Here is a 72,089-nt window from a genome sequence, read left to right as displayed (position 1 = left end):
CTAGTGAATCTAGCCGACCACAGATGGAGCAAGAGGCAAAAACAAAACCACGTCCCCTATTCCCACAAAAATTAAAAAGAAGATAGAGGTGGAATGTTTTGAAAAATTCATAGACATGGTTACACAAGTACAAATTAACTTACCTTTGATTTATATATTGCAGGTCATTCCTAAATATGTCAAGTTTGTCAAAGATAGTATGGCCAACAAGAGAAAGTTAGATGAATTTGAAAAAGCGGCACTCACTGAAGAGTGTAGTTCAAGAATCTTGAACAAAGTTAAGCTTCCAACTAAACAAAAAGATCCAGGTATTTTCACGGTACACGTAACTATTGGTAAGTGCAGTAATGCAAGAGGTATCTGTGATCTAGGTGCTAGTATAAACTTAAAGCCTAGATCTATGTTTAAGAAATTAGGTCTAGGAGAACTTAAATCAACTACCATTTTGTTAAAATTAGCTGATCGTTCTGTAGCTAGACCTAATGGTATTATTGAGGATCTGTTAGTTCAATTGGGATCCCTCATCTTTCTCATTGAATTTATTGTATTAGATTTTGAGCCTAAACCCAGATGTTTCTTTTATCTTTGGGTGTCCATTCTTAGCAACATAAGGTGCACTTATTGATGTGGCCACAAGTAGATTGACTATGATACCATATTACAAAGTGGAGGTATTCAATGTATATCAAACACTGAAATTACCTGCAGTCTATGAAAAGTTGTCTTCTATAACTATCATCGATTAAAAAGTCTCAGCTCAATGTATTTTAGCAAAATATCCTTTGGAAAGAGTCATATTGAGTCAAGATATTGAAGAGGACATGGAAGCTAAAGAGTTAGCTAGTGGGCTTGACATGTCAGATGTCAGCATGTGGAGAAAAAATGTGGAACCTTTGAATAGAGAATTGGGTCCTTCACCCAAGCCATCTCTTGAAGAAGCTCCTAACTTGGAGTTTAAATGAATTCTAGCACATTTTAGGTATGATTTTCTTTGAGTAAATAATACCTTACCTGTAATTCTTTCGTCAGCTTTGTTTGAGATGCAGGTCACAGGAGCACTTGAGGTATTAAAAAGGCACAAGAAGGAAATTGGATGGCACATGGCTGATTTCCATATTATTAGCCTCACTTTATGCATGCATAGGATTTTCATAGAAGAAAGACGTAGTCTAGTGCACAAACACAACATCGGTTGAACCTTATTATAAAAGAGGTAGTGAAGAAAGATATAATTAAGTGCCTAGATACAGGTATAATATACCCAATCTTTAATAGTAAGTGGATAAGCCCAGTTCAATGTGTACCAAAGAAACGAGGAATGACTTTAGTGACTAATGAGTGGATGGACATAGCGGAATTTGTATCTAAGTGTCCAAATTACCAACAAGTTAAAGTTGAGCATCAAAGACTAGGAGGTTTAGCCCAAGACATTGAAATTCCTACTTGGAAGTGGGAGGATGTTAATATGGACTTTGTAACGGATTTTTCTTGTACTAAAAAGAAACATGATTCTATTTGGGATGTTGTAAATCGGATGACTAAGCCGGCGCATTTTCTATCAGTTAAGACTTTTTATGGTTCCAAATACTATGCTAAGTTGTATGTTCATGAATTGGTAAGGCTTCATGGTGTCCCCTTGTACATTCTATCGGATTGAGGTATATAATTCACTTCACACTTTTGGAGATCATTTCAAAAGGGTCTCGATACAAAGTTTAAGTTAAGTACCGCTTTCCATCCTCAAAACAATGGTCAAGTCGAAAGAATGATCCAAACTTTAGAGGATATGTTGAGGGTGTGTGTTATAGACTTTAAAGGAAGTTTAGGATGAACATTTGCCATTAATTAAGTTTTCCTACAATAATAGTTTTCACTTTAGCATCCAAATGGCTCATTTCAAAGCATTGTATGGGAGAAGATGTAGATCCCTAGTGGGATGGTTTGAAGTAGGTGATATGCACTTGATTGGTCCATATTTGGTGGTAGATTCTATGGAGAAGGTAATACTCATAAGGGAGATGTTGAAGATAGATCAAAGTCATCAAAATTCCTATTCCAATGTTAGGAAAAGAGACCTTGAATTTGAGTTTGGATGATTGGGTCTATTTGAAGGTTTCACCCATGAAGGGTGTAATGTGTTTTGGTAAGAAAGGAAAATTGATTCCTAGGTATGTTAGACCTTATTAGATATTGAGATGTGTTGGAATGGTGGTTTATGAGTTATATTTATCACTTGAGTTAGCTATGCTTCACCTAATGTTTCATGTATCTATGTTGAGAAAGCTTGTGGGTGATCCAAATTTCATTGTGCCATTGGAAGATGTAAGTGTTAAAGCAAATTTAACTTATAAAGAAGTTTCGGTACAAATATTAGACCAGAAAGTTAGGGAGTTAAGGAATGAAAAAGTTGTTTCTATCAAAGTGTTATGCGGGAATCAACAAGTACACACTTCTATTAAGGAGGCGGAGGCGGATATGATGAAATGATACCCGCACCTCTTTCTCTCTACTCAAGACTAAAGTAGTAAGTTGTTCTTATTCTAAGTCAATTGAACTATTACGTATTCAGCTCCTCCTATGTTATTCATCTACATGCATGTTCATGAAAATTGAATTTAAAGTCATGATTTTATATGAAGTTGAAGTTTTCATGTTCCATGCATTTTAAGATGTCATTAATATCATGTTGGGTTTCTATTCATCTTTAGATTTCCTTCCTATGATAAGTTAATCTCATTCTAGGATGAATGTTCCCATGGGGGAGATACTGTAAGACCTCAGAAGTTGGAAAGTTGGAGCCAAGGAGAAAATTCTCAAAATTTCTAAATGACTCATGCTTATGAGTCCTTTTACGACTCGTAGGGACTTCTACGACTCATAGGAGTGAGTCCTAAGATTTCATTCAGAACTAACCTCAGGTGACACCCTACAACTCAACATGACAAGTTATAGGCGTGTCTACGGATTATTGTATTGGCTTGATTTAATTCCATTTTTAGATGTTATCAGATCATTATATGCATGTTTTCATAAACAAATTATGATTTTAAGTTAAAACATGAATGCCCATGCATAAATCTACTTTTAAGTTATGATTATGAAAGTTAAAGATGATTTTATGAGTTGATCGTGAGTTTGATGATTTTCAATGAAAGTTTCTATGATTTAAAGTTGACATTATGATTTTATGAAGAAAATTATGATGATGATCAAAGTTAATATCAATTAAGTTATTATGTTGAGATAAATCCAATTCCCACAAAATCATGTTAAAGATGGTGATAAGTACAATTCTCACCAAAGTTATGGATTCTTAAGAATTACTACAGTTAAGGAGCTATTCCTAATATGAATTATAAAGATGGATAGATAGGGAATTACTATCTTTCCCTGTTATGTTAGGATCATGTTTTTATGAGTTTCTATTGGGATATTAACTAAACATCGAGAGGTCTTCTAGGTGGGGTTCGGTCTGGTAATGCAGTTAGTTAACCAAGGAAATCCTAGTAGCAACTTAAACTCCCAAACTACGTTGCCCACATAGGTTTCCTTCATGTACTCTTTAGTGGATCAACATATAGCATAGTTGAGTTAAGTTGAGATGAATACAATGATGAAGTATACCTTGGCAAGGTAGCCTCCCCCTTCTCGATGGCATATTGTTTATGTTCGTTTACTTGTTCATGCATACCTCACATACTTAGTACATTCAAATGTACCAACACATATTTTTCCTATATTTTCTCATAATATAGGGATGGACGACACTGATGACCATCATATTCGTAGCTAGAGTTTCTTTAGATTCTCAAGGAGTTAGTGAGTCCTCATTCTATCAAGGAAATGACTTTTACTCTTGTCGTTTACTTTACTTTCTTCATTTGTCAGGGTGATCTAAGTGCTTTTCCTAAGCCCCCATCAAAGACTATACTAGAGACATGTTTAGACGGCTTTATGATGTAGTCTGTATTGGACATCTATTGAGTTGATTTCCTATACTCCCACTTCCTTAAGATCATTACTTATGCTTATCTATAATTATCATGTTTTTACCTTATGAATGCAATGAATGTTAAGATGTATTGGTTGGGTCCCCTCGTATCCCAATTGTTGTGTTGCAGCTTGAACCTAGTTTGGGTCATGACAAGTTTTGTATCAGAGCACAAGTTTTATAAGAGTCCTAGGGAGTCTAACATGCCGCATTAAGTAGAGTCTTATTCACTGGTGTGAAGAGCACCACATCCATGAATATGAGGCTATGAAACAACTTAGAAAAGTCTCACTTCTTTCATGATCTATGTTGTGCGGTAGAGTGGTTAAGTTTTTCCCTCTAACGCTTATTTTTTGCAATTTTTAGAATATGCCCCCATAAAGATAACCCGCTAGAAGGAATTTGGTTGAGGAGGAGCCATAAGCTCCGAATAAGCCTTTGAATGATCAAGTTTCCAACTCCGAGTTCCAAGCGGCTTTTCAAGTGTTTTCTCAAGCCTTTACGCCTAAGGTTAAACATGAAGTGGTTGCTCCTGTGAACCCAAATATTGGTACAATGGCCACAAGAGTTTGTGATTTACTGAGGATGAATCCTCCAGAGATTTGGGGTTCTAAAGATGATAAGGATCCATAAGAGTTTGTTGATAGCATCTATAAGATTGTTGAGATCATTGGGATTAACCCGGTTCAGAGGGTAGAGTTAGCCACTTTCTCATATTTGGAATGACTAATAGAAAAGTGAAAGTCCTAGGGAGGTGTATCTAGTGACTTGGGATGAGTTCAAAAGAGTGTTTCTTGATTGCTTCTTCCTATTGGAGTTGAGGGATCCTAAAGTGCAAAAGTTCATGAACCTTAAGAAAGATAGTATGATTGTGAGGGAGTATACCCTCAAGTTTACTCAATTATCAAAATATATTCCATTCATGGTTGCCGACTCAAGAGCTTGTATGAGCAAGTTTGTATCGGGTGTGTCAGATATGGTCTTAAAGGAGTGAAAATGGCTATCTTGATTTGGGAGACGAATATATCTAGAGTCATGACCTATGTAGAGCAAATAGAGGGTGAGAAGCTAAGGGAGAAAACTAAGGAGTCAAAAAGGGCAAGGACCGATGGTGGTGATTCCTCTTATGCTAGGTCTAAAAATGGAGGGCATCCTCATTTTTGTCAAAGGTACTCCGACCAAGGGTCTTTTTATTCCACCACTCCAAGGTTTGGCAAGGATAGGGTCCCTAAACCTAAGTTCAAAGAGGTACTCCTATTAGTCAAGTTACTCCCGCATGCAAGAAGTGTGGTAGAACCACAAGTATGATTTTTTAGCTAGTTTGAATGTGTGCTACTGATGTGGTAAGACGAGTCATCATGCTAAAGAATGAAAGGTAAAAGATGGTCATCCTCAAGGTCGTGTTTCTAATGGAGACCAAGTTTCTCAAGGTGCTCAAGTGCAACCAAAAAGTGGTCAACGTAATAATAGGTTGTATACTCTCCATGGCAGGCAAGAGGTGGAGGAGACTCCTGATGTTGTTACCAGTATGTTACGGGTCTTTCACTATGATGTTTATTTTTAGCTTGATCCGGGTGTATATTTACCATTCATAACCCAGCATCAGAGGCCATGTTTTAGAGGTCCCTCAAAGTCAAGTCTATGACTTAACATGATGACTCGTAGGAATTATTATGAGTTGTAGGAACAACTCATAACCAAAGACTTGAGGATTCAAGACCTGTATGACGAGTCCATATTACAAGTCATAGACAAGTTTATGGGTCGTAGGAAAGACCCATTTGTAAACTTCAGAGACTTCAAAATCAGATTTTTCATAGACCTGCAAGACGAGTCGTCATGATGACTCATCCTCTCTTCTACAACTTATAGAGTCAATCCCTAGGTTCGAATGTTTAGATTTAATAAAGGGTAATTGTGTCTTTTTCCAAGTTTGGTTTAATGAACCTAGACGCAATTATGGCCAGGATCAACGTTATATCTATCCGATTCTTTGAAATTCCCTTACTCACAAGGCATTCTTCTAAAATTTAATGAAGGCAAGGAACTAAGTTCTCTCAAGGGTTTCTCTTCAAGCTCAAGCTAGTGTTTCCAGATTTTTACAAGGTTTCTTCTTCAAGTCTAAGTTAAAACACTCAAGGTATGTGGGGATTGATACAAGGGATCCTTTCACCCATGGAGTCCCATTGTTTTCTCTTGTTTTCATTCAATTTCAATTGATTATGAACCCTAGTTTTGATGAATTCCATTGGGATGATTTAATTCCATTTTTAGATGTTATCAGGATCATTATATGCATGTTTTTATAAGAATTGCATGATTTTAAGTTAAAACATGAATGCCCATGCATAAAGCTACTTTTAAGTTATGATTATAAAAGTTAAAGATGATTTTATGAGTTGATCATGAATTTGATGATTTTCAATGAAAGCTTCTATGATTTAAAGTTGAGATTATGATTTTATGATAAAAGTTATGATGATGATCAAAGTTAAGATCAACTATGTTATTATGGTGTGATAAGTCAAATTCTCACACAATCATGTTAAAGATGGTGATAAGTACAACTCTCACAAAAATTATGGATTCTTATGAATCACTAAAGTTAATGAGCTATTCCTAATATGTCTTGTAAAGATGGATTGATAGGTAGTTACTATCTTTCCTTCTTATGTAATGATCATTTTTTTATGAGTTTTCATTGGGATATTGACTAAGCATCGAGAGGGCTTCTAGGTGGGGTTTGGTCTGATAATGCATTTAGTTATCCAAGGGAATCCTAGTAGCAACCTAAATTCCCAAACTACATTTCCCCCATAGGTTGCCTTCATTTCCTGGCTAGTGGATCCAGATATAGCACAGTTGAGTTTAATTGATATGAGCACCATAACGGAGTGTACCTTGGCAAGGTAGCCTCCCCCTTCTTGATGAGGGTTCCATTTAATATCTTGCAAGGTCTTAGATATTGGTTAAAGTTCTTATCCCACATAATTTAAGTGTCAAGGTATGCGTTCATGAGGAAGTTTTATGATATGCATTGACAATGAGTTTCATATGTTTTCAAATCTTTTAAGCCTTACTCATGTTCATTATGATTGGTCATGCATCTTATGGAATATTTTATGTTCCTTTACTTTTTCTTGCATACCTCACATACTTAGTTCATTCAAACATACTAATGCATATTTTGCCTACATTATTTCATAATGTAGGGATGAAAGACACTTACGACCATCCTATTTGTGGCTTTTATTGATCTAGATTCTCAAAGAGTTGGTGAGTCCTTATTCTATCGAGCACATGACTTTTAATCTTGTTGTTTACTTGACTTTATTCATTTTTTGGGGTGAGCTAGGCTCTTGTCCTTAGCTCCCATCAAACACTAGACTAGAGGCATGTCTAGATCCTTGTATGATGTAGTCCGTATTGGATAGCCATTGAGTTGATTTTCGTTAGTCCCATTCCCTTAAGTTGATTACTTCTTCTTATATCTTATTATGATGTTCATTACCTTATGAATGTAATGAATTCTAATATGTCTTGGTTGGGATCCCAACATCTCGATCTCTTTGTTGTGTCTTGGTCCTAGTTTAGGTCATGACAATCTCATAATATCAGGACGAACGATACTCATGCTCCTCACATTCATGTCTAAAGTGGTTTAGTTTACAAGAGTTGGTGATTCCTCATTCATCGAGGACATAACCTTTTTTCATATTATTACCTTGAATTTTTCTTATGATTCGGGTAAGCTAGGAGCTTGTCCTAAGCCCCCATTAAGTCTAGAATAGAGGCATGTTTAGACGTTCAAGTTGATGTAAGTCCATTATGGATATTTGTTTGGAGTTTACTTTCCTTTGACTTCTTGTTGATTGGATTCTTCCTCTTATTTTATCATGTTCCTTTACCTTATGTCTGCAATGTATACCAAGATGGCTTGTTGGGATCTTTCAGGTTCCTGATCGCCATGTAACGTCTAAGCCCTAGGTTCGAGTCATGACAGGAACTGAAACTTGACCATAAGGGTTCTGCAACATATAGAAGCATAACATGCATGAGGCCAATCCATACCAAGAATAACATCAAAATCGGTCATATCAAGCACTGCAAGATCAACTAAGGTTATTTCATGAAGAATTGAGACCGGACAATTTCTATAGACTGTTCCAGCATCAATTGAATTGCCAATAGGAGTATAGACCAAAAAAGGCTCTAACAAGATCTTGAGACTAATAATGAATTTCATAACAAGATAAGGAGTAAAGAATGATAGAGAAGCACCTGGATATAACAATGCATAAACATCAAATTCAAATACTTTCAACATATTGGTAACCACATCTAGAGATATTGTTACTTTAAAGAGCATAGAATCTGTTTTAGCATTGATTGCCACCGAACCCTAGAGTAGTACCCTGCTTAATCAAATGACCTGTAGCATGAGTCTGAGCCTAGGATATCACACCATTTTATAATCTTTCGCGTGATAACCCAGCATACCACACCTATAACATGCACCCTATCCTTCCAAGCACTCTCTTGCATGGTTTCTTCCATATTTGTTGAATGGGGGAATGACTTGGACACTCAGAGATCCTCCTTGAACCTTTACTATAGGCACTCTATCATTTTCTAACAATGCATTCAGAATGTTTGAAAAGTTTTTTCTCGAGAACTTTTGACGAATCTGAGAGAAAACAACATTTCCAGACTTACCATAAGAAAACTAACCACCATAAGTTTGAGCATTCTTAGACTCCCTTGTAGACCTCTCCTTTAAATTTTCCTCCTTGATTTGTTTGACATGTTTCATGATACTAGAGATGTCCATCTACTTGACTAGCATAGTGGTTCTACACTCTTTGACCACCATGTCTGACACACACGAAATAAACTTGCTCATACGAGCTCTTGCATTGGAAACCATGAAAGGAGGATATTTCGAGAACTTATTGAACTTGAGGGAATACTCCCTCATACTATGTTTCCTTGATGCAAGTTGATGAACCATTGATTCCCTTAACTCCTATGGAAAGAAGTGATCAAGGAAAGCACCCTTGAACTCTCTACTTCTTTGACTCTACCATTTTTCACACAAAACTTATGCAACCCCCTTGAGTTAATACGCCACCAAGTTCGCCTTCTCCACCGGACTAACGGCCATGATCTCAATAATTTTCCCACTACCCTCAATGAACTCTTATGGATCTTCATCCACCTTAGAACTATGAAACTTGAGAGGGTTTTTTCGAGTGAAGTCACGAACTCGGCTAGCCACCGTACCCATATTTGGGTTCATATGAGCTACCACTTCTCTATTTTCTTGAGCGACTATAACTTGGACAAGTAGTAGAAAAGTGGTCTGAAACTCCACATGATAGACTTGCTCATTCAAAGAGTCATTTGGAGCTTATGGAGCTTGTTTCTCCTTATTGGCATTCCTTCTCACAGGGATTATTCATGGAGGCATAATTATGTAATCGTAAAGAGAAAGTGTTAGAGGAAAAACCTTAGATTTCAACTTTATCATACAATATAAGAATGATGAATGAAGTGAGGTTTCCTAAATGCCTCATAGTCTCCTATTAATAAATGTGGCACACTTCACACCGATAAAAAAGGCACTACTTGATGTGGTATGTCACGCCCCAAAACTAGGGATGGGTGAGATTGGCTTCGAAGTTGACTGAATCGAGAAGCCGACTATATAACATCTGAAATTATAATAGTTAGGCCAACCAGGAAACTTGTCACAACAACCTAGAACGATAAGGTCGCAACTAAATAAAATCTAAAAGATAAAAAAAAGATCATCTTGGCCATTATACAACTCAACTGAGCAATGACAGCTAACAAAACCATAAAACCAACCCAAACTAAACTATACATACAAGTCCACAAAATCCTCTAAAGAGTAACTAACATAGTTCATAGGACAAGGACTTGGCCTACCTATACAAAAGATCAACACATAAAACTATTAAACTAGAACCTAGATCCCGAAACAAAAGAGCATACCAACTCTCAGCTGAAGTCAGACTCCTACTGTACTTGATGACTAGTGGCTCTACCAGCACCTGCAACATAAATGCAGCGTCCCCCAGCAAAGGAACGTTAGTATGAATAACATGTACCAGTATGTAAGGCTGAAAAATGTAAACATAAGTATATCAAAAATATTGAGAGTTAGGGATAGAAAAAACCTACGACTTCGAGAGCTGAAATTTCATAACAAGATAACATTTCTAGAGAGAGACAAGTAAGTAAGCATATATATAAATCATACTACCATAATGGAGAACAATATGCAATTCCCGTCATAATGGCGACCCTGACCAGCCGAGTGGCCATGTCGATGGTGTAGTAACTTAGCAAATACCTGCCCACAGGCATGCCTGCTGTGATGGTGTAATAACTGGGTAAATATCTGCCCACCAGACATGTCCGCCATGATGGTGTAGTGAACTATAGTTGCAACTATTAATGTCCTTACCGACATTACCCCATTGATTGTGTAATATAAAGTCATAATCATTGTCACCTATTGAGGTCAACTATGCTCATATCGACTTTATCTAATAAACATAGTACATACGAAAGATGATTGTATCAGTGCAGCCTCAATAGGCATCTCTGAGAGTCATCAACTACAACTATACGCATATAATGTATAAAGCTTTAAAATAGCATATAAGTACACCTACTCAATATTTAAAACAACCTTAATAAGGTTTAGATTTCACAAGTAGTCTAGTCGGCTTCTAAACAATGTACTAAAGGTATTTTTTCCATCTTAGTGTGTATCTTGAATAAGAGCACATATATTTCTACTTCTATATAACTCACTAACATTTAGTATCTATATGTATACATATATATTCTAATCATAAGGTGCTTCCTTTACACGTGCCGACAATTATATAATTGGAATTCCGTTATTAACTTATTGTGTCAATAATCAGAAATAGTTCTTAATTCTTTGGCCTTAGTCATATGGACACATGGAACTCATAAACACAACTAGTCAATCTTCAACTACGACAATAATTGTATATATATATATCATCATTTACATCGCATTCATATATCATAAACACTTAAACAAATATAGACCATTACTACGTATTTCACATATTTTAACAGGACCATACCATATATTGATATGAGATTTAAAAAGAGGAGAACTAATCCTATCAACGACGTAGATTCATGCTTGCAAATGAAGGAAAAAAAAGTCGTTACATACCTTGATTTGAGTCCTCTCATGTACTATATTGGCTGAATCATCCCTTGTTACTTCAATCTAAAAGAGAAGCCAATGAAAGTTCAACTTTAAACAATTACACAACACGTCCAAGTCGTATTGTCAATTCAACAAACATATGGTGGGCATTAACTCAAAAGATGTTTAAATCAACCAGTGTCTATAGTATTCAATCTTTCACATTACTAAAAACAAAACCCTACATTTAAATGACTCCAATATAGTAACCAACAGCTGCCAGACTACTCCACATACTCCTTCTTCACCAAAATATCAATTAAAATGGGCAAAACTTGGACTCACGACTTCCTATCACTTTCTCGTGAATCCTACACATAAAATATAACTAAAGGGGGCAGCCCAGTGCACTAAGGCTCCCGCTATGCACAGGGTCCGGGGAAGGGCCTGACCACAAGGGTCTATTGTACGTAGCCTTACCTTGCATTTCTGCCAGAGGCTGTTTCTAGAACATCGATAATAAAACATATATGAGAGTAGGGAACATGTTCATACCTTAATTGAAGAAAATACAGTTTCTTAAACTCATATTAACCAAGAAGAAAGGTTATTTCTTCAATCCGAAGAGGGACTTAAGTGAACTCTAGGCAAGGTTGAAGAACACACTTAGTACTTGGTTGATTTCTTAACTAGGGATTTAGGAGAGGAAAGGTATTGAAGAACCAGCAAGGAGCATGTTCTAAAATGACTTAGGATCATTCTCTAATGAATTTTATACATTCATAATAGTTTTAAAATATTTGGACCGACTTAACAGGTGTCGAACACACAATTTTGACCTCTGCTCAGTCCGTAGTAAACCCACATAACTTTTTACACCGAAGGCGTATTGATGAGAGGTTTTTTTTGTTGAAAACTAGACTCAATTATCATTAATTTTATATTTAATAGACCTTCTAATCCTTATATATAGGGAGATATGCTTGTCCCAAGTCTGACTATATATGAGATCATATTAAATAATCCATTGTGACATGACCTTCAAATTGTACTATTTTTCCAAGATTTCCTTGGGCCACTAACTTTGGTATAACACTTATTATGAAATACCATAAGTAATACTCAATATGATCAACCATTTAAAATCTTATTAATGCTCCCAACAACTTGTCAACCAACTACGTAGGGCAAAAATACAATTTTTGGAGCGTACTTCTGTAGGTTAGTGAGTAAGCCGCCTAAAATATATGGGATGTTACATCCTCCCCTCCTTAAAATATTCATTCTCAAATGAGGGTTAACTTTTATTTAACACATTTCTGAAATTCATAATATTAACTTAAGATAATGATTAGTAAAGTATATACTTTAATATCATATTGGTGTTGGAAACAGGTGAGGATACTTCTGCCTCATTTCTTCCTCTACTTCCCAAGTTATCTCCTCAATACTATTACTCCACCAATATACGTTAACTGAGGCTACTTCTCTAGTTCTAAGCTTCCTGACCTAATGATCAAGAAAAGCAACTAGGACTTTTGTATAGATCATTTCCTCTGAAATTTGAACCTCATCAAGCGGCATAATACGTGTCGGATTTCCTATGCACTTACGTAACATCAATACATGAAATATGGGATGAACTACAACTAAATGTATGGGTAACTCCAACCCATAAGCTACCTTGCCTATCTTGCGAATAACTCTATACGGTCTAACATATCTATGACTTAACTTGCCTTCCTTTCCAAAATGCATAATGAATTTTATAAGTGATACTTTTAGAAAGTACCAATCATCCACTGCAAACTCTAGCGCTCGATGACATACATCAGCATAAGATTTTTTCTAGCATTGTGTTGTATGAAGCCTATCTCCAATAAGCTTTACTTTATCAATCTATTGCCATGGAATGTATAGGTAGGGATTTTTTTATGCTTGGAAATCCTGCAGCTATAAATCTGGCCCCAATAAATTTTCCTCATTGAGTTCAAACCAACCTACTGGTAATCTTTACTTCCACCCATATAAAGCTTTATAAGGAGCAATTTTAATACTTTTGTGGTAGCTATTATTATATGCAAACTAAATCAAAGGTATATGATCATCCAACCTTCCTTTGCAGTCTAGTACACATGCACGTAACATATCTTCAAGTGTTTGAATAGTGCGTTCAGCCTGTCCATTGGTCTGAGGATGGAATGCAGTACTTAGATTCACTTGGGTACCTAGACCTTTTTGGAAGGATTTCTAGAAGTTTGCTAAAAACTCTACACCTCTATCTGAAATAATAGATAATGGAATACCATATAGGAGAGTTATCTCACATATATAAAGTTTGGCATAATCTGTTGCCGCATGAGTCGTCCTAATCGGCAAAAAATAAGTTGATTTTGTCAATCTGTCTATAATCACCCATATAGAATCATACTTTCTGTTAGACCGAGGTAAACCTATAATGAAATCCATGTTAATTACATCCCATTTCCATAAAGGAAATCTATATTTTGAGTTACACCTCCAGGCCTTTGGTGCTCAACTTTCACCTGCCGATAATTAAGACATTGAGCTATGCCATTCCACTAGTATAACTTCCTTAGGTCACGATACATCTTTGTGGAACCTGGATGTACTGAACATAGAGAATAATGAGCATCACTCATAATTTGACCTTGTAGCTTGCTCACAGTAGGCACACATGATGATTATGATATATAAGGACTCCATCAGGTCCACGATCAAATAGATTCTTTTTTGCTGTACTATGTTGTCCCTTAGAAACACAAGCTCTGCATCGTCATACTTTTTCTTCTTAACTTCTTCTATCAGGGATGACTCTTTTGTATTCTGAACAACTATACCTCCATGTTTAGCATCAAGAAATCGAATCTGTAAATTAGCCAATTGGTGCAAGGTTTTTACCATTTCAATTTTGTTAGCCTCTAAGTAAGTCAAAATTCCCATAGACTTACGGCTTAAAGCATATGCTATAACATTTGCTTTACCTGGATGGTATAAAATGCTCACATCTTATTCTTTTAGCAATTCTAACCACCTTCGCTGGCTTAAGTTAAACTCTTTCGACTGAAACAAGTACTGGATACTCTTATGATCCGTGAAGATATCAACATACACCCCCATACAAGTAGACACACATATCTTTAACGCAAACACTACCGTAGCTAATTCTAGATCATGGGTAGGGTAATTCTAATTGTTCTTCCTTAACTGTCTAGAAGCATAAGAAATAACCTTGTTGTGTCGTATCATAATATAACCCAACCCAACTATGGATGCATCACATTAAATATCATAACCCTATGTACCCGTAGGAAGGGTCAAGACAAGTGTTGAAGTTAACTTATCCTTTAACTATTGGAAATTTTACTCACATGCCTCTGACCACTAAAACATAACTTCTTTATGAGTCAACTTCATCAACGATGTGGAGATGATAGAGAAACCTTCCATAAACTTGCGATAATATCCCGCTAAATAATGGAAGCTATGAACCTCTGTAGGATGTAGTGGTCTGGACTAACTCTTTAATGATTCTATTTTTCACCAATCAACCATTATACCTTCATCTCTAATTACATGACCAAGAAAAGCTGCAGATGTTACCCAAAATTCACATTAAGAAAATTTACTATACAACCTATGCTCCTGGAGAGTTTGTAGAACAACTCTTAGATGATCTGCATGCTTAACCTCTATTCACGAATAAATAAAGATGTCATCAATGAAGACGATCAAAAACACATCAAGAAAGGGCTTGAATACCCTGTTCATTGGATCCATATAGGCTACTGGTGCATTAGTAAGCCCAAATGACATCACTAGAAACTTATAACGAACATATTGAGTCCTAAAGGGCATCTTAGAGACATCAACATCCCTAACTAGTAATTGGTGGTATCCTGACCTTAAATCAATTTTAGAAAGGAACTGGTAAAAACAATCATCAATCCTGGGGAGTGGATACTTATTCTTAATTATTTCTTTGTTAAGCTATTTGTAGTAAATACATATTTGTAAAGATCCATCGTTTTTCTACACAAACAATATTGGTGCACCCCATGGTGATATGATGGGCTGTATGAAACCTTTTTCTAGAAAATCTTTCAACTACTCCTTAAAATATCGTAGCACTGCTGGAGCTATTTTATAGGGACGTATTGATATGGGTTTGTACCTAGAAGTAGATTAATGGCAAAATATATTTCCCTTTTAGGAGAGACTCCAAGTAGATCATCTGGGAAAATATGTGGAAACCCATTTACCACCGAAATTGATTGAAGAGGAACATGTTCACTTTCCATGTCTCTAACCCAAACCAAATGAGAAATAAAACCTTTGGATATCAAATTATGGTCCCTAAGGTATGAAATAAACTTACATTTAGGCATAGAAGCATTACCCTACAATTCCAGGACTAACTCATTTGGAAAGTGAAATCTAACAATTTTTGCTCAACAATCAACATTAGTGTAACTAGCTGCTAGCCAATCCATATCAATAATAACATCAAAATCAACCCTTTCAAGCTCTACTAGGTCAGCCAAGGTAGATCTACCATATACCAACACTTCACAATTTTGATAAATCTCTCTAGCTAACACAAACTCGCCAATTAGAGTAGAAACAACAAATAGTTTAAATAATAATTTAGAAAAAATTTCAAACTGACTCGCAATCAATGGAGTAACATAAGAGAGGGTAGAACCATGATCAATCAAAGCATATACTATATAAGAATGAATAATTAGTGTACCTGTGACAACCTTAGGTGATGTCTCCTAGTCCTGCCAACTACCTAATACATAGAACTAATTTTGCACATCCCCTGAATATGATGCCTCTGCCCCTACCGCGACCTAAAGTGGATTGAGGACCAAGTCTTGAAGGGTGAAATAAAGGAGATGAAGCCGGTGATGATCTTGTTTGCTGAACTATATGACCTATCTCTCTGCTTGGACAATATCACTTAAATTGCCCTAGATGACCACACTCATAACATATATTCTACCTTTGTCAACATAGTCCAAAATGTGCTTTGTTGCACAGAGCACAATGTGGAAATAATTGTCTTCCCTGTTTTTAATGCTCTTGCCACTATAGGAACTGAACTCCGTTCCTTATGTTGACCCTGTATATGGGATGAAGCACTCTTTATAGGTCTAGATAACTACTTGAATGACTGATCCTTGAGATTACTTTGAGGTTATTTGTATAATCCCATAGTCCTAGATTTCTTCCTCTATTATTGCTCTTTGTGAGTATCTCATAGCTGATGAAACAAATCTTCCACCCTTTGAGAAAAATCCGGAATTTGTACAATATTTATATCTTTCTGAGTATACACTCCCAAGCATTAACGAGCCACATGAGACCCTATAATTGACAAATTGATACACTCTGTCCTCCATTGCCTGCACCAAATGGGGAGCATATATGGCCAAGGAATTAAACATGAGGCTATACTCACGCATACTCATACTTCCATGCTTCAAATGTAAGAATTTCTCAACTTGGGCCTGTCAAAGGTCTCATGGTAAATACTAATCTATAAAGGCTAGGAGAACTCCTTCCATTCAGTTGCAGGTGCATTCATTCCCCTAGATTTAACACATGCCTTATACCATAATATAGCAACATCACGTAAGCTAAATGATGCTAAATCTACTCCTTACGTAACTGTGGTATGCATCACTTTTAATACTCTATAAGTCTGATCAATAAAATTATGGGGTCCTTGTTTGGATCAGATCTAGTGAAAATTAGAGGACTTAGGCTCAGAAACTCATGAACTCTGGAACTCTTATATGTATGATCTCTAGGAGCTTTGACTGCTTCCAACCGCCATTCTTGTCTAGCAGTTATATGAGCTATCAACTGAATAGCTCCTTCAATGCCCTATCCCTCTAGGATGTTAGTGGTGTGTTAGAGGGTCAGCAGCTCTGCCACCTTTATATATCACTAGAGTTGGTGGAGTTGGATATCTTTCTAAGGTAGTGATAGTTTGAGTAGGAGGAGTTGTAATACCTTGAGCGGGAGACTCTCTTTGAGCCTCTAATGCATCTCTATATTCATTTAGAGGGTGACTAGTACCCTCTCCTGAAGTCATACCGATCAATCGCATTTCTATTTGACTTGTTGTTAGCATGTTCTAAAATAATAGAACGAATTAGAAGTCATATAAACTGATGACTTCGCATTATAGCACAAACTGTCAATGAAAGATGTGAAACAACTCCTAAATGTCTTATAACTTCATGATTATAAGTATGGTGAACAACATACCCATAAGCAAGACTCTACTAGACACGACTTTGTGGACTCCCTAGGACGCGACTTCGCCTTGATACCAAGTTTGTCACTCCCCAAAATTGGGAGTGGGTGATACTGGACTCAATGTTGACTTAATCAAGAAGCCGACTATATAACATCTGAAATTATAACACTTAGGCCAACCAGGCCGACTGTTATAACAATCTGGACCGATAAGATCACAACTAAATAAAATCTGAAAGATAAAAAAAACATCAGCTTAGCCATAATACAACTCAACTGAGCAACAAAAGTTGACTAGACCATAAAACCAACTCGAACTAAACTATACATACAAGTCCATTGAAGCCTCTAAAAAGTAACTAACATAGTACACAAGACATGGCCCCGGCCTGCCTATACAAAAGTTCAAAAGATAACACTATCAAAATAGTACCTCGCTCCCAAAAGAAAAGAGCATACCATCTCTCAATTGAAATCGGACTCCTACTCTACTTGATGAATGGGCTCTACCAGCACCTGTAGCACGAATGCAGTATCCCCCGGCAAAGGAACGTTAATAGGAATAACATGTAACAGTATGTAAGGCTGAAAGTTGTAAATATACATATATCAAAAATACTAAGAGTTAGGAATAGAAACAACATGCTACTCCGTTAGTTGAAATTTGATAAAACATAAACCTTCTAGAGGAAGAAAAGTAAGTAAGCACATATATAAATCATACTACCCTAATGGTGAACTATATGCTTATCCTGTTACAATCTGATGTTGCCCAGCCGAGTGGCCATCTCTCTATTCATTTAGAGGGTGTCTAGTACCCTTTCTTAAAGTCATGCCAATCAATCACATCGCTATTTGACTTATCATCGAAATGTTCTGAAATAATAGTATGAATTAGATGTCATATAACCTGATGAGTTCACAATATAGCATGAACTGTCAGTGAAAGATGTGAAACAACTATTAAATGTCATGTAACTTCATGATTATAAGTATGATGCACAACATACCCATAAGCAAGACTTTATTAAACACAGCTTTGTGGAATCCCTAGGACGCGACTTCTGCCTGATACCAAGTTTATTACCCTTCAAAACTAGGGGTGGGCGAGACTAGACTCGATGTTAACTTAATCGAGAAGACGACTATATAACATCTGAAATTATAACACTTTGGCCAACCAGGCCAACTGTCACAACAATCTAGACCAATAAGGTCACAACTAAATAAAATCTGAAAGATTAAAAAAAGATCAACTAGGCCACAATACAACTCAACTTAGCAACAAATGCTGACATGACCATAAAACAAACAAAACTAAACTATACATACAAATCTATAGAAGCCTCTAAAGAATAACTAACATAGTATACAAGACAGAGCATGGGCCTACCTGTACAAAAGTTCAAAAGATAATACAATCAAACTAGAACCTCGCTCCCGAAAGAAAAGAGCATATCATCTATCAGCTAAAGTTGGACTCCTACCCCACTTAATGATTGGGGCTCTACCAACACTTACAGCACGAATGCAGTGTCCCCCAGCAAAGGGACATTAATATGAATAACATGTAATAATATGTAAGGCTGAAAGTTGTAAATATATGTATATCAAAAATACTAAGAGTTAGAAATAAAAATAACCTGCAACTCCGATAACTGAAATTTGATAAAAACATAAACTTTCTAGAGGAAAAAAAGTAAGTAAGCACATATATATAAATCATACTACCTTAATGGTGAACTATATGCTTGTTCGGTCATAATAGTGGCGTTGCCCAGCCGAGTGGCCATCTCTCTATTCAGTTAGAGGGTGACCAGTACCCTCTCTTGAAGTCATGCCAAATAATCGCATCGCTATTTGACTTCTCATCGATATATTCTAAAATGATAGCATGAATTAGATGTCATATAACCTGATGACTTCGCAATATAGCATAAACTGTCAGTGAAAGATGTGAAACAACTCTTAAATATCTTGTAGCTTCATGATTATAAGTATGGTGCACAACATACCAATAAGAAAGACTCTACTAGACACAACTTTATGGAATCCCTAGGATGCGACTTCATTCTAATACCAAGTTTGTGATGCCCCAAAATTGGGGGAGGGCGAGACTGGACTTGATGTTAACTTAATTGAGAAGACAACTATATAACATCTAAAATTGTATAACTTAGGCTAACCAGGACACCTGTCACAACAATATGGACCGATAAGGTCATAACTAAATAAAATCTGAAAGATCAAAAAAAGATCAACTTAGCCATAATACAACTCAATTGAGCAATGAAAGATGACAAGACCATACAACCAACCTAAACGAAACTATACATACAAGTCCATAGAAGCCTCTCAATAGTAACTAACATAGTGCACAGGACAGGGCCCTTGCCTACCTATACAAAAGATCAAAACATAACACTATCAAACTAGAACCTCGCTCCCGAAAGAAAAGAGCATACCATCTCTCAGCTGAAGCCAGACTCCTACTGTACTTGATGACTAAGGCCTCTACCAGCACCTGCATCACGAATGTCTCATCCCCTGGCAAAAGGACATTTATAGGAATAACATGTACCAATATGTAAGGCTGAAAGTTGTAAACATATGTATATCAAAAATACTGAGATAGAAATAACCTCTGACTCTAGGAGATGAAATTTGATAAAAACATAACCTTTCTAGAGGGATTCAAGTAAGTACGCACATATATAAATCATATTGCCCTAATGGTGAACTATATGCTAGTCCCATCACAATGGTGATGCTTCCCATCCGAGTGGCCATCTCAGTGGTATAGTAACATAGTAAACACCTGCCCACTAGGTATGCCCGCTGTGGTGGTGTAATAACTAGGTAAAGATCTGCCTACCAGACATGTTCACCATGGTGGTGTAGTGAACTATAGTTTCAACTAGTACTGCATCTACCTACCAGCATTACCCCATCGATAGTGTAACATAAATTCATAACCATTGTCACCTACTGAGTCAACCGTGCTCATATCGAGTATATAATAAACATTATACCTATGAAATCTGATTGTAGTAATGTAACCTCAATATGCATCTCTAAGAGTATTAAACTGCAACTATGTACATATAACATATAAACTTTTAAAATAGCCTATATGTATGCCTACTCAATATTTAAAACAACTTTAATAAGGTTTAGATTTCACAAGGAGTCTAGTCGGCTTATGAAAGATGTACTAAAGGTATTTCTACCGCCTTAGCATGTATCTTGAATAAGAGCACATATATTTCTAGTATGATATAACTCACTAACATTTAAGATTTGTATGCATACATATATATTCTACTCATAAAGTACTTCCTTTACACGTGCCAACAATTATACAATTGGACTCCTGTTATTAACTTATCATGTCTATAATCACAAATTGTTCTTAATTCTTTGGCCTTAGTCGGAACTCATAAACACAACTAGTTCTTAATGAAGACACCTATAGTACCAGCTCACAGTGCCCATGATAAGGGGTCTCCTAACTCAACTTTCAACTACAACAACAATTGTGTATATATATATATATATGTATATATATATATATCTTCATTTATATCACATTCATCTATCATAAACACTTAACCAAATAAATCCACCACCATGTATTTCCAACCTTTTAAAAATACCATACCATACCTTGATATGAGTTTTAAAAATAGGAGTACTAGTCCTATCAACCACGTAGATTCGTGCTTGAAAATGAAGGAAAGAGACACTATTACATACCTTAATTTGAGTCCTCTAATGAACTACACCGGCTGAATTATCCTTTTTTCCTTCAATAAAAAATAACAGACAATGAAAATTCAACTTTAAATAATTATACAACACATCCAAGTCGTATTGTCAATTCAACAAACACATGGTGGGTGTAAACTCAAAAGACGTTCAAATCAATCGGTGTCCATGGTATTCAATCTTTTATATCACTAACAGCAACACCCTACATTTAAATAACTCCAATATAGTAACCAAGAGCTACCATACCGCGCCACATACTTCTTCCTCACCAAAACATCAATGAAAATGGGAGAAATTTGGACTCACGGCTTTCTATCTCTATCCCATGAGTCCTACATGTATAATATAGCTAGAACATCAAGAATATAACATATATAAGATTATGGAACATGGTCAGACCTTAATTAAAGAAAATATTTTTTCTTAACTCGTATTAACCAAGAAGAAAGGTTATTTCTTCAGTCTGAAGAGGACTTGAGTGAAATCTAGGCAAGGTTGAAGAACACATTTAATACTTGGTTGATTTCTTAACAAGCGCTTTAGGAGAGGAGAGGGGTTGAAGAACCAGCAAAAAGAAGCTTCTAAAATTACTTAGTATCATTCTCTAATGAACTCCTTACGTTCATAAAAGTTTTAATACATGTATAATGACTTTATATGTGCCGGTCATGTGTGCAGCTTGGATAATTTTGGCCTCAGCACAGTCCATAGTAAAATGCATATATCTTTTTTCTCTGAAGTCATATTGATGAGAATGTTTTCATTGTAAACTTGACTCAATTATATTTAATGTGATATTTGGTAGGCCTTCTAACTCCTTATATATAGGGAGATATGCATGTCCCAAGTCAGACTATATATGAGATAATATGAAATAATCCATCATGACATGACCTTCAACTTGTACTGTATAACACTTATTATGAAATAATATAAGTAATACTTAATATGATCAATATTTAAAATCATATTAATGTTGCCGACAATTCGCCTACCAACTACGTAAGGCAAAAATATAAATTTTGGCGCGTACATCTTTAGCTTAGTGAGTAGTTCGCCTTAAAATATATCGGGTGTTACACGATATGTTATAAACCCTAGGACAACTTAAACCTGGCATTGATACCAAGTTGTCACAAACCAAGCTAGACCCTAGGTGTGAAATGGCGATTAGAATCCTGAAGGACTCCAACCAAGCCTCTTAGCGTATCATACATGAGCATACATAAGCTAAATAAAGAAATAAGGCTAAAACATAGATGCGAAAGTAAAGTCTCAACATAAATAATCCAATAAAAGAGAATAACTCTCAACTCAAATAAAAATACACCATAGACTCCATGAACATCTAACATGCCTCTATTAGTCTATATAGGGGCATACGACAAGCTCCTAGCTCACCTAAAATAAAATATAAAGTCATCAGGAATAATGAAAAGGTAAATGTCTCACCTTTGAATTATGAGAACTCACTAACAATAGTAGAATAGAGCTTAAATCTAGCTACGAGTGAAGAGTTCTATAGAGAAGATTTTTGTTTTGGATGATTTGGAGTAAATGATGGATTTAAGAGGGTTTGTGATAGTTAATAGGATAGGATTTATTCCCAAAATCTGTCCAAATATATTAATGAACAAATAGGGAAAAGAATAAAACACACCTAAAACTTAGCATTCGCGGTCACTGCATCACGGACCGTGTAGCCCTTCATGATTTATGAAGAGGCTCGTGAACCATGAATATTGTAAGTGGACTTCTACTACGTCTCTATGGCCTGTGTATGTCTCTACGACTCATATACCCTATTATGAAGGGACATTTTCGTCTAGGTCCATAATCTGATATGTTTTCTAAAAGTCTTGTTTTAAACTCTAATTTCTTACTTTACAACTTTTAGGGTCTTGCACATTTTTTCAACATAACCTTTGTTAATAATTTTGACTTCACCGTTGAGTCTGGAAATATTAAATTTTGTGGGGTAGCATAATTTATTTATGTCTATAGGGTTTCAAATGAATCCCAAGAACCCTTTCTGAGATATTAGACTTGTCCAAAACAAGCTAATGCAACTCACTGGTGTAGGCATGAGATACCCTTCACATTCGCGAGCCTTGCGGTCTACGTTTATGAAGTCTGACCTTCTAGTCCTACGAATTCACTATGTAACCTCCACATTTACGAGTATCTGGCCAGCTGAGCCCCTGCATTCATGAGGCAACCCTCTATGTTTTCGAGGATGTCTTCACTTATGGGCTGCAATCTCATAGAGAAATTTTACTGATCTTTTAAAATACCATTTGTTATTCAACCCATTCTCAAATTTTGAAAGTATGATTCTATCTTGTTTGAGCTCCAAATTTTATGATTCAAAGTCCTGGGAATTTGAAATTATATGGCTACATGTTGGAGCATTCAGGTACCTTTATTTGAGGTAATTGTCAGTGTTTAGGGTTGCTTTTCCTTAGTTTGTGTTCTTTCATTAGTAATTTTATGCGTGTCGAGTCTGTGGTTAGTTTCGAGAATTAAGACCTTTTGACAGAATCAATTCTTAAATTTCCATAGCAAGTTTAAGGAGGTAATTAAGACCTTTTGACAGAATCAATTCTTAAATTTCCATAGCAAGTCCCATATTCTCGTTTTAGACTCAAAAATTGATACATCTTTGTTTAAAGTAATTTTAGTGTCAAAAGATAGTGATGATATTGTGAAACTATTTTTGATAGTGTGACAACATCTGGAGGTCGTTCAAAATGGGAAAACTCCATAATCATGATTATGAAGCGCGTGCGGTCTGCTTTGAGGTATGATATGACTACCCCTTCTATATATTAAGTTCGAGAACATGAACACTTGTTGATTATTTAGAATTTTGGCTGGTTAGGATCTTGATCATATTTATCTCCTTAAAAATAATGTTTTAGGCTACTTTCGATGACTTTTGAGATCATGTTTGGCCTCAGTCTAGGTGTACATGAGTGATTACCTTAAGCTTTCTTATTTTAGAGACAATAGACCTTAGAGCCTCTCCAACGTTTCTTCGTACGGCTTAGCTCCTTATAGACTGATATAGAAGACTTGGGTCTGATAGATTGAGCCATATATAGGTGGTAACTTAGCTCTGATGTCCTTTTTATTCATAACTTCTCATTTATAAGGATTTATGATTCACGGTTGTAAACCTAGTTTCATTCTGTGGGAGATTAGATTTGACTCATTTTTGGAGTGTTATATTTACTTACGTGGTGTGGATGTGTTATACCCCGTACCTTTACACTTTGGAACGTCTTCTTAAGCTTCTTTAAAGATGTCACGTGACCCAAATTATCTATAACATGATTAAATAACTCTAAGGAAGGGAGGACATAACGCCTCTTAAGAGTGAAGGTTGGAAATAGGTCTATAAGGATTTGAAACGAATTGGAGGCCAAAATAACAAGTCGTAGGATTCGACTTACTTAAGTAAGCTACCAACTTGGACGACTTACATAACTAATCCACTGGAGTACATGTTCATCTTACGTAGCAAGGATTACATGGGCTCCTAAAGTAAGACGAGATTATGAACCCACGGGAGAGGCAGAAGGAGGCGTAGAACCTACTCGGAAGCAAGCAGGTGATGCACCTACTTTGACTAAGTAGGTGATGCACCTACTTAGACCAAGCAGGTGACACACCTACTTGAGGTGGGTCCCACACCGCCACATGGCAGCCTTGGAGGCTAGGTATGGATTCATGGCCCAATAAGGGATTAACACATCTCACCATTAGGGTCTGACACGTGGCACTTCCTAAGTAACCATATATATGTATGATAATGACTCTTAAGTCATTATTTATCCAAAATCAGCCCAAAACATGGAGAGAAAAACGTGGAGAAGAAGAAGGGAAGGAGGCAAACATGGTTTAGAAGAATTAAAGGTGAGTTCTTCATTTTTCCTCTGTCAATTAATTATCTACGGTATTCCTCAATTACGTGGAGGTGTATATATGTATATTAAGATGCCTACGAAACAATATTTTCAGTTCTTAACTTGGAAAACTAAGAGAAACTTAAAGAGAAAACTCTAGGGAATAGACCCATTTTTGGAGGGGACAGTTGTTAGTAATATTGGTATAACTTCTTGTGTATAGCTTATTTTCGGGTGATTCAATATGTTATGGAAAGTTATTTCATAGGTATATAAATTTTATTTAGACTTTCAAATCCATTATTTGTTTTAGCTTCGCGAAAAAGGGTGATGAAGTGTAGAGGAGGTACTTCCCAGATTTGGTTTTGGAAATCCTGCACGGACAGCTGTGAGTATTTTGGTCATATATTTTCGTACAAAATCTTTATAGGGGTAATTCAAAAATTTTTGCGACCTTGATACACATTTATATAACTTTCATTGATGCCACAAATCTTGTTTCCTTCAGTTACCCCTTCGAAACTAAGCGACAATACAAGACAGTAGGCTGTCCAGAATTCACGTTTTGATAGGTTTGGCGAGTTTTCGCCAATTTTGGGAAAGGTAAAGTTTTTCCATTCAATTTGAAGTTTATGGTGTTTTTATATGGTGTATTACACCCCTTGTATGCTACTGGAAGTTTAAGAATGCCGTAGATATGCTCGACGTTCGAAATAAACTAAATTGGAATCGCTATAGTTAAATTGTCGTCGAAGGATAGTGTTATTCATTTGAGGTGATGCTGCAGGGGTGTGATGTGTTGTTTCATGGCCTAAATATGTTCTAATGTGGGTTAGGGTGCTTCTGGTTGAATCCACACGACCCCTCATTGCGTATATTGAAAGGCATTACAAAATAAAGGCTAGACGCCCTATTGTGCTACCGTATTTTTGAATAAGTCGTTCGGAGTTTATGTTGTCTATTGTTGGTGTGAATTACTGCAGGTTGTTGTTTTTGGTTGGATGTAGGTCTTAGGGAACTAATTGGAAATTTGGATAGGGCACATTATAGGGGAGGTGCTGCCCAATTTTCGTCGACGCCTTAGCGAATAACAGAACTAGTCGGGGAAACGACTAAGGAAATAGATTCCATTAATACTAAGATGTAACCTAGGGTGATGGAAACTAAAAGGGGTTGATATTCATACTACTTTCATGTTTAATAGGTTCAAAGGATGGCGAGGCAAGCAGGATAAGGAATAATTCAGACAAGGTATGTGAAGCTTTCTTTTTGCATGTTTTCGGCATAAGTATGTAAAGCTTATCTTCTTTTCTTTTGGCATGTCTTAGTCTTAAGTGAATTGTGTATGTAATGTGAGAATAATTCCATTCATATAACCCCGAGTATGTTTCATCAATCTTATTCACTTCTAGATATTAGAACTCCTGCGATAGTTGAGTTATGGACTTGTAAGTCTTCTATATGCTGAAAAGTAGTGTATGTAAAGCTATTCCTCCTTCTTTTGGCATGTATTACATATAAGTTATGAATGGTTTATACATATGAAACATGGGAATAACTCCATTCGTGAAGTTATGAGTATAATTTATAATTCTTATCCACTTCGTGATGGTAGAACTCCTGTAATAGTTGAGTTATTGCCGTTTAAGGTTTCTATATGATAAAAGGTAATATATGTAGAGCCTATCGCTTCTTTCTTATGGGACGTCTTAATGTAAATGAAATAAGATATGATTTGAGTGTAGAGGTAGTTCCAGTTGTAACTTCCGAGTATAACTCATGACTCGAGTTCACTCCTAAATGCTAAGGGCCTTAAAGTAGTTAAACTACGACCCTCGAGCCTTCTATAAACTGAATAGTGATTGGATGTGTAATCTCCTAAACCTGGGGGTTCTTGGGCATACTTTATGATAATGGTTGAGGGATATTTGATATGTTATAGAGTTTTGTGTGCACGTATATGCATTATGATATATATATGGATCGGGCCGAATATACCTCGGCACATTTTTCTATGTAAGGATCGGGTCGTACGTTCTACGAAAGATTATACATTATACGGATTGGGCTGTCGTACCTCGGCATTATTATGCATTATACGGATCGGGCTGTCGTACCTCGGCATTTTTATACATTATACGGATCAGGTCGTCGTACCTCGGTATTCTTATGCATTATACGGATTGGTCTGTCGTACCTCAGCATTATTATGCATTATACGGATCGGGCCATCATACCTCGGCATTGTTATATGATATACGGATCGGGCAGTCGTTCCTCGGCATTATTATATGATATATGGATTGAGCCATCATTCCTCAGCATGTACTTTCTATATACAGGGATTGGGCTGTATATCCCACAGCTTTAATGGCATATATATACCTAGCATAATATATGATGTGTTTGTAACACCGAGTCCCCGAGGGGGCCAAATACGGTATGTGATAGTGGTATACATGACTTTATTTTGTGAGGTGCAGGCACAGTACCCTATTAAATGTTATACTTGGTTTCCTGCATCCCTGGTTCAGTTGTTATCTCAGTTATGTTGTGCTTATATACTCAGTACATATATCGTACTGACACCCCTTACTTCGGAGGGTTGTGTTTCATGCCCGTAGGTACAGATGTTTATTTCAGAGATCCGCCAGCTTAGGATTTCCACTCAGCTATATTGGGAGTGCTTTACTGTTTCAGACCTTAACTTTTGAGTACTGCTCCTACGATGTTTATATTTGTTTATGGAGGGGTACGGCGGGGGCCCTGTCCCGCCATATATTGTCGTTCCTATTCTTAGAGGTCTATAGACATATGTGTATGGGTTGTTTAGGAGTTTATTTCGGTTATGCCTATGCGATATGTTGTAAAAGCTATTATGTTGTGGTAGCCTTATCGACTGGCTTTCCCTTTCATGACATAATGCAAATGAAAGAGGCCACACGTGTATAAATATTTTATCACCCACTGGGTTCATGTGTTTGGTTCCTATATCTAGAAGGTTATATGAACATGAAAAATTTTAACCCATTGAGGTTTTTGTGAGAAGTATCATGTTATACATAGTCCAATTTGACTGTAGTCGACAGTTACGTAAATAGGGGTCCAAGTCAGACCCCAATCGCAGCCCACGGGGTTGGGTCGTGACAAAAGTGGTATCAGAGCAGTTCGTCCTTAGAGTGTCTACAGACCGTGTCTAGTAGAGTCTTGTTTATCGGTGTGTTGTGCATCATATCTATAGACAAAAGGCTACAGGAAATTTAGGATGTTACCTTTCTTTTATATCTACCATCGTGCGATATAGCCAAGTCATAGGAAATGAAATTCCTCATACTAACTTATGATTTCAGCAGAAGGACACCATCGATTGAAGAAGGTTACTGACGATATTGGAAGTTTCACAGCACGCAGTTAAGCAAGGCACGAATGATAGGTTCCAAGTAAGGTATTGAATTACAATTGACATGTAAAGTTGAAAATTGAAAGGAAAAGTAGATGGAAAGTCTAAACAGGTGCAGTTCGAGTTGGACATACGAGGTAAGTCCATCAGTTTATACTATTGTTGATATTGGGCGCCCTGTGAGGCTGTGATATGACGTGATATGATACGTATATATGTATCTTTATGCGTATTGCCCCTGTGAGGCATTGTTGGCATTTTCTGCATGCAAGTGTTGAGATAGTAAGAAATACAGAGGAAACTCTGCCCAAATCTTCCTTGAAATAAAAGGAAAATGATTTAGGAAAGACTGGTAGTTCTGGATAGAATGATATATTAAGGATAAGATTAACTAAGAAGGGTAAGTAACCCACAGTAAGAATCATGAAAAAGGTTAAGAAGTGTTATACTATGGGGTAGAATGCGAACAGGATATGATGTGAATATAATGAGGATAGTTATGAAAATAAGTAAAGCCTTGTGAGAAAGTGGCTAAAAATAGGATGTGATCTGTGTAATAAGAATATAAGGGTAACTTGGGTGGTGCAGCTTGGCCTACTGGATCAGCTGCTGGGTCATCGTCTTCTTCAGTAGCTATGCACCCTACGGGGCAGGATGCAATCATACCAGCACTAATGAATCGGATCCCATCAGAACTCTAAAGTTAAGCGTGCTTGGGCGAGAGTGGTACTAGGATAGGTTATCTCCTGGGAAGCCCTATGCGGCTGTGACATGAGATTATATGGATGTATATATATGTTGGCCTTGCATGGCATTATGGTATAAAGAAGTATTGTGGATATGTGATTCCACCGTGAAAGATGACAAGACCCGTTGGGATAGGGGATGTAGCTTTGCAAAAGAATTGATGCAACCTATGAATGGAGGTATGCCAAGAGTAAAACCAAGTGATTACTTGATAAAAGAATTTAGTAGTAGCCATGTAACTACCATACTCGAATACATTAAGGGAAGGTATACAATATTTTGAAGCAAAACCTTTAAGGTACAATCAGTACTAAGGACAAAAGCTATAGTGGAGCCTTAACATTAGATGAAGGAAGCAAGAAACAATACAGGTTTATGTGCAGGCTAGTATGGCGATGCTAAGGCATCTTGAGCTACTTTAAGCTCCTATACATGTTTGTGTAAAGGGTGCAATATGATGGGTGGTAAGAGAACTGGAAAAAAAGAAATGAAAAAGATATATCACCTTTTCCCTATGCCTACAGGTAATCCTAACCTTTGGAATTCTGATATTGATTGCTCGATGAAAGTATATGCTATGGCAACGGGATATAGGACCTCTCCATATAATCGGTATAAGGTCCAGAGGAAGGTTTTGGTTTACATTCGAGGACGAATATTCTAAAGGGGGGAAGGATGTTATACACCGTACCTTTAAGCTTTGGAACGTCTTCTTAAGCTTCTTAAAAGATGTCGCGTGACCCAAATTATCTATAACATAATTAAATAACTCTAAGGAAGGGAGGACGTGACGCCCCTTAAGAGTGAAAGTTGGAAATAGGTCTATAAGGATTTGAAAAGAATTGGAGGCCAAAATAACAAGTCGTAGGACTCGACTTACTTACGTAAGCTACCAACTTGGACGACTTACATAACTAAGCCACCGGAGTACATGTTGAGCTTACGTAGCAAGGATTACATGGGCTCCTAAAGTAAGACGCGATTACGAATCCACGGGAGAGGCGGAAGAAGGCGTAGCACCTACTCGGAAGCAAGCAGGTGATGCACCTACTTTGACTAAGTAGGTGATGCACCTACTTGTACTAAGTAGGTGATGCACCTACTTGTACTAAGTAGGTGACACACCTACTTGAGGTGGGTCCCACACCGCCACATGGTAGCCTTGGAGGCTAGGTATGGATTCTTGGCCCAATAAGGGCTTGACACGTGTCATCGTTAGGGGCTGACATATGGCACTTCCTAAGGAACCATATATATGTATGCTAATGACTCTTAAGTCATTATTTATCCAAAATCAGCCCAAAACATGGAGAGAAAAATGGGGAGAAGAAGAAGGGCAGGAGGAAGCCATGGTTTAGAAGAATTAAAGGTGAGTTCTTCACTTTTCCTCCGTCAATTAATTATCTACGGTGTTCCTCAATTACTTAGAGGTGTATATATGTATATTACGATGCCTACGAAACCATATTTTCAGTTCTTCACTTGGAAACTAAGAGAAACTTAAAGAGAAAACGCTAGGGAATAGACCCATTTTTGGAGGGGACAGTTGTTAGTAATATTGGTCTAACTTCTTGTGTATAGCTTAGTTTTGGGTGATTCAATATGCTTTAGAAAGGTATTTCATAGGTATATAACTTTTATTTAGACTTTAAAATCCATTTTTTCTTTTAGCTTCACAAAAAAGGGTGATGAAGTGTAGAGGAGGTACTTCCCAGATTTGGTTTTGGAAATCCTGCACGGACAGCTGTGAGTATTGTGGTCATATATTTTCGTACAAAATTTCTGTAGGGGTAATTCAAAATTTTTTGCGACCTTGATACACATGTATATAACTTTCATTGAGGCCACAAATCTTGTTTCCTTCAGTTACCCCTTCGAAACTAAGCGACAATACAAGACCGTACGCTGTCCAGAATTCACGTTTTGATAGGTTTGGCGAGTTTTGGCCAATTTTGGGAAAGGTAAGGTTTTTCCTTTCAATTTGAAGTTTATGGTGTTTTTATATGGTGTATTTCACCCCTTGTATTCTGATGGAAGTTTAAGAATGTCGTAGAAATGCTCGAGGTTCGAAATAAACTAAATTGGAATCGCTATAGTTAAATTGTCGTTGAAGGATAGTGTTGTTCGTGTGAGGTGCTGCTGCAGGGGTGTGATGTGTTGTTGCAGGGCCTAAATATGTTCTAATGTGGGTTAGGGAGCTGCTGGTTGAATCCACACGACCCCTCGTTGCGTATAATGAAAGGCATTACAAAATAAAGGCTAGACGCCCTATTGTGCTACCGTATTTTTGAATAAGTCATTTGGAGTTTATGTTGTATATTGTTGTTGTTGGTTGGATGTAGGTATTAGGGACCTAATTGTAAATTTGGATAGGGCACATTATAGGGGAGGTGCTGCCCAATTTTCGTCGATGCCTTAGCGAATAACAGAACTAGTCGGGGAAACGACTAAGGAAATAGATTCCATTAATACTAAGATGTAACCTATGGTGCTGGAAAGTAAAAGGGGTTGATATTCATACTACTTTCATGTTTAATAGGTTCAAAGGATGGCGAGGCAAGCAGGATAAGGAATAATTCAGACAAGGTATGTGAAGCTTTCTTTTTGCATGTTTTCGGCATAAGTATGTAAAGCTTATCTTCTTTTCTTTTGGCATGTCTTAGTCTTAAGTGAATTGTGTATGTAATGTGAGAATAATTCCATTCATAGAACCCCGAGTATGTTTCATCAATCTTATTCACTTCTAGATATTAGAACTCCTGCGATAGTTGAGTTATGGACTTGTAAGTCTTCTATATGCTGAAAAGTAGTGTATGTAAAGCTATTCCTCCTTCTTTTGGCATGTATTACATATAAGTTATGAATTGTTTATACATATGAAACATGGGAATAACTCTATTCGTGAAGTTGCGAGTACAATTTATAATTCTTATCCACTTCGTGATGGTAGAACTCCTATAATAATTAAGTTATTACCGTTTAAGGCTTCTGTATGATAAAACGTAATATATGTAGATCCTATCGCTTCTTTCTTATGGGACGTCTTAATGTAAATGAAATAAGATATTATTTGAGTGTAGAGGTAGTTCCAGTTGTAAGTTCCGAATATAAGTCGTGATTCGAGTTCACTCCTAAATGCTAAGGGCCTTGAAGTAGTTAAACTACAAACCTCGAGCCTTTTATAGACTGAATAGTGATTGGATGTGTAAGCTCCTAAACCTGGGGGTTCTTGGGCATACTTTACGATAATGGTTAAGGGATATTTGATATGTTATATAGTTTTGCGTGCACGTATATGCATTATGATATATATATGGATCGGGCCGGACGTACCTCGGCAGATTTTGCTATGTAAGGATCGGGTCGTACGTGCCACGACAGATTATAAATTATACGGATCGGGCCATCGTACCTCGGCATTATTATGCATTATACGGATCGGGCCATCGTACCTCAGTATTATTATGCATTATACGGATCGGGCCATCGTACCTCAGCATTATTATGCATTATATGGATCGGGCCGTCGTACCTCGGCATTGTTATATGATATACGGATCAGGCCATCGTACCTTAGCATTATTATGCATTATACGGATTGGGCAGTTGTACCTCGGAATTATTATGCATTATACGGATCGGGCCATCATACCTTGGCATTGTTATATGATATACGGATCGGGCCGTCATTCCTCTACATTATTATATGATATATGGATCGGGCCGTCGTTCCTCGGCATGTACTTTCTATATACAGGGATCGGGCTGTACATACCACAGCGTTAATGGCATATATATACCTAGCATGATAGATGATGTGTTTGTAACACCGAGACCCCGAGCGGGCCAGATACGGTATGTGATAGTGGTATACATGACTTTATTTTGTGAGGTGCAGGCACAGTACCCTATTAAATGTTATACTTGGTTTCTTGCATCCCTGGTTCAGTTGTTATATTAGTTATGTTGTTCTTATATACTCAGTACATATATCGTACTGACCCCTCTTTCTTCGGGGGGCTGCATTTCATGCCCGCAGATACAAATGTTCATTTCAGAAATCCGCCAGCTTAGGATTTCCGCTCAGCTATGTTGGAAGTGCTTCACTATTTCAGAGCCTAGCTTTTGAGTACTACTCCTATGATGTTTATATTTGTTTATGTAGGGGTACGACAGAGGCCCTGTCCCACCATATGTTGTCGTTCCTATTCTTAGAGGTCTATAGACATATGTGTGTGGGTTGTTTAGGAGTTTATTTTGGTTATGCCTATGCGATATATTGTAAAAGCTATTATGTTGTGGCAGCCTTATCGGTTGGCTTTCCTTTTCATGACATGATGCAAATGAAAGAGGCCACACGTGTATAAATATTTTATCACCCACTGGGTTCATGTGTTTGGTTTCTATATTTAGGAGGCTATGTGAACATGAAAAGGTTTTAAACCATTGAGGTTTTTGTGAGCAGTATCACGTTATACATAGTCCAATTTGACTGTAGTCGACAGTTACGTAAATGGGGGTCCAGGTCGGGCCCAGTTGCGGCCCACGGGGTTGGGTCGTGACAGGATGTCATTCCATGGTGGTCTCATGATGACGGCTTGATTCTATTGGTTCACCTGGGGAAGTTTCATCTATTATTCGAGGTCTGGGCTTTGTTTTTTTGGTCTTGTTGGCCCGCATCCACTAAGGAGTAGATACATAGTGGCATAATCTTTTTGATTTCATTAAAGGGACTAATTTTGATTCAAATCCTAAGCTACACGCTCTCCAACTCTGGATTCACCATATTCTATTTGCATTAGTTATAGTATTCTGTGTACCCATCAGGCTTGTAGGCTCTGTTTCATTTTTTATTTCAACTTTTGCACCAGTGTACCTTCTGGGCTTATGGGGGTGATTTTACGTGTAGTTAGCTTATAGTTGCTTCCATTACGCTCTTTTATACACTTGTGTGTATTCCTCTTTAGATTTCTTCTCCTTGAGCTCTGTTATGTGTTCTTCTTACTTTTGAAATTGTTTTTATTTTTCAAGATTAGTCGGCCTATGATGCCAACTGAGTAACAGTTGTTTTTATACTCATACTAAATTATGCATATATTTTCATAATGCAGGTTCGATCACCAGTTACCAGCACTGATTCGAGCCTATTGAAGTCCAATTTTAAAGAGGGGTGAGCACATGGCGTTCTTGATTTACCTATCTCCTTCAATATACAGTGACTAGTCTTTTGCTTTTTAAGACAAGTCTTGTATCTGTGGTCCACTTTCCAAGTATTGGGAGGTATCCATTTGTATATATATATATATATATATATATATATATAAGTTGGCTTGCTTCTGCTTTATCTCCTGTTTTTCTTATGAATTGATTACGCCTGTAAAGTTTCTACCGTTAAACCCATGACATGTAGTTTTGAGCTACGAATATGTATATGTATATGTATATGTATGTATGTATGTGTATATATATCTAGTATTACTATCATATTATATGTTTAGACATTGAAACTTTGACTACTCTATCTCGATTGAGATATCTTTTTTGTATAATTATTAACCAGCGGATTTGTTTGTTCTTTGTTTTATACATATATTTCTACTTGTGTAATGTGTTAGTATAATATAATTGAGGAATTTTTTGAAAATTTGAAGTCATAGTTTTCTATTATATGAATATATATTAGACAAAGTTGAATGAACTATGGTTATCGATTTTCCATACTACAAAATATCAGAACCAAACTTAAAAATAGCAAATCAGTCTCAAGTGAATTTTCAACATGCATAAGTCTCAAGTGAACCTCTCTTTGGCAATTTGGAACTCGTTTTGAAGGAAACATTAGGGGGATTGTTGGGATTTTGTGAAGGATATATTAGGAATACGTTGGGGACCATTTATCATGCGTTTAACTTGAAATTTCCCTCGATTTTCTTTTCTTAATTTCTATTTTTGTCACTTTTCAAATAAAACTTGGTGGGACTGTTTAGGCTATATCGACGCTCAAATTGTGCCTATTTTTGGATACCAAGTTTCTTGATCTAGTTGGGACCTTGTGACCGAGTCAATTTTGTGAATCCATGCATGGGTCCCACAGTCTTAACTTTACCCGATTTTGGGGTCATATTTCTCTATAGAAAATTGGGTGTTGTTTCACTCATATTGACGTTCTTATCACTAATTTGATAGTTTGGGCCTTGAGTAGCATTCTACTTGAAAGGTAGTTTTAGGCTGAGATTCAAGGTTTTATGATCCTTAGTTTTACTTTTGTCCATCTTCAGGTTATTAGCTTAACTTATACTCGAGAAGCCTTAGCTTAGGTTGATCCTTAGTCTTGGTTGACGTTATAGGATCCTTAGAATGCATATAGATGGTTTAAACTTAGATTTATGTGTGTTGGATTGTTTTGGTATGAATGTGTACCTTCAATAATTTTCAAACTTTTATCACATTACTATTGTGTTTTTGGGAAACATGCCTTAGACTTGGACTTTCTAGAGTTTTGGGTTAGTATGATTGTAGTGTGATGGGTCTTTACCCAATTATTATATGGCATGATTATGTTGTGAATCACTTGACTATGGCATGAATTCATGCGCTCGATATCTGCATTTGGCATATTTGTATCTAGAAATGAGGAAAATGGTTATTTGGTACACTTAAATGAATTCTAATTGTTTTGAGCTCTAAGGGAGCAGCTTGTTGTTTCTACTTGATGTAACTTGGAAATTTTGAAAGAAAATGCATTATTTTTGAGCTTTTATGTCTTAATTATATAATTACTTTAAACCTGTTGGTCTTTTTTATCGATTCTTGAATATTTCAAGGAAAAATACCATTTTTATGAGAAATTGGGTAGAAAGAAGGATGTTATTTAAACATAGAAACTTCCACATTTTTTGTTGCTCGAGGATTATTCAAGGTTGGACTTCTTGCATAATGCATATGTTGATGATCTTTACTGGCCCAAGTATTGAATTCTAGGTTTTATAATTATTTCATCTATAGTTGAGCTGAGGTGGGTTCCGTAGTAGTCCTAGGGAACACATAGGGCTGCTTGTGAGATAATTCTAGAACTTTTTACTTATACAAGCAATGGCAACATATGCATTGCATCATCCATATCTTATGACATCCTCTGATATGCCATGTGTGAATTGATAATTATGATTTAATATTAGTTTCATGGTGTAGACTTGTGATGACTATTTACAGGCTTAGCTTATGATTCATAGCGTTGGTACTATCGTGCTCGGTCTGCCTATGATCCCTACTGAGTACCCCATATTTTGGTACTCATAGTACACTTCTGCTTTTTTTCTAATGCAGCTTCTAGTATGAGCCACCCTCGCTAAATGCGAATTTCCTGTGGCTATCACAGATTTAGATTGCAGTAAGCTTAGAGTTTCTACTTTCCTTCTTTTTTTACTGTATGTGTAGTGTTATAATTAGATAGATCTGATGTGGATAGCCTTTATTTACTTAGAATCTCTTGTATTAGTAACATCGGGTCCGAAGTTGGATTCCTATGTATAATTTTGTCTTTTTCAGTCACTCCCAAACCCTTTTTATATCATTTTATACATACCTATATTATGGGCCTCAATTATCATTATTATTTCTTCTATGTAGTTTGTTTTAAGAATATTTATAGCATTCCGCTTGGGGTTTTGGCATGTTGGGGGTTTATAATAGGGGTTATCATGGTCTGATTTTGGGTCATGACAATGTGGTATTAGATCTTTAGGTTCATCGATCTTACTAGTATAAAAACAATTGCCTAGTAGAGTCTCACGAATCAGCACTATAACACCCCAAAAATCCTAACAAGATTAGATCAGAAAAGCCCTGAAAATGGTTAGAAATTTTACAAAACAGAGAACCACGAGCAGCATCTACGGACCGTAGATGGAACCATGGGTTGCAAATGATGCTTGTAGTTCATATTCAAACTTGGAAAATGTCTCTCTTTAACTTTCTATAGATGAAGTTTACAGCTTATGAAAAGAACCATGGACTATATATGGTGTCCTAAAAAGAGTTTAGAGATCAGTAAACTACCCTGAGACATATGAACCATGTTTATTGTTCGTAAATCCTTTTATAAGTCATGGAATTGATTCATAGATCAAGTTCAGAAACCTAACTTCTTCGAAGTGTACATGACGAGTCTTATTCTTGAGTCATAGTTCAATCTATGGATAGGTGAAAGTCCAGAACCCATTATTTCTTCTAATTTTTATGAGACGCATTTGCGGATCGTAAAAGTATCTATGGACCATACATTGGACTCATAGATCAAAGTCCTGAAACTCCATCTCAGTATACTTTCTACGAGTAACTAGGAAGACCGTAGAAGATTTTACGACCTGTAAGAATTATATGTAAACCCAAACTTTAGAAATATTAGAAATTTAGATTGACTGCTACAAACTACTTCTACGGTCCCATAGAAGTTTCTACGGAGTGTAGATGGGCTCGTAGACAACCTTCATCAATTATTAGTGAGGGAAACTTTGGTCTTTTCCCACCCTTTTAAAGTCTAAATGTAATGACCCTCCAGGTCATTTTTGAACTTAAGCATTAATTCGATCATTTAGAGCATTTCTGTAGTGACCCCAAGTTATTTATGATATGCTGGCACTAGGTGCTGGGTCTCCTAGTCGTTCGTTTGGGTTTTAAGACCGTTTTCCAGTTTTTGAGCTTTTATAACTTAAAAATTAACTTCGGTCATAACTTCAGGAAAATGACCTCAAAACAAAACTTTGATGGTTCCATCAGCTCTCTAGTGGCAAAATTAAGCTAGTAGCATGGTTGGCATAAGTACCAAGGCAATTGATATTAGTTTGTGACCATTTGGCGATTTTGCCTTCGAAATTTGGCTCACAGTTGACTTTCATCAACAATCTTAGAAAACACGCTCAGATAAAAATTCTAACAGCGCAGTTAGTTTTGAAATATAGAGTTTGGTCTAGAATGAACTTCATTCGCTTCCCGAGGCTTTTGGTCTAATCTCGAGGCCCATTGTGGATTTTGGATCAAAATGGCCCTTGGTTGTAGGACCCACTTCAAGTTGTAATGGTCTTGTATGGAAATTTCTTCTGCGCCATTAAGTGCAGAACGTCGAATTTAGTAGGGTAGCATATATTTTTTGTACGCACATGATTTCGAACTAATTCTAAGCACCCCATAAGAATATTTGAACTTGGTGAAAACTTTGCTTTTAGCTGATATTTGGTGCAGCACAAATTTCTCTCTGCGATAGCGGGCCCCTGCTGCGTTCGCAGAGGTCCATGAAATTGGACTCCACATTCGCGGAGATATGGGACTTTTACCTCCATGATCGCGAGCCTCTTGCCATGTTTGTCAAGGTTAAGTTTCTTGAACTCCGCATTCCTGGAGCATTGTAGCCACGTTCACGAAGGCCAATGTCCTAGTCTTTTAATAAAGACCAAGGACGATTTTCTGCTCACTTCTTCAACTTCAAATTTTGATACTTTCTTCATTTCAAGCTCAATTTAGGCTATTCAAAGTCCAAATTCAAGAGACTTTTATGGGGAATCTAGTGGTGAGCTCATAAACACGAGGGGAAGCTTTGTGTGAGGTAAGAATTCATAATTAGCTACTATTTTAGTGATTTTTAGAGTTATGTTTTGTTGAACTTTGGAGAATTGTAACTTGTCCAATTTAACTCCTTTTTAGTGATATTTGAGGCTAGATTATGGGAGTTTTTATAAGGATCATCGTGGTATGTTTGGTTTGGGTCATGGGGGTATCGTTTGTAAGAAATAGCTGATCAAAGTTGCTTCTATCTTTTACCTTCTTAGTTCAAATTAGGATAATTTTCGTGCATGCCCGTCCTGCGTAGTTTCTCAACCCCATACTATTTATCAAATTGATTTGTGAGCTTGGAGAGATGTTTAAAACCTATTTTTGGGGTTAATTCTAGAATTTCGAATGTGGGTCCCATATTTCTCATTTTATACCATAAAATTGGTCTGTCTTCGAATTAGATAATTTTAGTGTCATAAGGAATGTATTAACATCATGATTCTAGTGTTGATAGCGTTGCATATTTTGGAGGCTGCTTGAAAGGGAAAATCTCCCATTTCGTAAGTTAGAGCATGTGTGGTCAGCTTACAGGTAGGCTACGATTTTCCCCTTGTAAGATTGAGCATGTTTAGGTAATTGCACATTGATTTGTATGAGTTTGGTGGGGTTGGGTGTTAAGTATGCTAAATTCCTAGAATCCATGTGTTAGGCCTTATTCGGGTAACTATTGGTTTGTGTAAGCATGACTCTTGTGGTTGTTGGTTGTTCTTATCCTGTAATAAATGATGTACCTTTTGTAGTACATTTGGAATCTTGTTTGGCCTTAGTATAGGCTTAGACTAGTGTTTCTTTAGACTTGCATGATTTTGGTGCAGTTGGGCTGTAAACCTTTTCCGACGTCATTACAAATGGTTAGCTCCCTGTAGACGAATATAGCAGAATTAATTCTAATAGTCTAAGCCTTAGCTATGCAGTAACTCTTTTTGTAACCTTACCTCCATATTTCCCTATTTTCCTATCGATCATGTATCACTCGGTTCTTTATTTTTGATTTGTTCTCGATGATTCAGGTTATATTTGGTTCGGGTTGGAGCACCGAGCGGAATTACATCCACCCTCGAGGTAGAGTTTGTTTTGTAATAGGAGCCCCGTTAGGCTTTTACAGAGCTTGACCTACCTTTTCTAGATTGGACCAAGTTCATCTTAGAGTACCAGTCAAGATCATCACTAGGTAACGAATGAGTCAAAATAGATGGTGATTAGAGATGGACAACTAGTCAAGCTCTAGTTGATGGAGCAATGCATTGATGACACCTAATTTGGCGGTACTCCCCATAACGCACGGTTGGTTGTTAATTCTAACTCGGTCTGATTTCTTAGCTACAGATACCCAGTCAAAGTTCGTGGTCCAGATTACTTGTGTTCATCTCCTTAGCTATAAATACCCAGTCAAAGTCCGTGGTCCATCTTACTTGTGTTCAAGCTTCCTAGCTACAATTACTCGATTAAAGTCCACAGTCGAGCTTACCCTTGCTTGACTTTTGGCTAGAGTTATCTGGTTAAAGTCTGTAGTCTAGCCTACTCATGTCGACTCATTAGCAATAATTACTCGGTTGTAGACTGTGGTCTACCTTGTATGTGGTTAAATTCCTGATTCTCTGGTGAATATTTCATTTAGTCTTCATCTACTCTCAACTATGGGTTGAGGTGTTAGAGTTTTGAAATGGTTCAGTTCAAGTCTGGGAAATGGTGATATTATTGAAGATCTTTAGGTTCCATTCATTTTCTTTTAGCTATTCTTGCATCTGTCGGGCTTATGTGAGTCTATGCCGGTGGTTACTCTTTATGTGTGAAAGAGCATATCTGTCGGGCTTATGGGAGCCCAATAGAGTTAGTTAGATTCTCTTTCTTTAATTGCTAGCATGCTCATGTAGTTACCTACATTTACTTCTTGCCCTATCTTTGGTTGTGATTTTTTACTCGCATTTCAATTTACTTTTGCTTATCTTGCTCAGTCGACCTATGATGCCTACTGGATACTTGTTGTTTTGGTACTCGTACTGTAATCTGCATCTGTTTTCATGATATAGGTCCGAGTACTAGCTACCGGAGTTGATTTAAGCTAGTTGCAGTCGTGATCGAAGGAGAGGGTGAGCACATTGCATCCTATATTTACGCGTCTCCCTATTTATATATATTTTTCCTGTCTTTTACTTTTTGAGAAAGCTCTATTTCAGTGGTCCACTTTGGGACTTGTACTCTTTACTAGTATCTCTGTACATGTGACATCCAAGTTCTGGGAGAGAACTTCTTGTTTGTATATATTTAGTTTCTTCCGCCTATTCATGTATTCTCCTATTATTTCTTTATTGTTTTAGATTGTATTGCTAGTATTCTACCCTGATATCCTATTACTCGTTTTGATATGTGTTGGCTTGCCTACAGGTGGGTTATAGTAGATGCCATCATGATCTAAGAAATTGGTTAATGACAAAGTGGTATCAGAGCCCTAGGTGCACCAGTCTCACTTTTAGAGACCTAACGTCTAGTAGAGTCCTGTCTAGACCTTCAGGCACTCTTTATCTAGATTTTAGCTGCCACTAGGGTATGCAGCAAGCCCTAGCTACCATCGCTCTATACTGTAGGACCAGCCTACACCAGCAGCACCGGTTGTTAAGTAGCCACTGGCACTAGCCACTTAGCCTGATGATTTGGAGGGAGTCATGCTACTACAGTAGCAGAAGATGCTCAAGGTGTTCCTTAGACAATCACTGCTAAGATTTTCTAGGGTTGTGGGTGAGGATGACCATGAGTTTCTACTTACTTTCCATGAGAGGCTACAGAGCTTAGATTTAGTAGAGTTGAGAGGATCCAACTTCACCGCTTATCAACTAGATGGTATGACATGACAGTGGTGGTATACATACTTAAATACTTGGTCAGCTGAGTCTCTATCAGTGACATGGGCTGAGTTTTCAGAGGCTTTCTTGGTTCAGTTTATCACTTGGAGCATTAGAGATCATCTCTAAGATCAGTTTTCATAAATGGAGCAGAGCTCCATGATAGGATCGGTGTACGAGGCCTGATTCTATGAGCTCCCCAGGATCCAGATACGGATCAAGACTCATCCTTTAGTCTTAGTGGGCCACTCATTTTTGGAGGTGGTACACTATGCCCACACACTTGAACAGCTCCGTCGCAAGGCCAGAAGCGGCAGTGACAAGAGTGATAAAGAAGAGGATAGCCATGATGGGTGCCACTTTAGAATCTGAGAGTCCTATGATAGATATTGCTAGAGAATTCAGTTGGGTCAATCCAGCCTCCCCTTCCAGTTCTCTCTTTAAACTTTGGAGGGTGACCAACACCATTAGATTAGTTCTAGTATCGGTCTAAGTCAGGGTCGAGGTTGTTCGCATATAGGTCTTTCAAGACAAGGAGGCCGACCTCCAGCTTTTAGCCGACATTCCTAAGGGTGTTATGAGTGCGGGGAGTTTGATCATTGGCCCTATGAGTTCCCTCAATGTAGGCTAGCATTATTAGATATATAGGTAGGTAGACCCATACCAGCACCAGCATCTCTAATTAGAGGTGGAGTCCAAGACTAAGACTATAAGGGTGGTCATCAGTATGCACGGGAGGTCCTCGGGGAGGCAGTTTAGGAGGCAAAATTGATGTGTAGGGTAGAGGAGCCCAGAACCACTTCTATGCAGCTACAACTAGAGAGGATGCCTCGGCCTCGGATGATATAATTACATATATAATTTTATTATGCCATCAGCCCGCATCCACTTTATTTAATCAGGCTCCACATATTCTTTTATATCTATTTATTGTGCCCCTCTACTGAGTATGATCACGTAGCCGTTAGTTAAGTCATTGAATTGTTTGACCCTGATAGGTGAATCTTTTGTAGTAGATTAGGTCTTTAAATCCTGTGCGTTGACTATTTAGGGGTGTAACACTAGAGTTGATCTTATTTTACTTGACATGGTGGATTTTGATTTGATTCTGGTCATGGATTGGTTATCCCCTCATCATGCGGTCTTGGATTGCTATGCCAAGACTGTTACATTAGCCATGCCTAGTATCCCATTGTTGGTGTGGCAAGGCTCTTGAAGCCACACGCTGATTGGGGTAATCTGTCACGACCCATCCCCATGGGCTGCGACTGGGTGCCCTAGCTGGACACTCATATGCATTTCTGGTAACCGTAATTAAACTTGTCACTTATTTGGGTCACAACGTCTCAGTAGGCAACACGACTTACAAGCCGGCGAGGCTATCATAGCATGTAGGGTCGTCCTGTTTTAAATACATATGCGAGCCGACAGGGCTGCCACGATAAAGGGAATGTCCCAGAATATAATTCATACAGACACAACTAAACACGCATGTATACACAACCCACACACGTATCTACAAACCTCTAAGAGTATTAGTGATAACATAAGGCGGGACAGAGCCCCCACCGTACCCCTGAATAAACAAATATACATCAGAGGTTTAGTACCAAAAGCTAGGCTCCAACACAGTGGAGCTTTTCCCAAACTTGCCGAGTGGAACCCTAGGCTGGCGGATCCCCAAAGCGCGCGTTTGTACCTGCGGGCATGAAATGCAGCCCCCCCCCCCCCCGAGGAAAGGAGGTCAGTACGACATATGTACTGAGTATGTAAGCATGTAACAGTATATAAGGAATTACAGTTAAAACAGGGATACAGGGCAAGTGTAATGTTTAGCTATTCACCGTACCTACATCTTATAAAACAAAGTCACACATACTATTATCACGTACCGTACTTAGCCCGTTCAGGGACTTGGTGTAACAATTATATTGTTCTGCTATCTGGAGCACATATGTATTATAAGTGTTGTGGAACGCACAGCCCGGTCCATGTATATAGCAAGTACGTGCCGAGAAACGATGGCCCGATCCTTATATCATGTCATAATAATGATAATGCCGAGATACGATGGCCCGATCCATATCTCATATTACAGTGTCGAGGTACGACGGCCCGATCCTTATACATGCATATCATATAATAATGCCGAGGAATGATGGCCCGATCCATATATAATGTAATATGCATATACATACATGTAGGACTCATCAGCATATCAAATATCCCTCAACCATTATAATAAAGTATGCCCAAGAACCCACAGGAGTAGGAGCTTACACATCCCATCACTATTCAGCCTATAGAAGGCTTGAGAGTCATAGTTCAACTACTTTCAGATCTTTGATGTTCAATCGTGACTACAAGTCATGAATTATACCTAGAACTTACGATATCACAATAGGGCGTCTAGCCTTTATTTTGTAACGCCTTTAATTATACACAACGAGGGGTCATGTGGCTTCAACCAGCAGCACCCTAACCCACTTTAAAACACATTTAGGCCCTGCAACCACACATCACACCCCTGCATCAACAACTCACAATAACAACACTTTACTTCGACAACAATTTGACTATAACGACTACAATTTGGATTGCTTCGAATGTTAAACATTGCTATGACATTTTTAAACTTACAGCATCATACAAGGTGCGTAATACACCCTATGACAATACCATAAACTTCAAATTAGATGCAAAGCCCTTACCTTACGTTAAACTTGTCAAAACTATCAAAATGTGAATTTTGGACAGCTTACTGTCTTGTATTGTCGCTTAGTTTCAAAGGGGTAATTGAGGGAAATAGGATTTGTGTCCTCAATGAAAGTTATAGACATGTATCTTATGGTAGTATAAAATTTTGAATTACCCCTACATCAATTTTGTACAAAAAGATATTCCCAAGATACCAACGGCAGTCCTTGTAAAATTTCTAAAATGAAATCTGGGCAGCAGCTCCCCCATGCTTCACCACCCTTTTTCGAGCAGATAGAAGAAAAACTGGGTTTTAGAGGCTAAATAAAAGTTATATCCCTATGAAATATCTTTCCAAAACATCTTGAATCACTTGAAATGAAGACTTACACAAGGAGTTATACTCGTTTTACTAACAGTGGTATCTTCAAAAACGGGTCTGTTAACAAGAACAAAATATCCTCTTTTCCCTAACGATAAATTTTATGTTTTTAAACACCGTCATATCACCATAGGATACCTTAAATAATTAATTCACGGAAAAAATTGGGCCTTACCTTTCTTGGCCACCAAACCCGTAGCTATACTCTCTCTTGTTCTTGGTTTTTCTCTCAAGTTTTTTTTGAAGAGAGAAGGCTGAAATGTGATAAATTTTCAGCACTTTACACATATATATATCCTTTTGGAAGGTGACACGTGTCATCCTCTAAGGGTGACATGTGTCACAACCTTAGGCAGCCACGTCATTACATGCCACCAATCACATGCTGCCACGTGGCAGTGTGGGTCCCACCTAGGTGTGTCACCTACTTGCTTGTCACCTGCTTGCTTTGCTTTCATAAGTTCGGAAACTATGTAATCCGTACTACGCAAGCTTAGTATGTACTCAACTAGTTTAAGTATGTACAACATCCAAGTTGGTGGATTACGTAAGTAAATGGAGTACCACGACTCATTATTCGGCCTCCAACTCTTTCTAGATTCTTATAAACCTATTCCCAACCGTTACTACTTGGGTGGAGTCTCATAGATAACATGTATCCCGCCGTAATATTTTTAACAAAAACATGCTACACTGTACAAAACTATAGGGTGTAACATACTTCCCCCCTTTAGAACATTCGTCCTCGAATGTTAACTCTTACAAGGTCTAAAAGGATATAAGAAAAATTCTATACCAAGTGCGTTCAATTTTTTTCGCGGTCTTTCCTTTTCTTAACTTATTCTTAAGTTTTCTTGTATTCTACCTTAGGAAAGATCTCTTATCCTTTATTTTGTGTTACTTGTAAGTCACAATATCAGTAACCAATAATTCGGTTGCCAACATTTTAACCTTTAGTCAAGTATAGCCTTGATATCTCTTACAATATCCTTAAATTCTCATTGTGACTCTCTTGTCGTATTCATCCTCTTTGTACACATCCATTCTTTGATGTCATACTATGTAAGGTCCTTACTAATAATTCTCAGCATTGTCTCAGGTGTCATGGCTTCTATCCGTTCATTGGTGGCTTTTAGATCTTTGCCGGCTCATTCCAGCATGGGATCTCACTTGAAATTTAAATATTCACTTGAACACATTATAGTGTTTGTTGGTTTCATCCCATGCTTGTATCTCCTATATCCACTTCCCCCCTTTTGGATGTATCCATTTCAGTATCCGCTTATGTTCAACTTTTCAAATACATATGTTCATAGCATTTCATATTCCAACCGCGCAGGGCTTCCTAGGAGGCCACCCATCCCAGTGCTACTCTCGCCCAAGCACGCTTAACTTCGGAGTTCTGATGGGATCCGGTGCCTTAGTGCTGGAATGGTCGCATCCTGCCCCATGGGGCGCATATCTACTGAAGAAGACGATAACCCAACAGCTGATCCGGTAGGCTAAGCTGCACCACCCAAGTTACCCTTATATTTTTATTACACTGACCATATCCTAACTTTAGCCACTTTCTTACTAGGCTTTACTTATTTTCATAGCGATCCTCATTATATTCATATCATACCATGTTCGTGTTCTATCCCATAGTATCATACTTCTTATTACAAACAAGGTATACTGCAACCCTGTATCCTTTTTTTTTGAAAACTTTTGGCAGAGTTTCCTCTATATTTCTTACCATCTCAAAAACCTGCATGCAGAAAATACCAATAGTGCCTCACAGGGCACGCATATATATATTCAGATCATATCATATTATAGCCACACAGGGCTCCCGATATTAATGCATATTTATTTCGAAAGGAAATTGATAATATACCTGTAACCACATCTGGTGGCGCCTCCTGATCCTATCTGCTAGCTAAGGCGTAGATGCGGTTCGAAGGACCACTAGAAGTAGAAGTTCCACCACAACCTCTACCACGGCCTACTATTGTCTGAGTACCCTGCCCCATAGGGCGCATAGCAACCGAAGACGAAGAACCAGCAACTGACCCAGTAGGCTGGGATTCACTACCTTGGTTACCCTTAAGTGGGCAATCTCTCATTAAATGGCCTTGATGGCCACAAGTGAAACAAGCACCCAAAACAGAATGACATTCCCCATAGTGAGACCTACCACAATGAGAGCACCGAGGCAAAGGTGGACTCGACCAACGCAAATCCCTATTCATCTGTGAGCTCTGACCGACCTCTGAATACCCTGTGCTATTAAACCCCCTACCCATAGACTGTGGGGGTGAACTCTAGGCTTGCTGGGAAGGATACCTACTATACTGCTGAGGCTGGTCTCCTTGAAACTCCCCTAAATAATGACCCAACCTAACTCTCTTATGCTGGCCTCTATCATAACTTCTATCGGGTTGTCGCCCTCTGTGTCGATCCTCCACCCCTTGTACGTACGCCTATACTCGAGCAATATCCATGCCTGGCTGAGAAGTCATGGCCATACAACTATCAATCAAGTAGCGATCTAGCCCCATCACATAGCGATGCACCCTATCAGCCATATCGGCCACAATAATGGGCGCATGTCTCGCCAACGAGTCAAACTCAAGGCTATAGTCTCTAATGCTCCTGCCATTTTGCCTTAATCACAAAAATTTATCAACACTGGCTCGCTTCATTTTTAGAGGTAGAAAGTGGTTAAGGAAGGCTTTCACAAACTCATCCCAGACTGCTAAAGGAGCATCCTCGCCTCTTGATAGTTTCCAAGACTCATACCAATTAATGGCTACGTCATGCAGCCGATATGTAGCCAATTCAACAGACTCAGTCTCAGAAGCCCTAATTACTGTTAACGTATGCTGCATCTATCGAATGAACTCTTATGGGTCATCTACGAGTCTCGACCCATAAAACTCTGGAGGGTTACAAGTTAAGAAGTCACGAACCCTCAAGTTGTCATGTGTATCTACATCATTGGCTCCTAGCCCATGCCTTCGAGCCTGCCATGCTACTATCCTAGTCAGCAATTGAACCGCATCTCTCATGGCCCTATCTTCCTGCCCTGGCTGTAGGGCTGGAGGTTCAGGCTTTGGAGTCTCATTTTCTGCAGCTGCAGCTTCCCTATGTTCCTCTGGAAGTGGCGGTGTAGTAGAGCTTGCTGCTGCTCTATGCTCCTCTAAAAGTGATGGTGTAGTAGAACTTGCCGACTGGAGTGTAATCCCCGGCATACACTGGGCACGCGCCTTTGTAACTCTTGGGGTCTGACTAGTTTTCCCTGCTACTAATTTGCCCTTCTGGGCAGCCATTGCTTTCCTTGGAGGCATTACTGTAAACAGAATAAATCGTTAGGAAAGAATCATCTTAATATTATCGCTCTATCGCACGATGTAAGATAAAAAAATAGACAACATCCTAAATGTCCTGTAGCCTCCTATTTATAGATGTGGTGCACAACATACCGATAAACAAGCCTCTACTAGACACGATCTGTAGACACTCTAAGGATGAACTGCTCTGATACCACTTATGTCACGACCCATCCCCGTGGGCTGCAACTGGGTGCCCTAGCTGGACACCGCATGCACTCTTGGAAACCGTAATTAAACTTGTCACCTGTTTGGGTCACAACATTTCAGTAGGCAACATGACTTACAAGCCGGTGAGACTATCGTAGCATGTAGGGTCGTCCCGTTTTAAATACATATGCGAGCCGATAGGGCTGCCATGATAAAGGGAACGTCCCAAAATATAATTCATATAGACACAACTAAACACGCATGTATACACAACCCACACACGTTTCTACAGACCTCTAAGAGTATTAGTGATAACATAAGGCGGGATAGGGCCCCCGCCGTACCCCTGAATAAACAAATATATATCAGAGGTTTAGTACCAAAAGCTAGGCTCCGACATAGTGGAGCTTTTCCCAAACTTACCGAGTAGAACCCTAGGCTGGCGGATCCCCAAAGCGCGCGTCTGTACCTACGGGCATGAAATGCAGCCCCCCCCCCCCCCCCCGAGGAAAGGAGGTCAGTACGACATATGTACTGAGTATGTAATCATGTAACAGTATATAAAGAATTACAGTTAAAACAGGGATACAGGGAAAGTATAATGTTTAGCTATTCACCGTACCTACATCTTATAAAACAAAGTCATATATACTATTATCAAGTACCATACTCAGCCCGTTCAGGGACTTGGTGTAACAATTATATTATTCTGCTTTCCGGAGCACATATGTATTATAAGTGCTGTGGAACGCACATCCCGGTCCATGTATATAGCAAGTACGTGCCAAGGAACGATGGCCCGATCCTTATATCATGTCATAATAATGATAATGCCGAGGTACGATGGCCCGATCCATATCTTATATAACAGTGTCGAGGTACGACGGCCCGATCCGTATAATACATAATAGTGCCGAGGTACGACGGCCTAATCCGTATACATGCATATCATATAACAACGTCGAGGAACGACGGCCTGATCCATATATAATGTAATATGCATATACATACATGTAGGACTCATCAGCATATCAAATATCCCTCAACCATTATCATAAAGTATGCCCAAGAACCCACAGGAGTAGGAGCTTACACATCCCATCACTATTCAGCCTATAGAAGGCTTGAGAGTCATAGTTCAACTACCTTCAGATCTTTGATGTTCAATCGTGACTACAAGTCATGAATTATACCTAGAACTTACGATATCACAATAGGGCGTCTAGCCTTTATTTTGTAACGCCTTTAATTATACACAACGAGGGGTCATGTGGCTTCAACTAGCAGCACCCTAACCCACTTTAAAACACATTTAGTCCCTGCAACCACACATCACACCCCTGCAGCAACAACTCACAATAACAACACTTTACTTCGACAACAATTTGACTATAACGACTACAATTTGGATTGCTTCGAATGTTAAACATTGCTATGACATTTTTACACTTAAAGCATCATACAAGGTGTGTAATACACCCTATGACAACACCATAAACTTCAAATTAGAAGCAAATACCTTACCTTACATTAAACTTGTCAAAACTATCAAAATGTGAATTTTGGAGAGCTTACTGTCTTGTATTGTCGCTTAGTTTCAAAGGGGTAATTGAGGGAAACAGGATTTGTGTCCTCAATGAAATTTATAGACATGTATCTTAGGGTAGCATAAAATTTTGAATTACCCCTACATCAATTTTGTACAAAAAGATATTCCCAAGATACCAACGGCAGTCCTTGTAAAATTTCTAAAATGAAATCTGAGCAGCAGCTCCCCCATGCTTCACCACCCTTTTTCGAGCAGATAGAAGAAAACCTGGGTTTTAGAGGCTAAATAAAAGTTATATCCCTATGAAATATCTTTCCAAAACATCTTGAATCACTTAAAACGAAGCCTTACACAAGGAGTTATACTCATTTTACTAACAGTGGTATCTTCAAAAACGGGTATGTTAACAAGAACAAAATATCCTCTTTTCCCTAACGATAAATTTTATGTTTTTAAACACCGTCATATCACCATAGGATACCTTAAATAATTAATTCACGGAAAGAAATCGGGCCTTACCTTTCTTGGCCACCAAACCCGTAGCTATACTCTCTCTTGTTCTTGGTTTTTCTCTCAAGTTTTTTTTGAAGAGAGAAGGCTGAAATGTGATAAATTTTCAGCACTTTACTTTGGAAACTAGTTTTTGCTCCCTTTCGTAGGTTTGTCCTCTCGTCTTATTTTAAGAGCCTATGTAATCCGTACTACGCAAGCTTAGTATGTACTCAACTAGTTTAAGTATGTACAACATCCAAGTTGGTGGCTTACGTAAGTAAATAGAGTACCACGACTCATTATTCGGCCTCCAACTCTTTCCAGATTCTTATAAACCTATTCCCAACCGTTACTACTTGGGTGGAGTCTCATAGATAACATATATCCCACCGCAATATTTTTAACAAAAATATGCTACACTATACAAAACTATGGGGTGTAACATAATCTCTTTTGTTCGAGCCTAGAGGTTAGTGGCCAGTGGGTGTTTGGAATACTTGGCTTGTGTTAGAGATATAATTAGGGAGGGACATATAGTCGATTCATTACCTATAGTCCGAGAGTTTATAGATGTGTTTCCTACCGATCTACCTAGCCTCCGTCCTGACCATGATATTGACTTTGCTATTGATGTAGAGCTGGGTACTCATCCTATTTCTATCCCACCGTATCATTTGGCCCCTATAGAGCTTAATGAGCTCAGTTTTCAGCTTTAGGATCTCTTGAATAAGGGATTCATTCGGCTTAGTATATCACCTTGGGGTGCCCCAATCCTATTTGTTAAGGAGAAGAATAGTACCATGTAGATGTACATTGATTACAAGGTGATGATGAAGAACTGTTACCTCATGCCTAGGATTGATGACCAATTCGACTAGCTTTAAGGTGTCGTGGTGTTTTTGTAAAATTGATTTGAGATTCGGCTACCACCAGTTGAGGATTAGGATAACAAATGTCCCTAAGACCGCATTTAGGACTTGCTACAGCCATTATGAGTTCCTGGTGATGTCTTGTGGGTAGACTAACGCCACTGCCGTGTTTATGGACTTGATGACCCGGGTGTTCAGGCCATACATGGACTTATTTGCCATAGTCTTTATTGATGACATTCTTGTATATGCGCTGAGTTGGGAGAAATATGAGTGGTATTTAAGAGTAGTGCTCCAAGCTTTGAGAGATCAACGGCTTTATGCTAAGTTTTCAAAGTGTGTGTTTTGGCTTGTGTCGTAGAGTTCTTGAGGCACATAGTATCCAAGGATGGCATAGTGGTAGATCAGTCAAAGATTGAGGCTATTTGTGATTAGACTGGGCCCACCTCTGTGAATGTGATTTATAGCTTCGTTGGATTAGTGGGGTACTACAGGAGTTTTGTTGAGGGTTTTTCTACTATAGTGGATACTCTAACTCAGTTGACTTGCCAGGATGTCCCATTTGTATGGTTGGAGGAGTGTGCAAAGGGCTTTCTGAGGCTCAAGGAGTGGTTAGCACCACTCATACATAGAATGTTGTAGTTGAGGGTGAGGGATTCACTGCTTATTGTGATGCATCTGGCATTAGTTTAGGTTGTGTACTAATGTAGCGGGGCTGATTTATTGCTTATGCATCAAGACAACTTAAGTTGTATGAGCCTAACTACCTTACCTATGACTTAGAGTTGGCGATGATAGTTTTTGTGCTTAAGATCTAGAGGCACTACCTATATGGAGTTCGATGTGGGATTTATGGTGATCAAAGGAACCTTTAGTTCATTATGAACCTGAGGGACCTTAATTTAGGACAATGTCGCTGAATTGAGCTCCTGAATGACTATGACCTCTCTATTCTCTACCATCCGGTCAAGGCGAATGTAGTAACACACACATTTAGTTGGAAGGTGGTAAATATGGGTAGTCTAGCCGTCCTTACTACTGTAGAGCAACCATTAGCTTTGGATATCCAGTCCTTATCTAACTGAATAATTCAGCTTGATATCTCTGATTCTCAGTGTATGCTAGCTTATGTGGGAGCTCGGTCATCTCTATTGGACTAGATTTGCAACCATCAGTCTGAGGATGAGGATTTTGTTACACTTCGAGATTGGATTTTGGGAGGTGATGCCAGCCTGGCTATCTTAGATTCAGATGGGGATTTGAGATTTGGTGGTCCAATTTGGGTTTTAAGAGTTGGGGGCTTGATTCAGATGATCTTTAGCGAGACCCATAACTCTAGATATTTTATCCACTAGGGCACCCCATTAAGATGTATCGCGACTTGAGGCAGTATTACTAGTAGAGCGACATGAGAAGAGATATCATTGATTATGTGTCGTGTTATTTGAGTTGGCAGCAGGTTAAGGCTGAGAATTTGAGGTTGGGTGGCGACCTTCAGAGATCACCCATTCTCGAGTAAAAATGGTAGTGGATCATCATAGATTTCATTATGTGCTTGCCTCACATTTCTCGTGGTCTTGATAGTGTTATGGTCATCGTGGATCGATTGACCAAGTCATCACACTTTCTTACCATTCATACAACCTACAGTATTGAGAGGTTGGCCCGTATTTACATTCAGGAGATACTTTGCCTTTATGGTGGGCCTATTTCTATCATCTCAGACCGGGCCTCATAGTTTACCTCTAGCTTTTGGAGGACCTTTCAGGAGGAGTTGGGTACCCGTGTCGACCTTAGCAAAAATTTCCACCCTCAGGATAATAGTTAGTCGGAGTAAACTATACACATTCTCGAGGACATGTTGTGGGCTTGTGTAATGGATTTTGGGGGTTAGTGGAATCAATTTTTGCCCTTGGCAGAGTTTTTGTACAACAACATCTACAACTCTAGTACTCAGATGGCCCCATTCGAGGCCTTATATGGTAGGCGTTCTCTCTTTCTAGTTGTTTTTTTTGAGTTTAAGGAGCCCAGGACACGTGGTACATACTTGATATAGGAGGCCTTAGATCATGTGAGGGTGATTCAAGATAGGCTTACGACAGCTTAGAGTAGATACTGAATTTATGTGGATCGTAGGCATTAGCCATTGAGATTTGTCATGGGTGACAGAGTATTCCTACGTATATTTCCCATGAAGGGCGTGATGAGATTTGGGAGGCGATGCAAGCTTAACCACAGATTATTTATCCTTTTGAGATATTGAGGATAGTTGGTGAGGTTGGATAAGAGTTAGCTTTGCCCTCGGCCTTTTCAACTATTCATCTAGTTTTCCATGTTTCGATGTTGCGCCGATATGTTCCACACAAGTCTCATATGATTTAGTATGACACGGTTGACTTGAATGATCGTTTAAGCTATATTGAGGAGCCAGTTTCTATTTTGGCCAGAGATATGAGACAGTTGTGTTCCAGAGCCATTCTTATAGTTAAGGTCCATTGGCGGCATCATTTAGGTACTTTTTGATTCTTACTTTCGCGGATGAAAATTCTTTTTAGTAGTGGATATTATAATGATCCTCCAAGTCAATTTTGAACTTAAGCATTCATTTTGTCATTTAGAGTATTTCTATAGAAACCCCAAGTCATTCATGACTTGCTGGCACTAACTGTTTGGTTTTTCTGGTTGTTCATTTAGGGTTTAGGCCCGTTTCCTTGTTTTAGAACTTTTATAACTTGAAAAGTTGAATTCGGTCATAACTTCAGGTCCGTAGTGGCCAAATTAAGCTAGTAGCATAGTCGGCAAGAGTACCAAGGCAATTAGTATGAGTTGAGGACCATTTGGCATTTTTGCTTAAGAAATTTGGCTCACAGTTCACTTTTGTCAACATTCTTGGAAAATGTGCTCGAATAAAAATTCTGACAGCATGGACAGTTCTGGAATATCGAGTTTTATCTGGAACAACCCTTCATGTGCTTTCCGAGGCTTCCAGTCTAATCCTAACGCCCATTATGGAATTTGGCTCAAAATGGCCCTAGGTATGGGACCCACTTTTAGTCGTAACGACCTCGTATGGAAATTTCTACTATGCCATTAAGTCCGGAATATCGAATTTAGTGGGGTAGCATATATTCTTTGTATGCATGGGATTCCAAATGAATTTTGAGCACCCCATCAGAGTATTTAATTGGTGAAAATTGAGCTTTTAGCTGATATCTGGTGCAGTACAAATTGATCTCCACGACCGTGAGCCCCTAATGCATTTACAGAGGTCTATGAAATTAAACTCCGCATTCGTGGAACCTTAGCCGCATTCATAGAGGTGTGGGACTTTTACCTCTACAATCACAGGCCTCTGGCGGTGTTTGAGAAGGTGAAGTTTCTTAACCTCCAGGTTCGCAGAGCACTGTAGCCACGTTCGCGAAGGCCAATGTTCAGTTCTTTTAATAAATACTAAGGACAATTTTTATCTCACTTTTTCAACTTCAAACATCTATATTTTCTTCATTTCAAGCTAAATTTAGGCGTCCAAAGTTCAAAATTGAAGAGATTTTCATGGGAAATCTAGTGGTGAGCTCGAAAACGTGAGGGGAAACTTCGTGTAAGTAAGAATTCATCATTAGCTACTGTTCCAGTGATTTTCGGAGTGATGTTTTGTTGAACTTTGAAGAATTGTAACTTGTCTAATTTAACTACTTTTTAGTGAATTTTTAGGCTAGATTGTGGGATTTTTTGTAAGGAATATTGTGGTATGTTTGTTTTGGGTGTGGATGGTGTCATTTGTAAGAAATAGCTAACCAAAGTTGCTTCTTTCTTTCACCTTCTTAGTTCAAATTAGGAGAATTTTCGTGCATGCCCGACTTGCGTAGTTTCCCAACCCCATACTATTTATCAAATTTATTTGTCATCTTGGGGAGATGTTTAGAACCAATTTTTGGGGTTAATTTTGGAATTTTGAAAGTGGGTTACCCGATTGCAATCCGTGGTGCAGCTTGCACATGGTTAAATTCTTGATTCCTTTATGAATATTTGATATAAGTCTTTATCGACTCTCAGCTATGGGTTGAGGTGTTAGAGTTTCGAAATGGTTTGGTTCATGTCTGGAAAATGGTGATATTATTGAAGTCTTTTTGATTCCATTCATTTTCTTTCAGCTATTCTTGTATCTGTCGGGATTATGGGAGTCTGTGTAGGTGGTTACTCTTTATTTGTGCACGAGGTTACCCGTCAGGCTTATGGGAGCCCAGCAGAGTTAGTTAGATTCTATCTCTTTGTTTGCTAATACGCTTGTGTACATACCTACATTTACTTCTTGACCTATATTTGGTTGTGATCTTTTACTAGCATTTCAGTTTACTTTTGTTTATCTTGCTCAGTTGGCCAATGATGCCTACTAGGTACCTATTGGTTTGGTACTCATAATACATTTTGCATCTATTTTTATAATACTGGTCCGAGTACTAGCTATCGACGTTGATTTGAGCCAGCTGTGGTCGTGATCGGAGGCGAGGGTGAGAAGATTGCGTCCTAGATTTACCCGTCTCCTTTTGTATATATATTTTGCCTATCTTTTTATTTTTGAGGCAGCTCTATTTTTGTGGTCCTCTTTTGGGACTTGTACTCTTTACTAGTAGCTCTGTACATGTGACTTCTAAGTTCTGGGAGGGATCTTTTTGGTTGTGTATATTTAGTTGCTTCTGCCATTCATGTTTGCTCCTATTATTTATTTACTATTTTAAATTGTATTGCTAGTCTTCTACTCTGACATCCCATTACTCGCAGTTCTGGGATATGGGTTGGCTTGCCTACTGGTGGGTTGTAGTAGGCTCCATCATGACTTGAAAAATTGGGTCATGACACTAAACCTTGACGTCTTGTGATACAATTAGGGTCTTTATAGTCTAGTTCGACCCTAATACTCCCATAATCATTCTTCAAGAGTTAGACAAAGCATTCAAGAGGAGAAAGTTAGGGGTTCAAATGTCTTCTTGAAGTTTCTTCAAGAACTTAGTTCTTCCAAGTATATTCATAGTGATGGACTAAGTGTTTAACCTAGGGTTCTAACAACCTAAGTGTTTTTTGAATTTTCAAATGGGTCTTGATTCCTTTTCATTAAATTCTAAGTATTTCATTGAGATTGTGTTTCTTCATGTAATTCTTATCCTTGAATTATTGTTCATACTTTTTTCTCACATGAACCCTATTTATCTAAGAATTGTTTCGATGGATTTTGCATTGCTATTCATTATGCATGGTTTTCTGAATTAAAGTTTAAGAGTTTTTACATTATCATTGAGATGAGTTTTAAGTAAACTTGAAAGGTTCCAAATACATTATTTTGTAATAAGAAAAGCATGGATATTTAAAAGAAAGCATTAATTGTTTCAGAAGAAGTTTCATTCAGTTAAGGTAAAGCTCTATATATGCTTTAAAAAGTATTTTGAGAATAAACTTGTAACATCCCTCAATATGCTCATAAGTGCCTTAAGAATGCCTTGAGATTAGGTCGCTCAGGTAATGCATCATCCTTAATCTTTTTGGAAAATCCAAGTTCGGAATATCGATCAGTAGGTCAAAACTTGTTGGAAAATAGTTTAGGTGGATTTTTAGGACCCATACATCGAAAGATAAATTTCTCAAGAAACTGCACTAAATAAAAAGGTCTGCAACGCAGACTTGTCGCGGACCTGGCAAGGATTTTCTGGCTGAGTTGATTTTTAGTAAGGGCATTTTAGACTTTTTCCAAATTGTTAGCTAATTAACCTAAACTATTTTAGGACCTAATTCAACTCTATAAATTAACCTGCACCTCTAATTCTATTCATTCTTCTACAATTTACCTACTCAAACATTTATCTCCCTACAAAGTCTCTTAAGGGCTCTATTGAAGACTTCAAGTAAATTCACTCAAGCTCTCCATCAAAACTCTTAAGTTCTTCCAAATTAATTGGTGTTCTCACTTAAGGTATATGGGTATTGATTCATGGATTCTTTCATCCATAAAGCCCAATCAATTTCTCAAGGTTTTTCTATCAAATTAAAGTTTGATATTTTATGGATTTTTTTATCTCTACTCCTATTGCATGAATTTTAATTCAAATTATGATCGTGAGTCTATTTTGATATAAATTGATTGTTATTGCATTAAATTGAAGAGTTTCTCCATGAATACTCCTATTTTGATTTCTAGGGTTCATGATGTAAATTATGAGTATTTTGAATTATATTTCCTAATGATATTATCTATATGAATTATGTATGGGCTGATATAAAGTTTATGATCATGCATGTTATCAAGTCTATTTCATGATTTTCAAGTCAATTGATCATGGATTCATGTCTTACCCTAATTTCAAGTATAAGCTATGATCATGAAATTTTAAGTTATATTCTATGAAAGTTTTTATTTAATGATTTCAAAGGTATTATTATGAATCTCATTCAAATTGATTATGCATCCAAGTTTTACCCTAATTTTCAAGTGTGTATCATGTCTATGTATGTATGATTTGCAATGTGGAAGGACAATACCCACATTGCACTAATGTTATGAAAATGAGGTACTCTATGATTTCAAACCTATGATCATAACTATGACATATGTCATTATGATTTCTATGCTATGTATGTATTCCGTGTGATTTGACTTAGCACCGAATGTGGACTTGAGGTGGGGACTCAAAATATGGGGTCCTTATATAAAGTCTCTTATTACATAACTACGTGCCACCATAGGTATAAAGGGATTAGAGGCAAATACCTAAATCTCTAAGAGGTGAGTACCCAAAATATTAAGGCTTGGAGGTGAGTACCCGATTCTAAGAACTAGGGGTGAGTACCCGGTTCACATAACTGCTTAGTGGATCCACTTAGGCATGTAGGAGTCTACATTGGCAAGTAGTCTCCCCTTTTCCTTTGATGTAAGGGTAACATTGGGATTCCATGTTATAGCTCGCATGGTTTTATTGTCAGTTGAGGTTCCTATCTCACTTATGTATGATCTCTTATGTATGCTATGATTTTAAATTATGTTTTTCAAATGCTTTGGTCAATATGATTTTCTCATGACTTTACTTATCTCATCTTATCATGTGTTTTACTTGATCATTGCATTCTATGATTTATGTTGTATGTCACGCCCTCATATTTAGTACATTCCAACGTACTAATGCATACTTTTTGCCTACACTGTCTCATAATATAGGGGTTGAGGTTGAAGATTATACTCATCTATGTGGCTAGTTAAGCTTTTCTATCCGGCGGTGTTTGTGGTGAGTCCTCATTTATCGGGGAGTAGTCATCGAGTTGGTTATTATTTCAAAGACTTTTCTTATATTCCATATTGAGGGTGATCTAGGGATATATCTTAGCCCCCGCTCAGTCTCCTGTGTAGAGGCATCTAGTTGGACAAATATTTTGAGTCTATGTTGTCATGTAACATTCTTCATTTACTATTCATTATTTAGACTCTCTTATGATATTTCCGCTTTTGCTTTACCTTATGTATGCTTATGATATGTACAAGAGGCTTGGTTGGAGCCCTTCAGGGTTTCAATCGTCGTGTTATGACTAGGCCCTAGGTCGGGTCATGACAAAACTCAACACAGATATTATAAGCATTATTGCATGTTTTGGGACTAGTATTGAGCATCGATTTTGATAGGATCGTATTGTTGGTTCGGGAAACTTCTCAAACCTCATAACCTATGCCACAAAATAGATAGTGTAGTACTATTACTTCGAGCAACTTCTCACCCAACCCCTTATAAGGGCTTTATAGATGGATTCATAAGTTTAGTTTTGTTGTCCTATACTTTGGCATAATATAGGATGGCTCTATAAATGTGTTCTAGATGTTGTATCATCAGAGGTTCATGGTGATGGTTTTTGGTTATAAAAACTCCCCAATAAAAGTAAATTACTATTTTAGAAAGTTATTCAGTGCATTCTTTTAGTTGTAAAGCTTTGATGTTTTCACTACACTTGCATGCTTTACTTTCAATCAAGTTACTTTCAATATTCCTTTCAGCATGAGTATATAGTTAAGTTGTTTTTTCATTCAACTTTATTACATACTACATTCCAAGTATTGACGTCATTCAATGCTGCATCTTTTATGATGCTGATACAGGTGCTCAGGATTATCAATATGCGCTCCGTTGAGATCATCTTTCATTAGCCTTTAATGAGACCTTCTAACTTTTTAAGGGCTCTATTTATCATATTTTTCACTATTAGTAGATTCTAGTCTTTTATTAGGTAGTTGTGGGTCTTGTCCCAACACCTATCTTAAAATAATAGAGGCTTCATAGGCATTATAGTGAGTCAATTCAGACTTCAATTTTTTAGACGTTTAAACATTTTATCACCTATATCATTGAGTATTTTCAGAAAGTTGCATAAGTTATTCATTATATGGTTTAATTTCTCATTAATTAAAGCTTCCATGCTTATGTTTAGTCTTCCTCTTAGTAGTCAATAAGGCTATGGGTTCTCTGGAAACTATAATGCTTTTTGAGTTTCATCCATGCCTAGGATGTAGACTCAAGGCATGACAAACTTGGTATTACATCACATAGTTCACGTTTCCTAGGATATATATGAATCTATGTCTAGTATAGTCCTTCTAATTTATGTGAAGTGCACCACATCGTGTATGCACGCATTTTCTGATCAGGCCTCTAAAGAATAGTGCCAACTAGAGAAATGTTTCAACCACTAAAGTTCGAGAACTATCCCTTCAACATTAAGAATGGAAACCAGGAATGGGAATCGCCCTTCACATAATGGCACTAGTATTGGAGCTCAAGGTGTACCTTCTAGCACTACAAGGGAGCCACAGAACACTGCTCCTAAGCCTCCCCTCACCTTAGAGCCAGATTTTAGGGAAGTTATTTCGATGCTCACTCAGTTGGTGAATGCTCAGTCAGGATGTTAGGCACTCAAGTCACTAGTTGCAGTCCCCAAGAGTCATCAGCTTCGACAAGCATCAGGGATGTGAGGATTAAATCACCAGTGTACATAGGGTCCAAGGTAGAAGAGGATACTTAGAATTTCATTGATAAAATATGGAAGATTCTTAAGGAAATGTATATTAGTGATACATAAGGAGTTGAACCTATTGTGTATCAACTCAAGGATGTAACAAACATCTGGTACAATCAGTGGGAGGAGAGTCATGGTAAGGATGTTGAAATAGTTTCATGGAATGAGTTCTAGAAAGTATTTCAGAACCACTTTTTTCCCTAAGATTGAATGGAGTCAAAGGTAGAAGGGTTTGTTAACATGAAGTAGGAAGGGTTGAGTGTGAAAGAGTACAATCTCAAATTCATCCAATTGTCCTTTGATGCTACAAAGATGATTCCGAATATAAGGTGTAGAATGAGGAAGTTTGTCTCTGGATTGGGCAAACATGTTTAAATTGAATATAAAGTGAAACTTTTGATTTTCGAGATGGATATATCCAGGATCATGGTATATGCCTAACAGTAGGAAGATAAGAAGAGGGATAGAGAAAAAGATCATAATAAGAAGGAGGAGTCAGTGGGTCATGAGCCCAATTAGTTGAAAAGTGGTAATGAAAATTGGTCTTTCTTCCAGAAGAGGTCATCTGGACATGAACCATCATCAATGAGTGCACCTGCACTAATGTTATGCCCCATACTTTTGTACTTCAAAAATCTTTCTTAAACTTCTTAAAGGTGGCCACGTGACCAAGATCATCTATAATGTTATCAAATAATTCTAAGGAAGGGAGGATGTGATGCGCCATAAGTGGGAAGGTTGGAGATAGGGTTATAAGGATTTGAAACAAGTTGGGGGCCAAAATAACAGGTTGTGGGACTCAACTTACTTGCGTAAGCTACCAACATGGACATCTTACATACTTAAGCTACTGGTGTACATATTGAGCTTGTGTAGCAAGGATTACATAGGATTTTAAAGTGAGATGAGATTACGAACCCACATAAGCGGAAGAAGGAGGCGTAGCACCTACTCGGAAGCAAGCAGGTGATGCACCTACTTGGACCAAGTAGGTGACACACCTACTTGAGGTGGACCCCACGCTTCCATATGGCAGTGTATGATTGGCTACATGGCATGGGGTGGCGCCCTACAGGGATAACATATGTCACCACTAGGGGGATTCCATGTGTACCTTCATATATATATATATATATATATATGTGTGTGTATGGTTCTGAATAAGTCTTTATTATTCCTTATAACAACAAAAAAAGAAAGAGAAAGAAGGAGAGAAAAACGTAGAAAGCTAGAGGAAGGCTACGGGTTTGGCCATTTTGAGGTAAGCCTCCGACTTTCTTTCCGTGAAATAATTATCTAGGGTATACAAAAATTAAATGAAGGTGTTATTAATGTAAATTTATGGTTTGGAGCAGCACCGAAGGGATAACAAACAGCCCCAAACAGTCTGCTAATTTCCAGCGCGCTAAGAAACTTCCAAGGCTAGTCTTGACAAGTTTTGGATAAGATAAGTCCGTTCATTTTAATTTGGATTTTATGGTATTGTTATGGAGTGTATTAAACAGATTTTATGTGGCTGGATATATGAAAAATCCCTAAATATACCTGACGTTGGAAACAATCTAAATTGGAGTCGTTATAGTTAAATTATAGTCGAGTAAGGTGTTGTGCTTATGGTGCTGCGGCTGTAGGTGGTGTTATTGTGTGTTTCATGGATATAAAATGTTCTAAAATAGTTTTGGGTGCTTCTGGTTTCATCCACATAACCCTCCATTACGTATGGTTAAAGGTTTTACAAAATAGAGACTAGAAACCCTATTTTGGATATCGCAATTTTGAGCGAGTTGGTTGGAGTTTGTATTGTGTAATGTTGATGTGAATTGATTTTATATATGCTGAAGGATGTTGTTGTTGGTTGGATTTAGTTATTAGGGATGTAATTGGAAATTCATATAGGGCATGTTATAGGGGAGGTGCTGCCTGATTTCCATTAACTCTTTAACTAACTAAAAGACTAGTCGAGACTAGTCGAGAAAGGCGGATAAGGAATTGATTCCTATGGGTGATTGTTTGTGGATTTAGGAGCTGTAAAGTATAAAGTCACTAACATTAGTATTACTTTCATGTTAAATAGGTTAAAGGAGTACCGAAGCGAGCTTGAATGCGATTAATCCATAAAAGGTATGTAAAGCCTGTCTCTCTTTTCTTTTGGGCATGTCTTAGATTTAAGTGACAAATGATATTTGTATGAAGCCTCGGGTAATTCTATTCATGATCTCTGAACATTATTCGTGATTCATAATTTGTGTTCACTTCTGAATGTTAAGACTCTTAAAGTAGTTAAGCTCTTATTCCTCAAGTCTTCTATATGCTGAAAAGTAGTGTATGTAAAGCTTATCTCTTCCTTTATTTTGGCATGTCTTCAAGTTAAGTAATGAATGATATAATCTTGAGGGTAAATCTACTCATAAATGCCAAGCGTGATTCACAGTTCTTATCTACTCTTTGATGAAAGCACTTTTACAGTAAGTGAACTAGGGCTTCTTAAGCCTTCCATACGTTGGGAAGTGATGACTATGTAAAGCTACCCTTATTTTTTCTTGGCATGTCTTAGCCATAAGTGATGGATATATGTAATATGGGGGTAATTCCATTCATAGAACCCTGAGTATAATTCATAATTCTTATCCACTGCTTGATATGAAAACTCTTACAATAGTTGAGTTGTTTCCTTTTAAGTCTTCTATGTGTTGAAAAGCAGCATACGTAAAGACTATCTCTCCTTTCTTTTGGAATGTCTTAAATTTAAGTGAATTGATATATGATATGAGTTTGGAGGGAGTTCCATTCATAAGTTTCGGATATAGCTCATGACTCGTGTTTGCTCCTGAATGCTAGAAGTCCTAAAGTAGTTGAACTACTACCCTCGAGTCTTCTATATGTTGAGTAGTGACTGAGCACGTAAGCTCATATTTCTAAAGAACCTGTGATGATAAATGTCTCTGATTGCATAAGTTGTGTAGCATTATGTTGATGCAAGTCTATAATTCCTAAGACTCCGTTTGATATGGCCCTTAATGGCATTTAGAAGATACTTGAGATGATAATCATTTTGATCCTCAAATGATAGTTCATGACGATTGTTATACCTAGTCTCAAATGATGAGCTAATTACATATAGTGACTCACTACTTTACTCGTGCATGCTGTTAATACATCTTCCACCGAGTCCCATAAAGGGCCAGGTATGACTGAGTCCCATAAAGAGATGGGTACGATATATGATGACATGATTATTCACCGAGTCCCATGAACGGACAGGTATGATCGAGTCCTATAAAGGGTCGGGTATGATACATGATGATATGAGCATTCACTGAGTCTCGTAAAGGGTAGGGTATAACCGAGTCTCATAAAGGGTCGGGTACGATATATGATGGTATGATTATTATGATAGTATGATTATTTATTGAGTCTCTCACTAGATGGACGAGTACGACATATATATGCATATGATAACATAATGAAACCATTGTGACACCGAGTCCCACAGTGAGTCGGGTACGATATGGTAGGATAATTCCATGCCCTTATTTTATAAGATGTAGGTGTAGTGATTTATTAAATGTTATACTTGTTTCCTGCATCCCTAATTCTGTTGTAATTTCGTTTATGCTGTGTTATGCTTTATATACTCAGTACATGTATCGTACTAACCCCATTTCTTTAGGGGTTGCGTTTCATACCCGCAAGTATAGATATTCATTTTGGGGATCCGCCAGCTTAGGATTTCCACTGAACTATGTTGGAAGTGCTTCATTGTTCTAGAGTCTAGCTTTTGGTGCTGATCTTCTAATATATATGTATATTTATTCAGGGATACGGCGGGGGACCTATCTCGCCATATGTTGATGTTACTATTCTTAGAGGTCTATAGTCACGTGTATGTGGATTAAGTGGAAGTTGTCTCAATTGTGCCTATACGACGTGTTGTTAATATTTTGATGTTGTGGCAGCCTTGTCGGCTCGTATGCCCTTTCATGATATGGTACGAAGAAAAGAGGCTACATGTACATGAAAAAGATTTTGACCCATTGGGGGTTTTTCTGTGTAGCATCACGTTATTCAGAGTTCAACTTGACTATAGCTGATAGGTATATATACGGGGATCCAGGTCGGATCCAAGTCACGGCCTACGGAGTTGGGTCATGATATCTAACAAATACTAATGACGTACACCATAGACATGACATGGTGAATAGGATCCCAAAAGATCCTAAAAAATCCTGTTAGCATAAGCATGATAAATCAAGGTAAATTGAAAGTGGAATATAAGTCTCAACAACAATATCACCACAACAATCTCAAGAGAGAAAATTTGAGTATAAAGACTGTTAAAAGGAAATCATACTAGTCTGACATAGCCTCTAGTATCACATGTGTGGCATAGGATAAGCCCTTGCTCACAAAATTTACTAACACTAAATAAAGTCTAAATATTAAAAAAAAGACATAAGCAGCTCATAAAGTGTTCATTCTCTCGAACCATGACTACTCACCAAATAGTGCAACGTAAATCATTGAGTATTTTCAGACAGTTGCATAAGTTATTCATTATATGACATAAGTTCTCATTCATTAAGCATTCCACGCTTATGTTTAATCTTCTGCTTAGTAGTCAATAAGGCTAAGGGTTCTGTAGATACTGCAATGCTCTTTGAGTGTCATCCATGCCTAAGGTATAGACTCAGGGCATGAAAAACTTGGTATGAGATCACATAATTCAAGTGTCCTAGGATATATCTGAAGCTATGTCTAGTATAGTCCTTCTTATTTATGTAAAGTGCACCACATCGTGCATTCATGCATTTTCTGATCAGGCCTCCAAAGAATAATGCCAACTAGAGAAATGTTTCCACCACTAAAGTTTGAGAACTATCCCTTCAATATTAAGAATGCAAACAAGGAATGGGAATCGCCCTTCACATGATGGCACTAGTATTGGAGCTCAAGGTGTGCCTTCTAGCACTACAAGGGAGCCACAGAACACTGCTCCTACGCCTCCTCTCACCTTAGAGGAAGATCTTAAGGAAGGTATATCGATTCTCACTCAGTTGGTTGTTGCTCAGTCTGGATGTTAGGCACTTAAGTCAATAGTTGCAGTCCCCAAAAGTCATTAGCTGCGACAAGGATCAAGGATGTGAGGATGAAATCACCAATGTGCATAGAGTCTAAGGTAGAAGAGGATACTCAGAATTTCATTAATAAAATATGGAAGATTCTTAAGGAAATGTATATTAGCGATACATAAGGAGTTGAACCTACTGTGTATCAACTCAGGGATGTAAAAGACATCTTGTACAATCAGTGGGAGGAAAGTCATGGTAAGGATGTTGAAATAGTTGCATGGAATAAGTTCTAGAAAGTATTTCAGAACCACTTTTTCCCTAAGATCGAAAGGAGTCGAAGGTAGAAGAGTTTGTTAACATGAAGTAGGAAGGGTAGAGTGTGAAGAGTACAGTCTCAAATTCATCCAATTGTCCTCTGATTCTACGAAGATGGTTCTGAATATGAGGTGTAGAATGAGGAAGTTTTTCTCTAGATTGGGCAAACATGTTTAAATGGAATATAAAGTGAAACTTTTGATTTTTGATGTTGATATATCCAGGATCATGGTATATGCCCAACAGTACAAAGATAAGAAGAGGGATAGAGAAAAACCTCATAATAAGAAGGGGGAGTCAGTGGGTCATGAGCCCAATTAGTTGAAACGTGGTAATGAAAATTGATCTTTCTTCCAGAAAAGGTCATCTATACATGAACCATCATTAGTGAGTGCATTTATACTAACAAATACTAATGACGTACACCATAGAAGTGACACGGTGAATAGGATCCCAAAAAATCCTAAAAGTTCCTGTTAGCATAAACATGATAAATCAAGGTAAATTGAAAGTGGAAGATAAGTCTCAACAACAATATCATCATAGCAATCTCAAGGGAGAAAATCTGAGTATAAAGACTGTTAAAAGGAAATCATACTAGTCTGACATAGCCTCTAGTATCATATGTGTGGCATAGGACAAGCCCTTGCTCACAAAATATACTAAAACTAAATGAAGTATGAAAATTGAAAAAAAGACATAAGGGACTCATAAATTGTTTATTCTCTCGAACCATGACTACTCACCAAATAGTGCAACATAGATAGGATCCAATACTAACTTCAAGCCATATGGCGAGCCTCGTGACCTCTATTAAAAAATAATATAGCTAAAAGAAGTATATGGTCAGTACTATGTAATATACTGAGTATTGAGAATATACAATGCATTAGATAAAACATGATAATACAATTACCAATTTACAACCTGACTTAAACCTTTCAAACATTGTTAAAGAGATAAAACATGGTCAATGCAATATTCGTAACAAAATAATAAGCTTAACATAACATAAGTGAGAGATACCTTAATTGACATAAACTATGTGAGCTATAACATGGAGTTTGTTGTCTTCCCCACACCAAAAAAAGGTTTTCCTACTTTCCAGGTCAAGACCATAAACATGAGCTATATGTGGATCCACTAGCTAAGGCCAATTAAGGCAAAATCCTATGGCTGCATGTAGTTATGGGGCTAGCGGATTATTTCTAGAGACCCGACCTCTACTAAAGGAAATGCCTCCATCCCAAACTCTTCTTGGTGCTAAGTAAACACTCAACAGAATATCATACATAACATATCATAAACTTCAAAAATGGTAAGAGTCTAGTAATACCAAAATTATCATAACATACTTGAAACATCATAAGAATAGCTCCTTTAACAAATCATGATTTCATAACATATTCATAAAAATATTTATCTAAGCATCTCAATCATAATAGGCTTGTTCATTAAAATCATGGAAATCATTTATATAAGAATACTTCACCATTTAAAGTAATTGATGCTTTATCAAAAGAATCCTTAAAATCATAGTTCTTCAATTCATAATGCATGTATAATTCTTAAACATAGTTTATAATGACAAAATAGGCATAATTGTATGGGTTCATGAGAAATTCATCAAAAACATGTAATTCAGATAAAATAATGCATAATAAGATCATTGAAAATGAATAAAACATAGTTCAGTGAACCCAATGCAAAATCATATAAAAACCTAGGGTTAGGATGACATAATAAAGAGGAATTAAAATACTTTGAGACTACATGGATGAAAAGTATTCATGAATCTTAGCTTGGAATTGAAAGAGGAGTTTTAAATCCTTGAACCATAGATGACCCTCAGATAGAATTTCTTTAGAGAGTTTTAAGGTTTTCAGTGAATTAGAGGGAATGAGTAGATTTTGAAGGGTTTCGATAATTATAGGTCTTAGGAATTAGTCCAAAATGACATAGATTCAGAAATAAAGGAATAGAAAATGACTAAAATACCCTGAAGAAATAACTAACGGCATGGTGTATAGGTGCCTCTACGGATTGTAGAAGCTTATACGGCCCGTAGAGAGCAATCAATAAAAATCATCTGAAGATTCTGAGTTTTGGAATATAGGTTCTACAAGTCATGTGTACGACCCATTGACATTTATATTACTCGTAAAAATCATATGTAGAACCAAGTGCCTAAAACTCTAACATTTTTGAAGTTCTCTTCTACAACCAACTTCTACGGTCCATCAAACATCATACGGACCATATACCATCTCTTCTTGTACAGCTATGAAACTCAACCTCTCTGAATCTCCATCTATGGGAACTCCTACAAATAGTTGGAAGTTATATGGTCTCTAGGTACGCTCATACAAACACTTTTGTAACTCTAAATAAATTCCAACTTTTACTACCCCTTTTATGAGGAACTTCTATAAACCATAAGGCCTTATGTAAGACACCAAAAGTTGGAAAACGTGGATCAAAAGATGAAAACTCATGAAAATACATCTTTTGGCCCCAGTTGATGACCAAAGAAGACCATCATGTGTCGTGGTGTGCACTACTCCTTATGGTGAGCCATCATGGTGGTAGCTCTGAAGTTCAACCCTGCATAGAAGAGACCACGACCAGGGTCCATGGATCGTGGTTAGCACCATGGGTCATGGTGAACCCACCCCTGGGGCCTCATAAAAATGAACCCTAAGGTAGGGACCATGCCTCACCACCATGGGGTCGTGTAGATTTTCATGGACTGTGGTGAGTTCCATGGTGGTCATTCCTACAAACCACCCTGCAGGACTTGCACCATGCCTTTGCTTCATGGACCAAAGATCTCCATGGACCTTGAAGGGTTTAATGGAGAAATTTCTAAAACTCTTCCCCTAGAATCCAAGAATTCAAGTCCAAGTCTGGCATCACAGCACCACCACGGACCTTGATGGCTCCTCTATGGTAAGTCCAAGGTTAGTTAAATGAAGGGTAATTCGTTCAATTCCCTATACTTTCATTAATGTATATGGACAATTTTTGGGACTAGATTTATTACAAAATTTATCCTAAACACTCCTAAGTATATTCTTTTCCCTTACTAATTCCCAAACAACTTTTAGACTTCTCTCTCGTGGTTCCTTCAAGAGTTCATCTTCTTCTTCAAGTTTGGCTAGATTTTCTTCAAGAACAAGTCTCCTTTATCAATTCCAAGTTCAAATTTGTTCAAGGTATGTAGGGATTGATCCATGGGTCCCTTTCACCAATGAAGTCCCAAGGTTTTCACTTAAAATCTCATGAATTTCAGTTAAGTTTATAACCCTAGTTTGATGAATTTCATTGGATTGTTTCAATTATATTTTTAATAATTATAAATAATCATTATAAGTATATTTCTAAATGAACTACATGATTTTATGTTGAATTATGAATACTCATGCATGATGCTTATTTCAATGATAATATTATGAAGTATGATTATCCATTTAATAATTTTAAGGTATTATCATGGTTTTCATTCAAATTGACTATGTACATGAGTGTTTCTCCAAATTCAAGTAAGTATTTTTATCATGGATTACAATTATGGTCAAGTTATGAATTTCATGCAAGTTATGAAGAGAGGTGACTTAGGGCCCTATGTTGGTGACCAAATAAACTAATGACATAAATTATGCAAGTATGATATTGTAATGATGAAAGGCTTATACTCACATTGCAAGTATGAAATGAAAATGAGCTACTCTATAAATTATGAAGTTTATTAACAAGTCTATGATGTATGTTATGTATGATTACTATGTTATATTTTCCATGGAATTTGACTTAGCACCAAGACTTTGAGGTGGTGCCTACAAAAAGCCTTAGTAGCTGCCTCAAGTCCCTTAAACTATGTGCCATCATAGGTTGCCTTCATGTCTTAGCTAGGGAATCCACATATAGTGTATGTACATGACCCGCCTAGTGGGGTAGAGCCTACCTTGGCAAGTAGATCCCCCTTTCTTTCATTATTTGGGGAGACATTGGGATTTAATGTTATAGCTAGCATGATCTTATTATTGTTAATGGTTCTATCCCACATATATATATTCTCTTTATGATCCTTATGATTTTAACCATGTCTTTCAAATGCTTTGGTCATTACAATTTTCTCATGACTTTACTTATTCTCTTTTATTATGTACATTAATCGATCATTGCATCCAATGATTTGTATTGCATTTCATGCCCTCATACTTAGTACATTTAGATGAACTAATGCATATTGTTGCCTACTTTGTCTTATAATGTAGGGATTGAGGATCGCGCTCTTATTAAATGTGGCTAGTAGAGTTTCTGCATGTCAAAGTATTCTGGTGAGTCCTCATCGATTCAGGATTTGTTATGAGCTACTTCTTTCTTTCAAAGACTTTTGGTTTTATTCATGTTGAGGGTGAGCTAGGGACATGTCTTAGCCCCTCCCTTCTAGTTAGTAGAGGCATTATTGGATGAGCTATGTAAACATAATGTTGTTGAACTCCTATCTTCATATGATCCATGTTTAGACTTTTCTTATTTTATTTTCACATTTACTTTACTATATGTATGCTTATAATATGTAAAGAAGGCTTGGTTTAAACCTTTCAGGGTCTCGATCGCCGTGTTACAACTAGGCCCTAGGTCAGTTTCTTAAGAGTTCATTGATGAGGTCTATAAGATAGTGAGTATGATTAGAGTGACTTGAAAATAAAAAGTGGAGTTGGCATCCTACCAACTAAAGAGTGTTGCCCAAGTTTGGTATCCTCAATACAAGATAGAGAGGGTGGATAAAGGACCTATTAATTGGGAAGCCTTCCAACTTGCTTTCCTTGATTGCCTTTTCCATCTAGATCTAAGGGAAGCCAAGATGTTGTATTTCATCAATCTTCAACAAGGAAACATGGGTATAAGGGACTATGCCCTCAAGTTCACCAAACTATCCAAGTATGCTTCTTCTTTGGTTGGTGATCCACGTCCCTAAATAAGCTAATTCATATTAGGAGTGTCTGACTTGGTTGCAAAGGAATGTTTTACTACTATGCTTGTTAAGTAAATGTACATATCTTGGCTCATGATTTTTGCCAAGAAAATTAAGGGAGAGAAACTCAAAGAGATGAGAATGAGAGATTCTAAGAGAGCCCTGTATGAAGGTGGCTTCTCAAATGCTAGGTCTGGTGGTAGTTGTGTCCATTCTCAATAAGGCCAAGGTTTGGGAAAGAAGTTTGATAGAGATAGGTTCAATCCCTAAGATTCAAGAAGGAGGTGTAAATGCTAGTAGCCCTTTAATTCCCAAGTGTGCAAAATGTGGGAAGAATCATTGAGGTAGTTTTTTGATGGGGATAGGTGCTTTCTATGGATGTAGAAAGATGGGCCATAGGCAATCCAGGTCACCTCATGTTGCTAAAAAAGGTAGAGAAGGTCATCCTTAAGGACAAGTTTCTCAAGGAGGCCAGGTGCAATAAGTCACCCAAATCAACCAAAAGGTATCCAATGCAACAATAGATTATATGCTCTTAATGCTATACAAGATCTGGATGAGACTCCTGATGTGGTCATGGGTATGTTACGGGCCTTTAACTTTGATTTCTATGCATTTCTTAATCCGGGTGCCAACTTGTATTTTGTTACTCCTTACCATGCTATGAGTTTTGATATATGCCCCAAACAATTGTTAGAGCCCTTTTTAATTTATACTCTTATTGGTGACTCAGTGTTAGCCAAGATAGTTTATAGAAATTATCCCATGTCGGTCTTGCATAAAGTTATCCCTTGTGATCTTATTTAACCAGACATGAGCCACTTTGATATTACTCTTGGTATGGATTGGTTACATGCCTCCTATCTTTCCATTGATTTTAGAACTCGTAGACTCAAATTTCAGTTTCCTAATGAGCCTATTCTTGAATGGAAGGGTAGTAATTCGGTGGTTAGGGGTTGATTCATCTCATGTATTAAAGCTTGGAGAATGATTTCCAAAGGTTGTATCTACCATCTACTCTGGGTTAGACACAAACTCTGAAACATCTACTCTTGAGTCGGTCCCATAGTTAATGAGCTTTCTAATGTGTTTCTCTATGACTTGCCTAGTGTTCCTCCCAAAAGGGAAATTTACTTTGGCATAGATTTCCTTTCATATAATCAACCTATTTCTATTTCTCCTTACCATATAGCTCCAGCAAAACTTAAGGAGTTGAGAGAGCAATTGAAGGATTTTTTGGATAAGGGCTTTATAAGGCCAAGTATTTGACCATGGGGTGCTCCTATGTTATTTTTTAGGAAGAAAGATGGGTCACTCTAAATGTGTATAGATTACCGTTATTTCAATAAGGTCACCATGAAGAACAAGTATCCAATTCCGAGGATAG

General features: G+C 37.6%; 2 pseudogenes; one reads left to right on the top strand and one right to left on the bottom strand.

The window, feature by feature from the left end:
- The first annotated feature begins 29,238 nt into the window (after nucleotides 1-29,238).
- LOC129904412 (5S ribosomal RNA) lies at nucleotides 29,239-29,359 on the top strand (annotated as a pseudogene).
- Nucleotides 29,360-46,183: 16,824 nt separating this feature from the next.
- Nucleotides 46,184-46,304, bottom strand: LOC129904349 (5S ribosomal RNA; annotated as a pseudogene).
- Nucleotides 46,305-72,089: the final 25,785 nt, after the last annotated feature.

The sequence above is a fragment of the Solanum dulcamara genome, chromosome 1 (genome assembly GCF_947179165.1).
Source record: "Solanum dulcamara chromosome 1, daSolDulc1.2, whole genome shotgun sequence".
NCBI classification, from domain to species: domain Eukaryota; kingdom Viridiplantae; phylum Streptophyta; class Magnoliopsida; order Solanales; family Solanaceae; genus Solanum; species Solanum dulcamara.
This window is presented reverse-complemented; position numbering and strand designations above follow the sequence as displayed.